Source organism: Populus trichocarpa, chromosome 15, assembly GCF_000002775.5.
Source record: "Populus trichocarpa isolate Nisqually-1 chromosome 15, P.trichocarpa_v4.1, whole genome shotgun sequence".
NCBI classification, from domain to species: Eukaryota; Viridiplantae; Streptophyta; class Magnoliopsida; order Malpighiales; family Salicaceae; genus Populus; species Populus trichocarpa.
Window position 1 is genome coordinate 10,947,544 of NC_037299.2, and position 70,493 is coordinate 11,018,036.

The window sequence follows — 70,493 nt, forward strand, 5'->3', positions numbered from 1 at the left end:
AGGGCTACTTATATTAGGTTATACGAGTTGGGTCGAGTCGAAAGAATTTCAAAAATCCAAACCTATAATATCTATTTATTAGGTTTATGTGAACTAACAGCTAGGTAAAACAGTTATTATGTTATCATGAAAAGGCCACCAATTTCAATCTTAAACAAAAGAGAAAATTATACAGCAATCTAAAATCATAGATATTATATTTAGATTTGTTGACTTTAAATATTGAAATTCATACCATTAAAAACCTTCAATCAATTTGGTTATATTAATATAACAGTATATCGTAAACTTAATCTTGAATATATTTTAGTTCATTCTATGTTTGTAAAGATCATAGGAAGCTCCTTTAATGCAACCAAACAAAAAATAAAATCCAATCCATATGTAAAGGATAATGACCACATATTGAAGCAAAAGAGAATTAAGCAAAGTACATAAAAAGTACAAACCTTAATTTTAAGTCATTAAAAGCTCACAAATAAAAAGATATAAATGGCTTTCTCAAATATTATTCAAAAAATGGAAACCTTAACACACCACCCAAGATCATTGTAGAACTCAATGTTTAAAATTCAAGTTTACCAAAAACACCAATAAACATACACACATGATGCATGCATAAATCATCTTTCTAGATCTATAAATTGTAAATAAACTAACTATATAATGATTTGTCAAGCATTAATGATTAAACACTAAAAATATCAAAGTTAGTTACCTGCAAATGCCCTTAATTTTTGTACTAACTATCATTCACTGTTATATGCAACTTGTCACCAAATTCAACAAAATAACAAATTAAACATGTTATATTTAAAATGCGTTAATTAATAAATCATAAAATAAAAGGTGTAAGTTTATAAGAAAAATTATTTGACTCGATGTTTTGGTAAGTTTCAATATCATCCATCAAGGTTCAGATGTCAAATCCATAATTCAACCAATTTTGACAACAAACAAATATCGAATGAATAAAACAATGAAATGACAAAAAAAAAAGGAAAGGTTGCAAAAAATCAACATCAAGACTCAATAGGAGAACCTATTATAAACATAAATTAGGATCTTGAGTTTTTAACTTATGCAAAATTTTACAACTACTAACATGTTATGAGGAAATAGTTATTAGCAATTGCATGTTATCAAACAATGAAATGACAAAAACTAAAAGGAAAGGCTATAGAAAATCATTGATGTCAACAAAGTTGAATTAAAATTTTAAAAAATAACAAGTTACCAACATCTAAAAAAATTAAATATAGGATCAGAATATCGTGGCTAACTAGTTATTGCCTTAGTTAAAATTTACAAAAACTTGACAACTAATATCTAGATTAACATAATTTAAACATAGAACATTGGAAAAGATGAAGCATCTCTTTCAAAAGTTGAGGCTATAATTGGCTAAAAACCACATGTTTATGCCATCACTAGTAATTTTGCTTATACCTAAGTTTAGCTAGGAAACACTCTATTCTAAAACAAAGGAAATTAGAAAACCTCTAGTTGATTCTCTTTGGTTAATACTGAAGATGATGACACGAGACAATTAATGTTTACACTTAACATTTTTTTCTCCATTTACTTTAAAATCCTAAAACTTCACTATTAATTTTACCTATTAAAAACATATAGAATTAATCCAAGTTAGCTAAACACAATTAATATAATGGTTCGATATAGTAAATTTTGACATAATACTTGAAGAATCATGCTTGAGAAATAGAGACTTGCTTAGAAAATAAGAAAAGATGGTTGTAGTACAACTAGAAAGGCAAAGAAAAGGGTGGGTTACGAGTTGAGTCATGAAGGAGATTGAGAGAGAAGGGTTAAGGGGAGAGGGGGAACGGGGCGTGCGGTTGTGAGAGTTAATTTTAGAGTTTTAGTCTTTTGAAGATAATTTTCTATTTATACCCATGTTCAGTTAACAATATTTTTAATTTTTAGTTGAACCGGGTTGATTCGGTCAGGTTCAATTGGTTTCGGGCTTTTGAAACTAAAACTAAAACTAAACTAAACTGAATTTTTTCGGTTTTCTAATCGGTTTTTTCAGGTCTTTTCTCAATTTGGTTTTTTTAGTTAATTTGTTTTCTTATTTTTCTCAATTTAATCAGTTTTATATTACAACATTCATTTTATTATTAATATAATTACTGTTTTACTATCATCCATCAATAACCCTCCATTAACACCATCACTTAACCACTAACACCTCAGCCACAATCATGAACACTACTTGACTAAGAGCCTGTTTGGGAGTACAGTTGAAGTTGCTTTTCAAAGTGTTTTTCGCTTAGAAATGCATCAAAATATTGTTTTTTTTACATCAGCATATTAAAAGAATAAAAAAACACTAAAAAAATATTAATTTAAAGCTAAAAAATAATAAAATAATAAAAAAATGTGGTTGGGCCACAATGTCAAACAATCTATAAGTCATTAATGTAATCATGACTTTATCATTATTTTCACCGCCACCACCATCATTTTAACACCATCACTACCATATCAATAATAACCACAACTATTCATTGCCTCCTCCACTACCATTATCTAGTTATTAAAATAATTATCACTACAATTATTATTTTATAACTATTATTATTATTATTATTATTATTATTACAACCATCACAACTAACATCACTGCAATCACTATGACACCATCATTATTTATATCACCAGCATATAAATGTTTTCAATCTTATTATTATCATGAAAAATTATTAATGAAAAATATTTTATCTGACATGATTTTTTTTTATCCAAACAATAAAATATAACTTATTTTTCAAAATAATATTTTCCTAAAAAACAAACGGATCCAAATACAGTGTAAATAGTTCCATAAATGAAGATTACTGTAAGTACGGAAAGTAAGCTTTAGTTTGATTGATCTGTTGCTTGCATATTGATTGAAGTACGATGAACATTGTTATCAAAATAAACCTAAACTTTAGTCTAGCTTACCTGTCCAAACACATACACTCACGTATATTTACACAAAATCAAGAGGAGGTAACATCATATTATCAAACCTGGCCTGGAGGTTGACTCGGTTAAAGGGATGTGTCCTGAGCCACATGAGTTGACCTGGGTCAACCCAAATATTTATTAAAAAAAACATTTGAGGTTTTAATATTTCACATAAAAAATTAATTAAGAAACAATCCATGTGGATGTAAACTATACATGTTGTAAATAATAAAGTTTAAAAGATTATTTCAAAAGGTTTTTTATGCCACATTGAAATGATATTATCTTCTTATTTTAAGTTGAAGTATTTAAATTAAAAAGATTTTTTTTATCTCATATTGAAAAAACACAACCTTTTCTCTTATGAACATATCGTATATATACTAATGAGCTTTCAATCCCACATTGAAAAAACTAAAAGTTTCTTTTAATGTTTATATAATGAATTTTAATATGAGTTAGTAACCAATATGGAAAAGAGCCCCTCAGGCCTCGTTATACATTAATTTAATTTTTATGTTTGTTAAGAAAATGTAATTTTTGTTCCACATGGAAATGTTCATGGACATGCTATAAAAAAAAAAATATATATATATAATGTTAGTTAAATCTAAGATAATTTTTTTAAAAAAATGTATCTATCGGGTTTTGTTGGGTCACAGGTTGCCTTGGCCAACCAAACAAAATTCACCAGGCCAATTGTAAGTCAGGTTTTCACCAAATCCAGACCCAGCTAGAACCTCAGTTCATCCAGATCTTGGATCAACTTATCAAGTCAGACCAGTTCTAATAACCAGGGATAACACTTGCAATTTGCATTAAATTACCACCACTGACTGGATTGCTTTTATATTTCAAAAGTTATTAATTATACCAAGCCGACAATACTCTCTTTTAACCTTGTAAGAATGAATTCATAAATTCACAATGACATGGGTGTAACAGTTAAGAATATAATACAATTCAATCATTAAAAAAAAAACTAAAAGGGATCATCTAGCTTTTTCCTGTTCATTGTAAGGAAAAATATTTTGATTATTTGTCTTTCACTTTACTTAACAATTGTCTTGGAAACAGGGATAAATTTGTTTTTTTTGGATTCAAATGTCTTAACCTGCGATAGCTTGTATTTTCTTACTAAATTTTTTATTTAATTTTGATCTTTTTTACTAGGTGTTTTTTTATTAAGTCTAATATTTTTTTTCTTGATTTTTTATGAGTTTTTTTTTTATCATTTTGCATAAAATAATTTGTCATTGAGCTTTGCTATTTTTTTCACTTTTCTTTCTTTTTGGTTATTTTGATAGCAGATTTAACAGATTAATCTGGGTTAACCTGAGTCGATACGATATGTTTTCATCTCAATATTTAAAAAAAAATGTTTTCAAATTTATTTTTATTCAAACTAAGTTTTTAACTATTATTTACATTTTTTAACTATTAATCTAACCCGCAACCTAGCGCGGTGCAATCATCTATTATATTCTAAGCTTCCAACTTGTCATGGCCGAGAGAAAAATTGGGATATATTAAATTTTCTTTCTTCCTTTGCCCGATTTAACAACACAACCTGGATGGAACATTTGTTTCAACTCATTTTCAATCCATCTAGTACTTGTCTTGCCCCCTTGAATGAACATTTTTGCGAGTGCTTCTCACCTTTAATCATGAGGCAATTCTTGAAATTTTGAATGAATAAGGATTGATATTTAAATTTTTTGGATTTTGTTTCTTTTTGCATTTTCAAAATATTTTTAAATAAATTTGATTTTTTTATTTGTTTTAAAATATTATTTTAATGGTTATAGTTCGTTTTAATGTTTCGGTGTTAATAATAAATTTTAAAAAATAAATAAAATATTAATTTTATAAATTTTTAAGTTAAAAAAAACTGGTGTTAAAATTAAATATTTAAATTTAATGTTTCTTGGGAAGCTACATCACAAAACTTTATTGCCTGATAATTTAAGTCAATTGACAATCAAGGGCAATCCGTCAATTTCCCATAGTGGACCACTTCTACATTCCCTTTCAATCAAGCGGCTGTTTTGTCCAGGCTCCCTACTTGAAGCCCACCGTTGCTGTTTAGCTCTACTGGAACATCTCTCTCTCCTCTGCCTACCTTTATTATTTCTGTTTGATATTAAAATAAATATTATTTTTAAAAATATTTTTTATTTTGAAATATACTAAATTAATATTTTTTAAAAAAACATTTAGATACACTTGGAACCCGGACCCACTGTCCTAAATAACCAAAGAACAACCGACACTTCCCGCGAGAAATTACAGCACGCCCGTTAAAAAAGGGGGTGGTGGTGGGCCCGTAAAAGTAAGAATCCTTTTAACGGGTGAAACTTCGCGTGGAAGACAAATGAGGTGGGGGCCCATATTATATCGGTGGGCCTGTCTGTCCTGTAGTGTCTCACTATTTCTATTAGTATTCCACCAAAACCTGACTTGGCAACTGAGAATCTTGTTGCCGCCAAAAATAGTTTTTCTATCTTTCTTGTTTCATTTTGATTTCTCACTCATCCTCGGTAAAAAATAATAATAAAAAAAAATCTTCTCCAATAATAATAAGAGTTTAGGATCAAAAATTTGCTTTTACTGTAGTCTAAAGTTCAAGTCATGTAATTGCTAATATGATTGTCATTGTAGGCTTACATGATCATTAATTTCAAGACCCGTGGGATTAGTCGAGGTACACACAAGCTGACTCAGACATCCACATTAATAAAAAAAAATTAAATTAAATTGTGCTGTGGAATATATCAAGATTAAAGTACTTGATGGATAAGCTTGAAATATAAATATAGACCAAATCATTCATTTTATGTTTTCTCTTATTCATAAAAAAAAAATCACTCTGTAATTAATTAATTCAGTCAATTAAGCACTTGGATTTTTGTATTTCAGATAAGTGAGTGTAATTTTTTAAAATTTCAAAATGAAATATTCAGTAAAAAGAGTGGAATAGATAATGAAGTTAATAGAAATACGAGGAAAGTTAATGATAATGGATAAAATGTAGGGAATACTTTATTTTTTTTAATTGGTGAGATAAATTTTTAATTTCAGGAAATTATACTTAATTTGCTAAAATAAAAAGATACATGTGTTAATTGATGGAATTAATAAAATTAGTTTTTTTAATGATTTATGAAAAACATGGTGCAAAATAAAATATTTTTTTTCCTATTTTATATGGTTGATTTCTTTTCTTCCTTTCGCTTCTCTATTTTTTATTTTATTCATTTTTATCATGATAATTTAAATTATAATATTTGATTTATACATTAGCATGCATGCATCGCTCTAAATATAATATTACATTCAAATCTAGGACAACTTAGATTTGAACTGTAGTATTAAGATTTCAAACCAAATCAAAAGATACCAAACACACAAATAAATATACACACGAAAAAAGAAAGGAGAAATAAAGAGTTCATACATTATTTTCTTCATTCTCATATACTGCTCCCAACAAAATAAAGAAGATGTAGACTAACTAAATTAAAAATATTTTATCTTAAAGCTATGTAGATAGGTCGTCCACATTATACAAAACAAACTAAATAAATTGCCCACGCTACACCACCGCAGGCTAGCTCAAATTTTTTCCATCATAAAAAGAGGATGCTAAGGTAATGGAAGTGTTTTTAAAGAAGCAAAACACAATCGAGAATCGGGTCACTACCTTAACTGGATTTAATAAGAGCCCGAATAATTTTGATAATACAAATTCAAAAAATGCAATGACAACAAATAAACTGACAACAAAATCAACAATGAAAAAAGATAAAACAACTCACCTGAACCCATCAAGGTTAGCATGTCAAATATGCGACCTAGTTGTGATACCATGGTAACCCCGTCGAAAGTAAATTGAATAAAATAATGAAGTTCAATTATCAAACAAGTTGAAGGGCGCAATTGAAAAAAATAATTCGTACAAAACAACAGGAAAAAAAAAAGATTTAAGCCAATCTAGGTTAACTCGTTAACTTAATGACCAAGAATATAGGATTGGGACAACCTCGTAGACAATAAAGAAAAAAGTGTTAAGTTCACTTCTCAATAAATCAAACACTGAAGGATGAAATTGAAAAAAAAACCTAAAAAAATACAGAAGTTAGCATATGTTAATATCTAAAACCCATGGTCATGAGCACAGGACCAACGTCATGAATGCAAACCCTAAAAAATAACCAAGTAAAATTCTCAACCACAAAATATTGAGGAGAGAAATTAGGGGAAAAGGCAAAATGATGATATTGAAAATAGCAATAAAAAAATGGGGCCAAATTTGACATCAAAGTAAATTGAAATCAAATGCTAAAGGATGATATTGAAAATAAAATTTAATTAAAAAAAAAGATTAAAAAAAATAAATAATAATTAAAAGAATGAGGACCAAATTTGATATATAAATTAAATGAAACCCAATGATGAGTGACTAAATTGAAGAAAAGAATTAATAAAAAAAGATAAAAAAACAAATAGCAATAAAAAAAAATAAGAACTAAACTGAACATAAAAAATAAATAAAAAGATAGTTTTGTATTTTTCCAAAGAGAAGAGAGAGAAAAGGAGAGGACAAGAAAAAAGTCTGTCAGAGCCACACCGTTAGTCTGCAAGAGACACGTGCCCCTCAATAATGAAGATCTTAATGTGCCTCTCCCAACATCGTTGTGGAAGGTGGTGTTAGGTCATCAAAAGAGAACACATGGGGTGCCCAAAAAGTGCAAGCTCCTCCTACTTATTAACGTGTGCGTTGTAATCTCTAATAACTTTTTTTTCTTTTTTTATTTATTAAAAAACTAGATTGCCCCTTACCCCCACTTGATAATAATGAAAAAATTAGGATCAAAAGATCAAAAAGCCCTTGACACAAGTTATAGGGTTTTTTATTTTCTAAGGTTACTTTAGTCATTTTATTGTACTTTTAAAGAGAAAAAAAATGAAAATACCCCTAATCAATAGTTAATCAAATTATACTTTTAAGGGTGTTTTAGCCATTATACTGTGCAAAAAAAGGGTTAAAAAATTAATTTACCCACACTCAATCTAATAATGACTAGATAGGTGGTCTATGCTATGCCGCGAGCTGAGTTAAATTTTTTACAATATAAAAACGATATCCAGTCGATGATAACCTAAAGCAACTCAGGTTAATTTGATTAGCACACTATCCAGAAAATAAGATTGGAGTAACCTCAGAGAAAGAAAAGTGGAAAAAATCACAAAGCTCAAAACCCAATAATCTAATGTCAAATGATGAAATTGAAAAGAAAATTTAAAACCAAAAACATCAGAGAAAAAATTTAAGTCAACTCAGGTTAACTTGACTAACATGTTACCCATGAAATAAAATCGAGATACAAGCCTTTAATTTATTTTTTTAAAAAAAGAACATATGAAAAAAGACCAAAGTTAAATCAATAAAAAAACTTAGTCTACCCGAGTTAACTTGACTAACCTGAACCCGAAACAACCTCGCAAAACAAAGTGAAAAAATCAAAAAGCTGAAGGGCTAATAATTTAATACCAATGATAAAAGTGGAAAAAAAATAAAGAAAAAATTATCAAGAAAATGTTTTTTTTTTAAAAAAAAATTAGTTTGTAAAACAATTACTAAAACAAAGACTGAACTTAAACTAGGCTAAAATTCGAAGTCAGTGACCCAAGTCAAGAGACTGAGATTACCCATAGAAGGCAAACATGAAAAAGTAATGAAGCAAAATTACCAATCATAAAAAATTAAGAAAACCAAACAAATAATAATCAAAACAATGAGAACCAAATCGAATACAAAAACTAAATGAAAGAATATAATTAGGGACTAAATTGAAAAATAAAAAAATTAAGAACATGATAAAAAAAAATAGCAATCAAAAGAATGATGGCCAGAATTGGATACAAAAAATAAATGAAATAACATTTTAAGGGAAAACATTGTAAAACAATCAAGAAAATGATTAAAAAAAACAACAATAAAAAAAATAAAGACCATATTAGAAACAAAAAAATAAATGAAATAAAATTCTGAGGGATAAAATTGAAAAAAAATAAAAAAATAAAAATCAATAAAAATAAAAATAAAAATAATAAAAACTACAGTTGAAATAAATACAAACTAAATAACACAATTGAAGTTTGGAAGGTCGGGCATGGATCCCTAGGAAATGAAAGAGAAAAGAGTAAGGAGGCGAAAAAATTCAATAGCTGTCTAACTAACACGAATTGAAATGCACCCTCCATCCCATTGGTTGCCCCGCCACACTAGCTTTAAGGTAAAATGGATTGGTATTTTCAGTTGTCAGACGTCGCCGCATACATCACTTAAAAGGCACAAGCAACGTCCATTTATCGGCGCTTGCATAGCCACGGTCTTGACTTTTTATTTTTTATAATTTTTATTATTTGTTAAAAGATTTATTTTTTTAATTTTTATTCGTTAATATTCACACAAATGGCTTTTTTATATATAATATTTGGGAATTGGTTAAAATATGTCCACCATTCTTCAAGTTTTAATAAATTAGATTGAGTTCTTTAACTCCCAATTTTGAATTTGACTTTCCTTCAGCTATTTTCTATTTCAGATCAAGTCCTTCCATTAGCTTTTGTATTATTCCATTTATAAGATAATGGATTTTGGCACATGAATTTACGTGAATGCTTTAAAAATAAAATAAAAATTGACTTTAAAAAAGATATTAGTAAAATATAGTTATTCGGAATTAACCTACAAACTTACATCACAAAATAAATAAATAAAAAACAAATGTGTAAGAAATGTACACTAAAAACTTTAAATTAACTTACACTATTTTTAAACGTTTTATGAAATCTAAGCTCTTTATAAGAAAATATAATTAATTTCTAATGTGAAATTAAATTAATCTAAGCTCATATATAGTAATTGTGATTACGAAACAGTCTAGTGATTGAAAGATTGATATTATCAATTTACTAAAAACCAAAGAAGAAATAGAGAAGATTGACGCTAACCAATATTGCATTGCATCAAGGAACAAGAGACAAAGAAGAAAAGAATGATAAACATTATAATCTGAATGGTGTGTGTGAGATAGAGGCATCTCTATCCATGACTTAAAGTAAATTGAAAAAAAAAAGAAATACATTAAAAAAAAAGTAAAATCAATTGAAACTTTCAATCCATAAATAAGATACACAAAAAAAATTTGTTTTCAATAAAATCAATTAAAAATATTAGAGTAAGAAAAGTGAAATCAAAAATTTTATGTGCATAAAGAATAATTAATGATATTGTATTAGTTATTACTCTCTAAAATTCAAGTAACTAGCAGCGTCCTAATTGGTCCATGAAATTCATTTTGAAGAAAGAGACTAACAAAAGAAGTAGTTAAGACTCATAAGATATCACTAGTTACTTTATGATTATTGTAAAAAAAAATTAGTGAAACAATGTTAACCTTTAAAAAGATTATATTTGTTGCAAAATGTCAAAAGAATAATTGAACAAGATTGTTTCCAAACTTCTTAATTCTTTACACTAAGTTTCAGAGCAACTTAAGAGATAGGTGTATTTAAAAATATCTATTTGAAAAGAAACAGGTCAAACAAAAAGTAAGAGAAAACTAAGCTATGAAATATAAGAAGTTTTAAATTTAAGATTATTTATTGCTTTTCTAACTTAGGGAAAGGGAAGTGTTATATTTAAATATAAGAATAAGTGAAGAAGAACTACACATAAGTTCTTAATGATTTCTCATAGTAGGTGGTGGGGTGTTCATGAATCAAGTAGAAGTCAATAATATGTCCAACCTCTCATTTATATATTCTTAAAAACCAACTCCACATACAAAAATATTAAAATTAATATAGTTGGGTTTGATTATATGTTTGTCATATAAGATGGATATTTAATATGTTTTATAAAACATAAGAATACACACATATATAAACAGAGAGATACAATAATTTACCATTGTTAACGTGGTTAATTGAGGGGGAGGGGGGGATTCCCTTTCTATGGATTATATTTATATGGTATTAAATTACCCACAATTGTAAACTAAAAATTAACAATGCACTACCTCATTATAATAATTATTAAAATCCAAAAATCTAATGATCAAGTCATGAAAAGCTTCAAATTGAATTTAGGCTTTTCATGGACTACGGACTACAATGTGACTAGGCTTGTTATTGATCATATAAGCTGATAATGACTTTTCTGAGCTTTCCTGTAAAATAAGTTTTATATTGAATCAGGGGATCTTTTAATACTTAAGTTAGTAAAACATGGGAGGGAAATAATGTACAAGAAAGTAAATAACATGAAGAGTGTAAATGTAAAGGTTGTATGTTCTATCTAAGCTTGTTAAATGGTTACTTGTTGTTCTTGGAATTGTTGCATGACTGCTTGTGGTTCCTGGTATTGTTGCTGGTTCTTTTTCTTACTTGATGACTAGAGGAATTTATAGACCTTCATCACAATTGCCTCGTTCAGCGTGAAGTTACAGTTAGTTCATAGTTCATAGAGTTACAACTTAATAGTAGAGAGCCTTATGATAAATGGAGAAATCATTGCTCGTCTCATAGAGAGTGCTACTACAAGCACATGATGAGTGGAGAGTGGAGGTGTAGGTGCCTTGTGGTGAGCAATGTCATAGGTACCTTGGTCACTGTGCTTGTTGTGCTATTAGTGAAAAAGTTGTAAATTCGCAATTCATTGATGGCTATTGGTGAGAAAAGTGGTGCTTACTCTACATGAAAAAATTTGATGTGTGCTCACTCTGACTTTTTAGGACTGAAAAAAATACATTAAAGTGTGTATCAGTAGTTAAAAAGTTTTTGTGATACAGGGTTGAGATTCGAATATTTTTCTGGGGTCAGAATGAGAGAATAAAAATGGTAATCTGTTCAAGTTATAGCCCAAATGGGCTGCTTTAAAAATTTATGGTTTGTTCGTGTAATGCACACACTAATAAGTGGGTCACTCGTTTTTAGATGGTGCATGTATCCCACTTTGGCTATGAAAGAAAGCCTTTCAAGATGTGTATGGATTTGTCTCATCGAAATCATTATAATTGTAGTCTATGGTTGTTCACATTGAAGCTTCATATGACATCATTGTGTCTTTCTTTCTCTTTCTTTTTTTTTTCTTTTCTCTCTCTCATGCTTGCCAACTTCTTCTAATTTCTTTCTTTTTTGTCTCTATTTTTAGCTGTCATTTTCTTCTGTTTTTATCTATAAGCCTAAACAGACTGTTATATATATATATGTGAATAATTTAGATTTCTAAGATAATAAAGGATCTACAGGAGACAATAAGATATTAAATAAATCAAAATAACATAAACATCATATGATACAAGATTTCAAATAAAGGTTCATATTAATTTTACGGCATCATAAAACTTTCAAATTGAAAAAAAAAATCTAAAATCATAGGAGTTTTAAAATAATTGTTTAAATGTGTATATACATTATATGAGAAATTGTTAAATATATTAAAAGTTCTATTCGTTCTTCTCACACAAACACGGAATTCATTATGAAATTATTTTCAATAATATTGAATAATTCCTCTATATTATGTATCTCTCCCTCTCTCAAAGTAGAGAGAATATCATCTTCTCTGGTTAGGAGCCCTTTTCTTTTGGTTATAGAATATCTTCATTCTTAAATATCTTTGTCTTATTTTTATCACTTGTATTTTTTTTCATCTTTGTTTCTAATTGTGATATCTATTTGTTCCCTGGGTTTTAAATCATTGTGATCAAACTCTTTATCCCTAGAGTTCTCCTAAAGGTTAAAAAAAAAAAAACAATTTGGTTCTTGGAGGTTATTAAAAAATAGTTGTTTAATGTTTCTTCTACTTAAAAAAACTATGAATGATTTTTCTGTAAAATTACACCACAATGTGTTTTTTTTTTTAAATGATTTGAAATCATGATGATAAAGCTAGTAGACGGATCCATGGCAACTAGATTTCAATCCTTATAATGGATGGCTTCAAGTGGTTTTGATCAAGTGCATGATTTCTAATAATCTAATAAAGATTTAATTCAATCATGGCTAGAATTGATCACAATTATTAAATCTTACATGGTTTGATGGGTCAACCTGAAATTTAATTGATCAAAAACTTAATTTAAGCTAAATTTTAAATGAAAAGAGATAACCTGGTTAACTTGACGGATAAATTTATGATTTGTTTCTCTATTTAAAATTTGATTTTTTAAAATCTTTAAAACAATATCATTTATTTTTTAAAAAACAAAAAACTAAAACAACATCGAAATCCAACTCTAATAATAATAATAATAATAATAATAAATTTCAATTTTTTTTCTTAATTCAGTCTCTTATTTATTTCTATCATCGTGATTTTAGATCACCACCTACTCTGCCTGGGTATAAGGGAAAAAAATCAAACCTTTTCATTTGAAATTTTACTTTACTTAAAATCCTTACAAGGTTTTTTTTAATTAATATAGGTGTCCGAGCCAGTTTATATATATTTTGATTAATTTTACGGGCTCTAAAATTAATAACCATATAAATTTTTAATAATCTTGATAGAATTCAAACTTATAATTATTAAAATACAAATTTAAAATATGATGAATTGAACTACTCAGAGTTTCCTCGCAAGGTTTATTGTTTTGACATGAGATGGATAACAGAGTCAGAACCCATTCTCAGCATCTCGCTGGCCCGTCAACTGAGGCCTGCCTTCAATGACTGTGGGGGGGGGGGGGGGGGGGGGGGGGGTTTTCTCCCCCTTCTAACCATTTACGACTGCAAGCCCAAAGTCCTTCAACCTCTTAGAATTTCAGGGTTTTAGGTCTCACTTCACGTTCCTAAACCCTTCCTCTCTCATTTTTGCCACAACTTGGAGTCCCAAAAAGCAGCCATGAATCGAGCGAGAACAATCCTTAAATGTCTTAGACTCTACAGCTCGGTCTGCTCGAATCAGCTTTCCACAACGCGGTCACTCTCCACTCAGGTGACTCACTTCTCTTTCTCTCCTTTCTCTTTGCGCGCTCTCTCAAATCATTCTCATAATACTACTTACCGGTTCAATACCCATCAAAAGCTATACTTCTCATCAAAACCAAACTCAATTGTAGAGCTTTTATCGACAAATGAATGGTCTGCAGAGTTGGAAAACGATTTGGAAAGTTTGAATCCCTCCTGGACCCATGAGACAGTCATCTATGTTTTGAAGAAACTAGATAAAGACCCACAAAAGGCGTGGGATTTCTTTAATTGGGTCAGTGAGAGAAATGGGTTCAGACCCAGTTCCTTGCTTTATAGTTTAGTTCTTAGAATAGTTGTTAGCAAGGATTCAATGAAGAAGTTTTGGATTACCATAAAGAAAATGAAAGAAGAAGGGTTTTATATTGATGAAGAAACTTATTTAACCATTATGGGGATCTGTAAAAAAGAAAAAATGGCTAATGATGTGGCGGCTTTGAAGCATTTTTATGATAGGATGATTGATGAGAATGCTAAGGATAATGTAGTGAAGGATGTTGTTCGTATTATTTTGGAGAGAGAGTGGAATAAGGAGGTTGAGAAAAAATTGGTGGGAATGAGAATTGTGCTGACGGATAATTTTGTGATTAGAGTATTGAAGGAGCTTCGGAGTTATCCTGTGAAAGCCTTGAGGTTCTTCCAATGGGTTGATAGGCGTGAAGGGTATCAACACAATACTGTTACGTATAATGCCCTTGTGAGGGTTCTTGGTAGGGATGACTCGATTGGGGAATTTTGGAGTGTTGTTGATGAGATGAAGAATGCGGGTTATGAGATGGATATCGACACTTATATAAAGATTTCGAGGCAGTTTCAGAAAATCAAGTTGATGGAGGATGCTGTCAGGCTTTATGAATTTATGATGGATGGCCCATTTAAGCCCTCAGTTCAAGATTGCTATATTCTTCTACGAAGCGTCGCGGCAAGCGATAATCCAGATTTGGATTTGGTTTCTAGGGTTGTAGATGGATACAAGGCAACAGGAAATTCCCTTTCTAAGTCTGTTTATGATGGGATGCATAGGTCCTTCACGAGTGCAGGGAAGTTTGATGAGGCAGAAAAGATTGTGAAAGCTATGAGAGATGCAGGGTATGAGCCCGACAACATCACATACAGTCAGTTGGTTTTTGGACTCTGTAAATCAAAGAGATTGGAAGAAGCATGCAAGGTTTTGGATGAAATGGAAGCAGGAGGATGCATTCCAGATATCAAGACTTGGACCATTTTGATTCAAGGGCATTTTGCTGCTAATCAAGTTGACAAGGGATTATTGTGTCTTGTCAAGATGACAGAGAAAAACACTGATCCTGATGCTGATTTGCTGGATGTGTTAGTAAAAGGTTTCCTCAGTCAAAGGAAGATGGATGGTGCTTACACATTTCTTGTGGAGATGGTGAACAAGCTTCGTTTGGTACCTTGGCAAGCTACTTATAAACTTCTAATTGAAAAGCTCTTACAAGTAAGAAAGCTCGAAGAAGCAACAGACCTTCTACGCTTAATGAAGAAGCATAACTACCCGCCTTTTCCTGAGCCTTTTGATCAATATATATCCAAGTTTGGGACTGTGGAGGATGCTGTGAATTTCTTTAAGGTGCTAAGTGTGAAGGAGTATCCATCATCTGTCGCTTACCTTCGAATGTTGGATTCCTTTTTAAGAGAAGGCAGAGATTCTGAAGCCAGAGATCTGTTGTTCAAGTGCCCTCACCATATCCGTAAAGATCATAAAATCAGCAAACTTTTTGGTTCTGCAAAGACGGGTGATAAGACTGCTTGACTTTTCTTTTATTTTTCTAGTATACATGAAATTTGTAAGTTATGCCATCACGAAACATCGTTGGAATCTTTTATATTTTCATGTGGTTGAAGCCACATTTGTTCGAATACCTGTTTGTTTTTCTAGTATAATTCATGTCTTGCTCTGGGTATTAGTTTAGTTCCATGATCATGGGACCTATTAATTTCACGTGTGATTTTAGTACATTTTTTTCCACATCAGATATTATTGGCCTCCCGAGTGAATGGGCTAGCTCGGCCATTTTTTTTTATTTTTTTTAATATTAAATTGATTGAAAATTAAGTTAAATATTTTTTTTATTTGTTTTTTTAAAAGTTAATAGAATCTGATAATCCGAGTTAATTTAAGTTGGTTAAATATATTATTTCAATACTTTTTTTACTATATTATTTTTTATCATTCAAGTTGTTTCGATTAAATAACATTAAGTTTTAATCCCTATATATTTTAATATTTTTTTAATAAAAAACACTTTAATAACAATTGAATATTTTTATATGTCCAGGAAAAATTTAATCTAACCTAGCGCAGAGCTGACAATTATCTAGACGACTATAAAATATTTGCCCGCCCACTTGTGGGTATACTTAACGCACAAGGGCTCTAGTTGCGGAGAGATATGTCGGGGCTAATCAGTTATTAGTTTTGCAAGACATTCAAAAGGAATTGAAGAAACATGTTAACACTCGGTATAGTTAACTATTTACATGGGAAGTTTTCTTCAATAAACTTCTACAAGAGCTGGCAAGAGCTTAAATAGGCAGGCAGGCTAAAAAAGATATCCAGTCTCTATGTAACTAATTATTTCATGTTATGAGCAACCCTGAAAACGGACAGGAATCTCATTCTGAAGATGCTGAGACATGAGTTGCATCAAAATACAAGGCAGGTCTTTTACATTTAGTGTTTGGCACATTTTTCAGATGGAGTAAAAGCTAATAATCAGGATTCAGGTAGCTCAGAATGCTCCCTCCTTGCTGTATCTATCATTGCACACAAGAATTCGCTAGCATTACAACTGTATGGATCTGAAAGAGCTCCATGTGCCAAAAATGGAAGTTTTCTTAATGATCTTCCACTCATCCCCTGCATAAGTTGATAAGAAGCCATGCAATTGATTACTAGATCATTAACAGGATTCACTAGGGATTGAAAGATTTACTGCTCACCTCACATGCCTCTGCAGCTTCAAGCAATTGCTTGCAAAAGTTCAGCACGGGCTGAGCTTCGGTTGGTGCATTTAATTTCTCTCTCAAGGTTGAATAATCTGGAAGCACGAGATGGTCAGAGCCCTGCAGAAATTGCAACAATCATTATAATGAGATTAATTTGACCATTCCATGTCCGCATGACATCAGTAGAGTTCTTGTGATTGAGGAATCAATAGAAAGCCTGAAAATTGAAACAGAATTGACACCTGGAAATTTGATACTATTCCTGTTCGCAGGAGTTCTTGCAAGCAGGATCTTAGAATTTCATAACGAGCTTGAAGAGTTGGAGGACCAACATATGCTTTGATGTCAGCTCGATCAACAAATGCAATATCTGCAACACAGTAACTGCTAAATCAATACATTATACCAATATATACAATATTCTTCCTGCTCAATACAAAATCTAAACATAAGAGAAAAGATGCATGCATTCTTTTGAATTCCATCAAATTATATTAGAGGGAATCTGATCTCGCTGGAAGAGAGAGAATATGGAATTCAAGCTAGCATCGAAGTCTGCAAAAACTGCTTGGTATTGAGATAGATCATTGGCTCACCAATAGCAGCAGTTATATTTGATGTAGTCAGGATGATCACATTTGGTGATGCTTTCAATTTGTCCATCTGCGTTAATAGAGCATTCACAACCTACAGGACATATTTCAACAAGCAGAAGGCATAAAAACCTCATAAGAAATCATGTTACTCATTTATTTATCTGACTTCGTTAAGGAAATCAGACTTTAGTTTGGGAGTAGACAAAAGTGGCAGTACTCGAATAGAATCTGAAGGTTCAGAACCAGATAATGCAGCTTTTCTAGCAGCAGCAAGGCTTTCAACTTCATCTGCAGCATTACCAAATCCATAGCATTACATGCTAGAATGAAAAGAGCCCAGTATTGGATATTAAAAAACATAATGTTGTCACAAATCTCACCAATCAAAACAAATACCAGATTGTTTTCTTCCTCTATCATTTCCTGTATTTTTTGGAAAAGCTTTGCAACCTGTTCCAATAAGCAAATTCAATGTTTTGAGATTTTGCCTAAATTGATCGGTCAAACAAGGTAGATAAATAACTAGATAAAGATCAGTGGGTTGAGAATTTGACATGAGCAGAGGAGTCATATTGGAAAGGAAATGATCTTGAAATCTACAAATTCTAAACCATTTGATTTTGCACAAGATAATATGAAAAATGCATCAAGGTGATTTCAAGTAAAACTCCAGTAAAAAGCAACTCCCATTGCATTGGAAAGGAAAACCATTACAAATAATTATGGTCTGTTTTCTGTTTCCTCTTAATGCAGTCTAACAGAAAAACCTTTTCCATGATATTCTTTTGTGTGTGGGTGTTTGTTGGGAGAGCGGGCAGGAGATTCAATAAAGATATAACAATTTTTACTTCCTAGTGGGAACATAGATTTACCAAGAAACATAGCTTAGGTTGACTTCAAACATGGACAAACAACCAAATCTCAAACAAACAAAGTTGTGACTTGCTAAAACCAGAGTTATACCACCAAACATCCAAATGAATATAATAAGCTAGTGCCAGAGGTAAAATTTCTCAAAGCTTATACAGCTTGACCACATACCAGCTTGCCACTTTCAGAGAACCATTTGCTAAACAAAGAATGAGCATTCACTTCAATCAATTGGCATTGGGGGTATCTGATTAAAAAGGAAGCGTAAAGCTGCAATTAATATGAAATGAATTTGTGATAAATTATGTTCATCAGAGAAGGTTATGTATAAACCTGGAGTTAAATCGTATTGATAGTTTCTGAGCCAATGCTTTACATAAAGATGTCTTCCCAGTCCCTGGAGGTCCATGTAAGAGAATAAGGCTGCAAACATGATGGATATACCAATTAAGCATCAATTTAAAGCATGACACATTAGAAGCAACAGCTTTCCAAATCTGGTTTAGATAATCTAAATGCATTTGTGGTTTTAAGATTTCATCCCATCCCAAATTATTGCATTAGTAGCAAAGCCAGTGCACTGAAAGGAGAATGCTGGGGGTAAAAAGGTTCCAAGATTCTCTACGGCCTCAAACTAGAGATTTTGTTTGCAAGAAAACTAATCTGAATGACCTGCAGAAATATTAAACAAGACTTCCTTACCGATTCCATGAAACAAGAAAAGGATTAACACCCTTTTCAGTAAAGAGCAATGCACTGGCTGCATACCGCAGCAACCTTTGCTTGAGCCCAGATTCATAAATTAAGCTACAAAAATCAAATTGCCATGCCATCAGTTCCTACATCAATTAACTTGAAAAATTAGGATCAACGGAAGTTTCAGACAAACCTTTCCCACATCCCATCAAATTCCATAGCTGGAAGGATCCATTCATTAAAGCTAGAAAGTTGGCCATCCCCACTTAGCTCCTCACATGGTCCTTCCTCACTAAGCTGGCAAAGCAGCAGTCATTTGAATTTTGAAACCACCAACTCAACAAAACATTACTTGAAAGTCAAAGAAACAACGGAGGCTCATGACACAAAAGGAAAAAGAAATTTATAAATATTGAATCAGCTACTCATGTTTACCACCTAGAACAGGTTATAACGTTGGATTTCCCCCTTTTTTTTTTCCTTACCCAAAACAAACGTTAAAGTGTCTCAAACAGGCATTAAAGAAACATTCCTATACTAGCCAAAAAAAAAAACACAGAAAGAAGAAAACCCAATAAACCTATCCAATCCATAGTACCTGAAAGACATGTACAACAGGTTTGACTTGCCAGAAAAGAAGAATATCATGATTGTTCACCCATTCATCTATGATACAAAAATATCACACAACGTTATTCAGCTGATAGACCAAAACAGCATTAACTTCCAAAACCTTTCATTTTCTTTTCCCCTATATCAGAAACCAAAGTAACAAAAAGAGAAAATTGAACGTATAATGAAATAAAAACCCAAACCTGTATCGCAGACACTTATTCTTTGTACATTTTCAAATAGAAATTGGTCATCAATTGGCACCGGAATTGGTCCATCAGCATAGCTTAAACTCCTCTTTTCAAGCATTCTATCAAATAAAGAGAAAACCAAGAAATTGTCTTGTCTTTTAAAATTAACAAACAAAATCCCACAAAACAAAACCTCAAAAAAAAAAAATTGAAATCGAACCTTTCAACAGCTAACCGAACATCTTCAATGCGAGCGGTGCTTGAGGGTTTTAAGCAAACTTCAACTGCATCAAAATAATAATAATAATAATAATAATAATAATAAAACACTTCAAATTAAGAGCTTCAAAATCAAAAGATAATAAATATGGAAAACAAGAGGTGGGTACCAGAAACGAGGAATTTGTGATGAGTGTGAATGGGGGAAGGGGATGAGGAGGGAAAAGAGACACCGTGTCCATCGGATTCATCATGGGTTGTGGTGGTTTCGATAGATTTTTGAATTGATATATCCATGGGAGTTGTTGCCATTTCTTTACACTGCAGTAGAGAATATTTTGGGTTTTTGTGGAGATTTTGGTGTGCCTAACCCTAATTTTTATTTTCCTTTCCTTTTTTTTTTGAAGTTGGGCGGGAAAGATGATTTTTTTGGTAGCGCCGTGTTTGTGTGGTTTTTGTTCACTTTTCATTCTTTTCGAGGTATTGTTAGGATTTTGATATCGATTATTTTTTAAAATATTTTTATTTAAAAATATATTAAAATAATTTTTTTTATTTTTTAAAATTTATTTTTATACTAGCATATTAAAACGATACAAAATTATAAAAACAAATTCATTTGAAGAAAAAAAATTCAAAAGTTTTTAAAAATGCTTCATAAACACAAAAATAAATACATTTTTAGGTAGTGTTTGATATTGTAGTAACAGTTGTTTTTTAAAATATTTTTTGCTTTAAAATACATCAAAATAATATTTTTTTTATTTTTTTAAAATTTATTTTTAATTTGAAGAAAAAAAAACAATTCAATTTTTTTAAAAAGCGCAACCTACCCGCATAAACAAACAGTATATTGGTGTTTGTTTGGTGTTGTGATGGATGATGCTTTTTAAAAGTATTTTTCGTTTAAAAAAATAATAAAATAGTTTTTTATATTTTATATTTTTAATATTAATATTAATATATTAAAATTATCAAAAAAATACTAAAAAAATCAATTTGATAATTTTTAAACCCAAATACATTTTTTAAAATATCTAAAATAAACATGAAATTTATATGTTTTTATAGGATGCACCGTGAAAATAAACACACTTTTAATATTGAAACTATGAGAATGGAGTTTTTATTCGATGTCAGCACAAAATTCTAGCATGGCATGAAAAATTGTAAAGAAAAAACATTGGAACTTGGAAATAAATGTATATCAAAGTTATACTTGTTAATTTCGTTCCATCCCGAAAATTGTGGTAACGAAAATTGGGTTTGTTTACTAACAATTTTTTTTTTTCATTTTCAATTTTTTTTACTTATTAATTTTTTTGATAATTAAAAAAAACATGTTCATTTATTAAGAATCTTAATAAATAGGATTGTTTTTTTTAAAAAAGATAAGAAATATATCAACACTATTTTCATAAGAAATCAAAATCATAATTTATAATAGTTATCTTAATATTTTATATTCATGATAATATAATGGTGAAATATTAATTTTATTTTGTTCAAGTAAAAATTATCATGAAAAAACTATATTAACAAAACCAAGAAGAATTGTTGAATTCCGTCTCTTCGCATAGCACTGTTTTTTTTTTCATCCTTTTTTTTTTGAGTTTTTTTATTTAATTATTTAACATTGTATTTATTGAAAATATATCCTTATAATTTATTCCTTCTTGTTTTTTTATGGGACTATCATTTTTAATCTTTCAAATTTTATCCTTATTTTTTAATTGAAATTTATTTTCTTGGGGATCATTTTTTAATTTTTCTCAATTCCACCCCCTATCGTTTTTTAATCTATAAACAATCTATTAAATTACAAATATTTTTCAATTTTATTCCCTATGATTTTTTTAATCTTTCAAATTTAATATTTATTTTCTTAATTGTTATTTATTTTGTTTGAGATTATTTTTTTTTTCAAATTTTATCCTTCTTAATTGTTTTTCTCTTAAATTTTATCCTTATTAGAATTTGATCTTCTAAGAGGCTAGACACCATTTGTCACGGGGTAATTTTTCGCTACGCGAATAAACCCGTGCGGCAGCAGTCCCTTGCTAGACTCAGCCTTCCATTGTCAATCCCACTCATGTTTGCCTAGTAACTAAGCAAGCGGAATACACAAGTAGAATAAGATAATCAAAGTGCACAACAAGCTTTATAGGAACTCTTTCCCAACCTTTATTGATCTCGTAAACAAATGGAACTATACACAAATCTGTATGTGTGCTATACACAAAGATTGCATGCTACACCAAGCTATTTCTAACTAGTGATCTACATGTTCTTGCATACCCCTACATGCTGCTACATGCCCATACATGCCGCCCCCTCAACCAAAAGCTACAACAAGTATTTATAGACAAACATTTACAAGGCACACCCCCCATTCCTACTTTTAAGGAAGTAGTGGGACACTATCTCACCCATGTTCACCCATGAACATAATGACCCATTATCTACCAAGTAGTGGATAGTTTTCCCCCATGATCTCCCATGATCTTAGTGGGTTGAGAGCAGCCCCTGGTCAGCCCCCACGTTTTCAGCCCTCATGATCCCATGATCTCATGATCTTGGATATCCATAACTGTCACTAACCCACATTCTGCATGTCCACCTGGCAGCCCCAATTGCCAGCTCTTGCTACGTCATCTATTGAGTCACTCACATGCCTTGGACAGTCCTTCGTCCAAGTTTCAGATCGTGCCAAGTCGAACCAACGACTTGCACAAGCCGTTGCGCGCTGCCGAATTCGTATCTGCGTGCAGGCTACCAATGTCTTCGCTGCCGAATTCCGCGACAGCCCCAGTTCTCGTCAGCCTATCCCCCTGACGAGTTTTGCTGCCTGGCTTGGACATTTCATCGTCCAGCTCATGTTCGTCAACAATCTGCGCTGCCGATTTTTCTCCGACAAACCTACAGCTGCACAAATCTGCGCTGCCGATTTATGTCCCTATTGGCATGGCTGCCAGCACCCCTAGACACTGTTTTGGACAGTTTGTCGAAGTGTACACATCATGTATGTTTAACACTGTTACACCATGCTCCATACACCAAATCTCAACTTATCTCGGGTACATGGAACATGGTGTCTCTACGGCTAGCTAGCTCGCGTGAGAACCTAAACACATACAGGGGCAATTAGGGGAAGTCTTACATCATTAACTTGTGTCAATGAACATGATTATGAACCAAAAAAAAGTTGATTTTGAATTCATGAACCTCTTAATTTTTACAAACCGAACGCATGGCTATAGCCTATAGCAATCAGGTCCATTTAGGCTAAAAAAATAAGTGGACAAGGTCTGTATTCTGGATTGATCATGGACCTAGACCATGCCCTTGTTAAGCTTAATTTCAACTGTCACTCGCATATAATTAACCATGTTAAATGCGAGTGACAATTCATGACTCTAGAACATTCTCTTTGGCGACCAGTAGGCCAACTCATGGAGGCAATCGACCCTTCCAATTCATTTGTCTTGCTAGCTCAGAAATTCCCTTCACAAATCCTAGCTTCCTTGATTGTTTAATCTTTCAGAGTTGCTAGGGGATGATTGATCAAGCCATGTATAAAAGTCAACTAGAATGAAATGTATAACTTTATGGTACGAAATGCTCGTTAACCCCACCCGTTCCTCATGCTTAAAGGCCTCCTATCTATCATATTAAATAAAAACTCTCTTTTCAAATTATGCCAGCAAGTGTTCTTGGGTATTACTCGTTCTACTTAGTTCAAGATTTTCTATTGCAACTCGTTCGTCCTTGTATATATAAGGTAAACCCAGACGGTCTGCGCACTCCATCATATCATCACTACTAGTGTATATCGGTTATATACAGTGGGATCATAGCCTCTTCTTCTACCTTTCCTAGCTTTTGGTGATTTGCTTCAAAAGTGTTACCTATAGATTGCAAGAAAAGAAAAGTATATATCTAGCAATGGCAGCACGTGCTCTTCTCTTGGCATCACTTGTTCTCTCCTGCTTTCTATTGCCAGCTTGCTATGGAACTGTGCTCTTCTCTTCTCTGCAGAGGACCCTTGAAGTCACGGCCTCACCAACATCCGGACAAGGTAACACCATCCGCATGGCATCGTTCTCCTTCTTGTCTGTTCTTGATTTTCAACTTCTCAGTTCTACTTTCAGATTTAAGGTTGTTTTCCCTCCTTGATCTCACCATGCATCCAGTGCTACATCCAGATTTAATGGCACAGTACAGAACTAATTATTAATTAACTTTGCAGTATTGAAAGGTGGTGTGGACAAAATCACCGTGACATGGGGGCTGAACCAGACCGTCGCAGCTGGGACTGACTCGACCTACAAGACCATCAAGGTCAAGCTATGCTACGCTCCCATAAGCCAAGTTGACCGTGGGTGGAGGAAAACTGTTGACAATCTAAAAAAGGACAGGACTTGCCAGCATAAGATCGTTGCTAGACCTTACAACGCTGCTAACAGCACCGCCCAGTCCCATGAGTGGACTGTTGAGCGTGACGTGCCCACTGCCACGTACTTCGTTCGAGCCTACGCATACGACGCAGATGAAAAGGTGGTGGCTTACGGGCAAACAACAGATGCACGCAAGACCACCAATCTGTTTCGAGTCCAAGCAATCAGTGGACGCCACGTCACAATGGATACTTGCTCAATATGCTTTAGTGTTTTCTCTGTCGTGTCCTTGTTTGGTTTCTTCTACAATGAGAAGAGAAAGGCAAAGAGGCCTCAGTGAAGTGAACGAGGGAAAAAAGAAGGTGAAGTTTGCAGCGCTACTTTTGAAGAGTTTGAGGGACATGAATGAAGAAAAGAAAGGACAGTCTTGAATTTTATATCCATGTATTAGTTAATATAATTTGTATATTAACGATGATGAAACAATGATATGATTATCCATGCCATGCCCTTCTCAACACAAATAAATAAATGCTAATTGCAAATTGAAATAAATGGATGGAGGACTCATTTAAATTATTAGAATTGTTTTCGCTAATTAATATCTTGAGAACTGCTCGACAACTATATAGTTTGGAGACTCATGAGAACTTTTTTTTTTCTTTTTATATTCTTCTACGATTATTTGGTTTGCACCCGGCCAAGTGGATCCTGAATTTAGCGTACTTCATCGAAATTATAACTCAAATGTAATTTTACAATTATTGAACTTAAACTAGATCGAGAGAGGAAAAAACAAAGGTTAAATAGAGGTGGAAACTGAAAAAAAATGATCTAAGAATTATGATGAAGAAGAGTTGTAAAATTATGTAAAATTCTACGAAAACACTCTTTCTTTAGCCTATTTTTATAGTGAATTTTGAAAATAAAACTGATATATAATTAATTTTGATAATTAATAATATTAATTCTTGCTACTACATCTTTTAATTGAAATAAATTTTTCTAGAAACTATTGAGGTTTAAAAAGGTTACTAAAAAGATTGATCACACTTTGTTCATAGGCTGAACATATTAATGGACTCATAAAAAATAATTCTTCATGGGAATTGTTTTTTTATAAACTCGAATCTAAGCATAGAAAAATAGATTAGCGAAAAAAAATCCATTTGTAATTCAAAAAAATATTTCACGATAAACTCATACCCAAGTTGAGCCAAGCCATACGCACTTGTGTGTATGTGTTTTAAGTTCAAAACCTGCTTTACTTAGGTCATTTTCCTCTAAAAACCTGGGGCGTCATATGGATCTAATTTTAACTCTTTATCTTCCCACTATATAAACAACAAAAAAGTCTTCATTCTAGGGGTTATTATTTTCAGTTCGGTTTTTATAAAAAAAAAAGTAACAAAACTAGTTTTTTTATAAAAAAAAATGAAACCGAACCGATACTGGTTTCGATTCGGATATTTCAGAACAAATTTGGCTTGATTTTTTCCGGTTTGGCTCAGTTTTTTCCGGTTTGGCTTGGTTTCCGGTTCGGCTCAGTTTTTTTCAATTTGGATTCGGTTTGGCTTTTTCAGTTTCAGGTTTATAAAACCGAAAGCGAACATAACCGATCAATTTTAAAAAAAATTTAATCGGTTTAATCAGTTTTTTTTCACGGTTTGGTTTTTTCAGTTATTTTGTTTCTGGTTTTCTTGATTTAATCGATTTTTCAGTTTTTTTTTCTCACTCCTACTTGATTCTTTCCTGTGTTGGTTAGAGTTTTAGAGGGTTTTGGTTTTCTCCAAAAATATGTTAATCATGAATTTTTTAAGATCAATTTATTATTCATCTATAATTTATTTTAATCATCTCAATGTTCCATATTAAAAAAAATTATATTAGAGAATCAAATTTAATAGAATTTTAATTTTAAAAGTGAGTAACATCCACTTTTAATTTGACTCTAAATGTACCCATTAATCATGTTTCAAACAAAATTTTCCAACACCAATCACTTGTAAAAAAAATTTATATGCATCGTGAGTTAAATGAGAGGATTTATATGCATCAACCTGAAGGTTTCATTTCTAAAGATAAAATAAAACCATGCGTGCTTATTGAAGATGTCATTGTATGAGTTGAAATAGTCATTGAGGTAATGGTATAAAAATATTTGATATTTTTATTCTTGAACATGGTTATTTTATGAGTGACTATATTAGTTATGTGTATTTCAATAAGCTCTTAAATGGTTCGTTTATGTACTTGTAGTTGTATGCTTATGACCTATTGATTGTCTTAAGTAGTGAGTTTGAGATGAAAGATTTGGATGCAACTAAGAAGATATTAGGTATAGAGATACATAGAGATCTTGAAAAGTTATACTTGTCATAAAGAAAATATCTTGAAAAGGTACTCGAGCTTTTTGGTATGCAAGACTACAAGCCAGTGGGTACTCCACTTTTAGCCTATTCATATCATCTTCGGGTTTGTCATAAGAAACTGAAGAGAAGAAAAAGCACATGTCAAGTGTTCTATATGCTAGTGCAATTAGAAGCATTATATATGTTATGGTTTGCACTCATCTAGACATTTTACATGTTGTTAGTGTAGTTAACAAGTTTATAGGAAATCCTAGTATAGTTCACTAATAGGCTGTGACATGGATACTCTGTTATCTTACAAGTACTACAAATGACTTGGTATATGATAAAGGGTAGTAACACTAGAAATAATGTTGGTGACTTTGTAGATTTAGATTATATTGATGGTTTGGATATGATGAAATTGTTGATGAATTATGTTTCACTCTCTCGGGGTGTGTCATTAGTTGGAAAGCAATTTTACAATTCATTGTTACCTTGTCTATAATAGGGGTTGAGTATATGGTATTGACAAAGATAATAAAAGAAGCTTTATGGTTAAAAGGTTTGGTTGGCAATCTTGATCTGTCATATGAGTTGATCGTTATACATTATAATGGCTAGAGTGATATTCATCTGGCCAAGAACTAGATTTACCATGAAAGGACTAGAGTGAATTGACTATCAGGTATCACTTCATTCTAGATATCATGTCACAAGGTATTGTATCAATGAAAAAGATTTCTACAACTAAAAACCCTGCCGATATGTTGACGATATCTATCTTGATAATCAAGTTCAAGCATTACTTGGATTTGATTGATTTGTGTAATACTTTAAATATGTTTGGTGGAGGCAATCAGAAAGGAGTTCAAGATTCGTAAGTTGACTCAATTTAAGCCAAGGTGGAGATTTATTGGATTTGTTTTAAATTATAGGCCCAAGTGAAAAAATAAATACTCATGTATTTAGTTCATATATAAAAGCCTACAATTATCATATTTTAAGGTTGAGACTTATTTGTAAGTACCTTTATTCTCTATACTTTGATGGTTAGAGAGAAGAGAGAAAATGTAAGTTTTGAGTTATTTTATGATTTTGGGTGAGAGAACAATTTATGTGACATATTGTAATCTTTTATTTTCTCATAGTTAATTTTCTTGATCTTTTCGCCTATGGAGTAGGCCTAAATTGTTGAACAACGTAAATTCTTTATGTGTTCTTTAGTGATTAATTGTGTTTATATATACTTGCTAATTAGTTTGAGATTCTAGAGTTGTTTTCGCAACACTAATCGATGCTCTTTTTGCATAATAATTCTCACATATTTTTCATATAGAGCGTGTTTAGTATTGTGGTAGCAGTTATTTTTCAAAGTGCTTTTTGCTTAAAAATACATCAAAATAATATTTTTTTTTAAAAAAAATTATTTTTAATACCAACACATTAAGATGATCTGAAAATATTAAAAAAAATTAATTGAAGTAAAATAAAAATTATTTTTTTAAAAAAAATATTTTTAAAATGCAAAAACAACATGTGAATAATAAGATCAACAATTAAATGTAATTGGCAAGGATAACTTGGCTAGTTTTCTTTGGTGCTTTTTGTTTCTCAAACATGTGACTTGGTCTTTGGCAATATTTTTATGGAAAATTGTTTATTTTGAGAGGGTTACCCAAAATACCCATTACTTGAAAATTTCCAGAATTCTACTATACGAATCCGATTAAGGACGGATAATTCGGATGGATGTACAGTGCGATTTGAGAAAATCTGGCTTGATAGACAGCTAACTGGTTTTGAGTTGGATGATTTGGAATTAATTTTCACAAATGAGCTTACACCTTTCGCCTCTTCCATTCCATTCGATTTGGCTTTTCCTTGGATTGTCTAGCTATAGGTCAGCAACTCCCTGCACAATTCCTAGCTTCCTTGCTTGTTTAATCTTTTCGAGATTCCAGGGGACGAGCCAAAACATAAAAAAAACTCCAAATAAAAAAAAAAAATCAAAGAACGAAAATGTACTTGATACGGATACCATCTACACCTTCTCATCAATATCATCCACCAAGAATTTCCACGTTTGTAAAATACTAAATAAGTACCTCTAGCCAAAACAAAGTCAAACCTCTTTTTCTTGATTAAGCAAAACCCGCTTTCACCCCCGCCCTTTCCACTCGTTTAAGGGTCATGCTCCCTTCTGTGGCAACTCGTTCGGCCTTGTATTATATAAGGTAAACCCAGACAGTCTGCGCTCTCCATCAAATCATCATTAGTATCGGTTATATACAGTGGGATCATAGCCTCTTCTTCTACCTTTCCTAGCTTTTGGTGATTTGCTTCAAAAGTGTTACCTATAGATTGCAAGAAAAGAAAAGTATATATCTAGCAATGGCAGCACGTGCTCTTCTCTTGGCATCACTTGTTCTCTCCTGCTTTCTATTGCCTTGCTATGGAATTGTGCTCTTCTCTTCTCTGCATAGGACTCTTGTAGTCACGGCTTCACCAACATCCGGACAAGGTAACACCATCCGCATGGCATCGTTTTCTTTCTTGTCTGTTCTTGATTTTCAACTTCGCAGTTCTACTTTCAGATTTAAGGTTGTTTTCCCTCCTTGATCTGATCACCATGCATCCAGTGCTATATTCAGATTTAATGGCACAGTACAGAACTAATTATTAATTAACTTTGCAGTATTGAAAGGTGGTGTGGACAAAATCACCGTGACATGGGGGCTGAACCAGACCGTCGCAGCTGGGACTGACTCGACCTACAAGACCATCAAGGTCAAGCTATGCTACGCTCCCATAAGCCAAGTTGACCGTGGGTGGAGGAAAACTGTTGACAATCTAAAAAAGGACAGGACTTGCCAGCATAAGATCGTTGCTAGACCTTACAACCCTGCTAACAGCACCGCCCAGTCCCATGAGTGGACTGTTGAGCGTGACGTGCCCACTGCCACGTACTTCGTTCGAGCCTACGCTTACGACGCAGATGAAAAGGTGGTGGCTTACGGGCAAACAACAGATGCACACAAGACCACCAATCTGTTTCAAGTCCAAGCAATCAGTGGACGCCACGTCACAATGGATACTTGCTCAATATGCTTTAGTGTTTTCTCTGTCGTGTCCTTGTTTGGTTTCTTCTACAATGAGAAGAGAAAGGCAAAGAGGTCTCAGTGAAGCGAACAAGGCAAAAGATATCACATCGCAATATGGGTCCATAGAGTATTGTAGTAGTGGGTTTCATGTTTACTTTCTTAAGCCTTCTGTATTGTGTTGTCCTTGGGGAAATGTTGACTTAATTTGCAATGGGAAAACAAGAAAAAAAGAAGCGTCTGTGTTTGGTGGGGAAGGTGTTACCTGTGTTGTCCTCGGGGAAATGTTGACTTTGCAATGGGAAAACAAGAAAAGAAGAAGCGTCTGTGTTTAGTGGGGAAGGTGTTACCTAAGGGATGATAATTGCGTTTGTATTTGCGTTTAAAATGGTGTTTGATGAAAATTTTAATTTTTTTTTTTATGTTTTTAGTTTGTTTTGATGTAATGATATAAAAATAACTTTAAAAAATAAAAATATATTATTTTCATAAATTTCTAAAAAAAAAAAACTTCAAAAAATAATTGATATCAAACTTCCATACATCCAGGAGCTGACATGTGAGATGGATAGTTTGATGAAGAAACTGAATGAAAGCTAGTTTTATCTGTCTTCGATCAATGTGTGATGTGTTAGTAAATGGGAATCATGGTCTCCAAATTAAGTCAGCTGAATTTTTCTATCTAAAGAAGTCTTCAGATTTTGTAAGAACCATCTCATCAAAATTAGCTGTAAGAGAACCATTGACTTCCAAATCATTTCATTGAGATTAAGATGGTGGATGATGGTGATCCCATTGACTATGACAAGCAAAGAAACTTTGCTAGTGAGCTATTTAACGGTCATTATATGAAAAAAAAGAATCCTCGGACGAAAAATATAATGTAGACATGAATGGCAATTTTACCAAAGAAATTTTAATTTACTGATATTCTCTCAAGTCTGCTCAAGGATTAAAGCTCATTTCAGTGCCCTGCATCCGATCTGTACCACAAAGCAGTAACCTGTTGTCATAAACATCAATATGCCGAAATGCATCTGTGCCAGGAGGACCCTCTAAGGCTGCTTCGAAGGACCTATGGTGTATTCCATGGGAATCAGTTGAATGCCCACCTTTGCGATCGTGTCCAGAAAGGCATGCCTTGACACAATTGTACTGGTGGATTACGTTCATTGCTTCATCATAGTTCCAAAGAAGTGCTTCTTGAGATGAGGCACAAAGATCCAAAGGCAGATGACAACAGACGATCACTTTCTGCTTCAGCTTTGTTGCATCCTGGAGGATGCCATCTAACCATTCAAGTTGCTCTCTCCCAACAGCTCCATTGAACATCACAAACCTCCTCTCACTGCTGGGCTGTTTTTATCTGAATTTGGGTTCTTCTTCCCTAGAAATTCCAATGCTTGTAGGGTTTTAGGATGACCTCGAGGCCATCCAATGGCACTGATATCATAGCCATCCAGTACGACTATTCTGTGCTCTGGACCAGGTGAAAAAATCATAGTAGGCATGGCCATTGAGACCTGGAATCTTCAACAATGGTAGTAATTTGTCACGGGGAAGATTATAGAGGCAGTGATTGCCGATCAAGTGAAAAACAGGACCATTGAATTTCTGAAATTCATTATTTACTTTCTTTACAACATCTAGAGACTGGTCCGGCGGACATTTCCCATCCACAATATCCCCGAAGTTGATCACAAAGTTAAGATTCTGGTGGTTATTCCACTTTTTTACTGCCCTTTGCAGTACACGAATGCTATATCGATAATACCGGGGAACAACAATGAATGAATGACCATCAGGAATGTCAGCATACTGGACATCAGAGATTACACCAAATGAGAAAAGAGGTTGCTTCCCAGGTGAGCTTACCAATACAATTGTTGATCCCATTGCGTTGCCAGGACAAAATACCTGTCAGAGGAAAAGATGAATTATCATCAGCCAAGGTCCTCCAAGAAACTGATCACAAGATAAAGGAATCAGCATGGGTAAGGAGGGATCTCAGAGTCAATGTGCTACTCATCATGGTTGCAGTGCATGTGTTTTCCACGGGAATAAATGATGCAGACTTAGAATATACTTTCGGGTAGGTGGTCAACCATCAAACCAGATGCTATATATGCACCCTATCCATGAACTTTTATGCTGTATTTACAAAGAAAAAGGCATGATTAGTATATATTGAGGATTAATTCTATCCCTACAAGAATTCCCAAAGGTAAAAAAGCGAAAGAATTCAACCATCATAGATGTGCATACAAGAACCTATGATTTATGAGTCCACAATTGTGGTCATTTTAAGGCAATTGGGTATATCACAGACAATAGAGAAGTGAACTTCCACTGATTTTTTCCTTTTCGTTTTTTTCTTCTTTTGCTCATTAGAACTCAAAACAAAAGATTTTTACAGGACCAGGCAACGCACTTGAAACTTATGAAATTCAGCAAAAACACAGACTTCTGCTTTAAAGATTCTTAGGAATGCAGAACTAAGAATTAAAAACGAAAAAAAACTGTGAGGGTCAGCATGGATCATTATTCCCGTTGCAAATGGAAAATATGACTACATAGACAAAGTTCAATATAAACAAAATAATGGAAAATATTGTAAAATCAATAATAATCCAATCAAGGACTTTTCTCTAGAGATTCATGTTAATGGAAAGAAGTCAATTCCATTGGATACAGAACATCATATACCTAAAAGTCTAAAACACAATAGGTGGGCATACATACAACATATTTTTCTTTGTAGGGAATTCAAATGCTTATATCAGGAATGAAGGAACATTATATTCTTCTTCAAAAAAAAAAAAAAACCTACACTACTTTTATTGGAAATGCAAAATGCTCTCTGAGAACACAATTTTATGAACTCTAGAACAACCAGCTGGTTCTCAATGAATTCACTCTTATTGTGTATAATGAAAAGTTCATGTTGAGGAAAAACTGCTGATTATCTTGTAATTTGCCACCCATTTCTAACGACACACATTACAGCAAGCACATACCTTTTCCTAACCTTTGAACACAACCCTAATATGCTATAATCAGTCATTATTGGGGGAGAACTACATCTTGGTCATAGTTCTCAAATATCGGGGGAGAAAACCCACACCTAAACAATTAATGTAAACAGATCAAGGAGATTAATCCTTTGACGAAGAGGAGCCGATTCTTAGTTACTGCACTCTGCATGATGCAGGATCTAACACAAGTTGATATATAAACAAGCAAGCAAACAAAAAGAAGAAGAACAACAATATAATAATAGAGTTTTAACTGGAAGTGTTCCATAAGAAACCATTGAATTTATCCTCTAGCTAAGGCTAGTAGTAAACAATTGGAGGACTTGCAATGTTTTACGGTTAAGGCTACTGATGAAACAAACAATCTTTTCCAATAACAGGAGTTATAGAAAAACAAAATCACCTGCATTACCTACTCCAATAACAGGATTTATACAAAAACTCTTAAGGAAATTTATTAGATACTAGAAAATCTCACTAAAAATCCATTCTTTTTCCAATACCCAAAAAGAATCTAGTGCAGATTTGGGACTCAAATATGATGCCACTCATATGAGAATTCTAACCAACCATAAAGTACACTGAAAACCCAGATAAAATAATAAATAAAAAAACAATTATGCCATACTGGATTAACCCAATTACCCACAGAACCCAATCACAATAATCTGCTCTATGTGATCCAATACAAACAACATCTACTGACTTGAGATAAACCCAGAACTTATTTTTTTTCTTCTCTCTCTTATATAGGATAAGACATATAGGATAAGAGCCTTTATTTATAAAAGTTTGTAGGAGATTTTAGATTTTTTTTTTCAATATCACATACTATTATTTTATTAGTTAATTACTATTGATAAAATATTATTAGTTAATTATTATTGATAAAATATTATATATGTTAACGTTTCATCGACCAAAAAAATATATAAATATCCATTTATTTTCCGCATTATTTATTTTAATTTTATTTTTTTATATATATAAAAAATGACATATGGAGAGATTCTCATTGTGTCTACCAGAAATAATTGGTAGAAAAGTTATTCTACACATTGAGATTCTCTCCAAATATCCAAACATTTCTGGTAGACACAATGCTAAAAGGGAGCTGTAAACAAGAAAAAATAAGCCGAAAAGAAAAGCCCCAACATTTCTCTACGTACAACAAAATGAATAAAAAAATTCCATATATTAACAAGCGATGACGTGTTTGTTATTTCTTGATACATAAAATAAATGTCTTAGAGAAATGTCTGTTTTCTATATAATTTTTTTTATCAAGAAATAACAAACACATCATCGCTTGTTAATATATATATCAGATAATCTGGGCCGAAAGTTCCATCTAATATTTTATTCAATCACACTTCCTGATGAGAAGCCGAGTTCATGATCATGGACATGAAAATATAGCTCATGAACATACTAAGAATTTAGAGTAAAAAAAATTAGAATGAACACTGAATTTTATGTCGTGTGGTCAGAAGGGCAGGAGCATTACAACAAAGAGGCTTAAATTGCAATTTCATTTCGAGTTCCTATAAACTTGCACTAAAGCTGTATGAGATGTAAAAGGAGATCTTGAATTGAAATCTTATTTGATTTCCTGTAATCCAACAGTGAGCTATAATGAAAGAAGTAGAAAGTGATGATTCTAGTATTACAGAAGCATGCATCAAATGGTGGGAAAGAGATGAGAGGAGCTGTGAATAACGGAGTTGTACAGGATCCTGACCCCAAAAAAACTTCATCTGTATAGCAAGACCCTCATGTTTAGAATCTCTTGTATTTCCGGGTTTCTCTATAAATCAACATCACCTCCACTTTTACGAGGTGGATTTGTTCAACTTTATGATATTGACCTCCCATTGCTGTCTGGATAGAGAGCCTGATAAACAAGCTTATCTGGAAGTTCCTTTGTAGCCTACAAAGTGAATCAAAGGAAGATGAGTCTTAGAGCCCAAACACCTTATAACAATGAAACGAGAGATTGACAATACTGTTAAGCCAACCTGGAAGTGTCTCATGTGCAATATCGGTTCACAACCAACATCTGCAATTGATTTTCCATTTGGAGTTCGCAATTTAAATCGTGCAGCTTCATATGCTGCAACTTTATTTTTCTCGCCAGGCAGGTGATGGCAAACTTTTAGAAGTGAATTAAGAGAATTCATCTGGTAGATCATAGTAAAACCAAATAAGCAGCATAACCAAGGTATAAATTTAAAAGACTTTACAGCTCAAGTAAAAAACCAGAAGGCAGCTTTCACCCAGTCATGCTTGTTCACATGCCTCAAGAATTATAGCAAAATTAACATTAGAGAAGCCAGTCAGACCATGTAAAATGTGACACAAATGCAGGTTGAATCTTCAGCAATTGATTCACTAGGGCAATCCCGAGGATAATTTGGGATAAACAAAGATATTTCCTGACTTCCAGCATGGAAGGAAGCATTTCAGATGTGTGAGTAGCACATTGGTGTGGGGACCTTGGCAACAGAGTAGTTTAAGATATACAATTATCTGCAATAGTATTGTGAGTGCATGTAACTGAGACAGACAGCAGCCAGGACTCAGGACTGATGGATTTGATTATAGAACAAAGCAAATAAACCAATGCAGACAGTGTGCTACTAAGAATATACTAACCTTCATGTATGGACAGGATGCACAGCCACCATGAATAGAGCATCCCTCCCCGCTAGCAGCTCCAGGTATAACAGGCAATATGATGTCACCAACTTTAACTGAATTTAGGCCTGAGGTCGAATTTGTTGATGTTCTTGTTATTGCATCTGATGAGACTGGAAAGACAATTTCAACATTCACTTTTGCTTTCTCAGAAGACTTTGTAGAACCTAACAAATGACGAACTGCTGCAACAATTGAAGTAACCATTCCTGATTCAGTTCCTAACACAAACCGGAGGTGATCATTGACATCTCTATCCAGAGCCTCTTGTACCCTCTGCTTTATAAAATCTAATATATTTTGAGTGGAACCCACTACTCCCATTCCTCTTCTCTTTGCTTCCATCGCCAGGGAAAACATTTCTCCAGGGACCTCAAGATGAGCAGTTAAGAAAGCATCACAGTACATGTCATTTATTTTCTCCACAACTTCATGTCCAAATAGATGATGAACAATACATGTTCCATCCTGATAAAAAAACAGCATTCTATCAGAAAATATTGGAAACCAGGTGGTTAGAGGGCATTAATCCACAAATGCAGGAGAAAATAAAGATAGAAGCGAAATATTATATTTGTGATAATCAGCTACGTGCAAAAAAATATAGATAATAAGCTAAAAAGATGTTGCAGTAAATACAATTATAAAATTGCAGAGACAGCCTTCCAAGGGCAAGAATGATGCCAAACTAACATTATTGATAGAAAAGGATGAAAACATGACAAATCATAAGGAAACATGGTAGCATGAGCAAGTGTCATTGTCTGCCTCCTGTCAAAGTCAAGAGGATCTGTGACTCTGGCCTCAAACTGTAAACATTAGAGTAACCTAAAGAGGGAATAGCGATTGATGCCCAATTTAAAGGATGTTTCAATGAGCTCCCCTTCATGTTGCATTACAATGTTGCGAAAAAGTAAGCCCCTGCATTTCAGCATTCCAAAATCCCACAAATTTTGATAATGTGAAGAGGATAAAAAAAGGAAAAGTTAATGACTGCCACATTCTAAACTTAGGCCTCCATCTGCAATGTTGTAGACAGAAATATTTCTCATGCCAACAAAAGGTGGGAAAAATTGCTTAACATATAACCAAATGATGATTGCATGATGTACATCATAAATACAGCTTTCAGCAACAATCCCATTTTGTAATACAAACTGAGCTGCTTCATTTATGTCCTCAAGGGGATGCCCCAGCGGTAAACGCTTGGGACTTCCAGTAGGGGGTTTCAGATTCAAATTTTGGGAGGCATGGATGGGAATTTAAGGAATGGAAAGGGCTATCCTCCAGTGGATAAAAAAAAAAACAAAAAAACAATAAACTGCTCCATGTATTGGCAGTCATCTTCAACTTGCTTTCCCATTTTAACAAGGAAACTTGTGCAATGATTCACAAACAAAACAACTGCAAAAACCAGGCTTCTCTAAATGCATGACATGTAGCTTCATTACAGACAAAAAATCCAAAAGTCAACTCCATTGTATTTTAGCTTCTTCATGAATCAAAATGAAAGATTACCTGATAATAGTGTAAACGAGGAAGCAGTGATCTAATGGAATCTCCATTATGTGCTGGATGTATCTCGGCAATTTCTTCATCAGACATCATTGTCATCTGCTGGAACAATTTTGCAATATTGGCACCCATGTATGAATCAGGCCCATACCATATGTTTAAATCTGGAATTTGAGCAGAAGCCTGTGGATGAAGGGGACAGGAGAAAAAAACAGAAAAAAAACAAAGGTGACCTTTTTAGGTGCTTCACACCACATTAAAAGATTCAAAAGGTAAAAGCACTGTCATAGCAACTACTAACCTGAAGGATAGTTTGCACAACATTTGAAGAAGTACAAGTGATTGTAGGCACAAGCTCATGAGCATAAGCTTTCGTCTCAAGTGAAGTGTTAATGTAGATAACATGCAAGGATGGAGGAGACCCAGAGGCAGCCCCAAGATAACTCATATAAGCAGGAGTAGACGCAGCATCTGCTAAAGAACAACCAATGCGCTCATTTGACATCCTGTACACGCCAACCTGCAGTAGAATTAACCGTACATGGAGACAACAAATTTCATTTCATCCATAATTCTGTGTACAAAATTCAAAAGGTTGACACGATGTTGAAAATCTAATACATTAACATACTTCATTTTATGCACCATCCTCTATATCAAACACTGACAAAGGGTGCTTCATACCAGTAAGAGAAATAGAAAAGGACAAGACACTGACACAATTATAATGCGCAACGAGAATGATATACCTCTCCAAAGCCAGCTTGATCAAGGATTGCACGCACATTTTCTGACATAAAATCTACACCCAAAACAGTAATGAATTTGCATCCAGCTTCAGCCATCTTAACAGCACTATCTGCCATGACCAATGAATCAGATATGTGGATGTGAGGCCAGTGCTTCTGTGCAGCAGTCAAGACACCTTGAACTTCAGGATCCATGTAAAAATGAGCAACGACACCAATTTTCTTCTCCTTTAGCTCCTTTACAAGCTCTTGAACCTTAGACTCATCTGGGAACAAATATCTTGCCTGCAATTAAACTAAAATAAAACTTAGGATTTTAATAAAGACATAAAGTTTATCACCAGTAACATAAACAACAAATACAGTTAAATCATTTTAAAACATCATTATAATCTCCTTGCCCACCCTCCCAATTGCTAATCCGGAATAGAAATGCAGACACGTCTCTAATGTAAATGTCTATCGCCTACAAAAGAACACCACAGGCCCGGAAGAATGTGATCTCACCCAAAAGAGGAAAAAACAGAGGATTTATGATAACAATTAAGAACCAAAAAAAAAAAAGGAAAATCATTAGCCTTTATTAAACATGAAATAGAATTTTCCAAGAAAAAATTAATAACAGAACCTCAAAAATATCATCTCAAAATTCAATCTCCAAGACCTACAAACAAAACAAAAAAAAGACCTACAAGCAATCTCTAACATGTGTAAAATGTATTCTACTGATCTCTTCAGTGCTTTTTTTTTTTTTTTATAATCCTAGCCTCATCTGTCCAATTCAACATCAAATTTGCATTCTTTTATTTCATCTAATCCAATCAATACGAAGGAAATTTGAAAACTTTGATCCTAACCTGGGCCTCAGCATAACTCCCCTTCGCCTGAATCCCATCTGAACTAACAACCAAAGATGGAAACGGATCGAAATCCTTCTTCCCATCTCTTTCAGCCACTAACATCCTCGCTCTCTTTTGCATACTAACCAAAACATTATGCCAAGTATTCACTCTCGACCTCGCTCCAACAGGCAACCCAACGTTCAAAGCTGTCAAATCCTCTGTTGTCACCTTCAAAACCTCCTCTGGCACCGCCCCATCAAGCACCCAAATTAAACAAGCACAAAACCCTCTTGTAATCTCTGAATCACTATCTGCCCAAAACCTCATCTTCCCATATTGGTCTAGCTGTGCCTCCAACCAGACCTGGGCAGTGCAGCCCATGACCCGGTTCGAATCAACCCGATAAGAGTCTGGTAGTGGAGAGAGGAAGGTTGCATAGTGGAGGAGGCGTTTAACACGGTCGACTGGTTGAGAGAGGGACTGGAATTCGGTTATTAAATGGTGAAGCTTACTTGGGACAAGCTCAGTTATCTGTGAGGGAGAGAAGGTGACTGCTGTGCAGATGAAAGGTGAGGAATTTGAGGGTTTTGGATTTGGAGGAGGTGAGTGGATGCATTTAACAGATTTGAAGGTGGAGAAAGAAGGGGGTTTGGTTTTCTTGTAATGAAAAGTAGGGGTTTTCTTGGTGCGGTTAGGGCTAGGGTTGGGAGAGATGGTCGTTTTTAGGGAGGAGATTGTTGCTGTCGTGGAGGAGTCCATGGTGGTTTCTTTGGTGGTGGCGGCTTCTTAAAAAGTGTGTGCGCGTTGGGAAGAGGGATGGAGACTATGGAAAGCAGAATAAGGGAGAGCCTTCTATTAATGCAAGGTCAGGAAGAGAGAGAAACAACGAAGGAAAGGGAAGGAGGCGCGAAACTTTATCGACCCCAAGATAATAGAAACTTCCAATATTTTTATTAGAAAATTCAATTTAAACCCTAACATATTACCTCATTACAATTAAATCCCCCATATTTTGATTTTATCAATTTACTTCAATGACAAACAATATCATATATCCTTTCATCAATTCTTTGTTAATAGCACTTAAAATACTTCATCTAGTTTACATATATTCGTTAAGTATGCTTATATGTAAGGCATCGAGATAAGTTTATTGCTATCAAATTAACAAAATATGAAAGTTTTAAGAGCAAAAATATCATTTATTTATATTACGAGTCTGTTAGGTATTATGGTATAGTTGTTTTTTAAAATGTTTTTTGTTTGAAAATATACTAGAATAAATTTTTTTAATTTCTTGAAATTTATTTTTAACATCAGCATATCAAAACAATCTAATAGTATAAAAATTAAATTTAAAACAAAACAAATCTAAGTTTTTACAAAAACACTTTTCAAAAGCAAAAACAAATGAGGCTTACATGTCATTTGTCGGAAGAAAATTCAAGTAAATTTTGAAATTTAAGATTTTTTAAATTTTTGTTATGTTTAGATTAATTTTTATAGCATGTCATAATTTATTTTGAATCTTGGGATGGATTCACTTAATTACTTGGATAAATATTTTAAATATTACAAATAATTGATGGATAGAGAGATGGCATTATCTAATATTGAACATGTTTAGGGTAAGATTGATAAAATCAAAAGATTTTAGCTCAATCAATAGCACAACAATACATTAGGGGCTAAAGTTAGGTTTTTTTCTAATTTTTGAAGTATTACGTTCTGTTTTTTTCTATATATATATATATATATATATATATATATATATATATAAGGCATCTCAGTCAGCTTGTTTGGGATCATGATCCGTAGCAATAAAAAAAGGAGAAGAAAAGAACAGCTACTTATTAATTCATGAAATCAACGCCATGCAACTAACCATATGGTTTTGCGAAGGAAGGGACCTTATAATATAATCCCATGCGATCTAACATCAGATTTCACTTGTTATTATCATCTATTTACCTATTTTCTTAAAATATTTACAACAACTACTCTTTCATATTTTAAAACAAAGTTGCTGGATCAAGTTAACCCGTAGATTCCTTTTAAATAACCACAAACTAATCGATTGCTGATTGGAGTTAACTTGCCAAATAGTTTTATTTTTATTTTTTTATTTTAAATTAATATTTTTTTAGTAATTTTAGATTATTTTGATATGTTGATGTCAAAAATAATTTTTAAAAAATAAAAAAAATATTATTTTAATACATTTTCAAGTGAAAAGCACTTTAAAAAATAATCGCAACCATACTCTCAAACATAATTTTAGTTTTCGAGACAAACAGTTAAACTTGTTTTTGTAAAGTGATTTTGAGATTGCTTTAAAAAAATATATTAAATTGATTTTTTTAAATATTTTGTAATGATATTAATATATTGATATCAAAGACTTTAAAAATAAATATAATTTTTTTATTTTAATATATTTTAAATTTTAAAAAAATATTTTCTTACAAAAACTCTCTACCTTCCATTACAAACACACTTAATAGTGCAAAAAAATTAAAAAAATATATAAAATATCCAAAAAATATAAATTTCAGTATCAATTGTTTTTAAAAGTAATTTTTGCTTTGAAATATATTAAAATAATATTATTTTTATTTTTAAAATTTATTTTTAATATCAATACATTAAAATAATACGAAAATAACAGAAAAAATTAATTTTTAAAAAAATAATATAATTAAAAAAATATTTTTAAAATATAAAAACAAACATCCTTTTACAACTTATCATCGTAGTCTAGAGTTGGTGACCCAGTTAATTATTAGTTAAACAAAAACCTCATGAACCATGAAGTTTTGCCCTTTTTTTTAATAGGGTCAATGACATGTTTTGCCCCCTTTTTTTATTATATGAATTTTACCTTGATGATATTGATTCTGTTAAAGTTTTCTCCTTCCATCCAGTTAGATTATATTGGGTGCCACGTGTGAAAAATCTATACATCAAGGAACAAAAAAATACTTGGGAATTTTAAATTTAATAAAAAAAAGAAAAAAACATTTGAATTATTAAATAAATTAAATTAAATTGACAGAAAAAAGCCTGTGATTTAGGATTTTAAGTTATAGAAGTATTTAAGAAATTAAAAGTTAATTATTGGATTAAATATATTTCTTCTTGTAATAAGAAAAGTTTATTTTTTAAAATTAGAAATTAAGTTGATACTAAAGAAATATTACATAAATGAATTAAAATAACATCAATTAAATCAGATTAGAAATTCAGGGTAAAGTATACATTCTTTATTCCTATAATTTTACTTTAATTTCTTAAATATTCAGTTTTTTTTCCTATTTTTTTAAAAGAACTAGATGGAAGGGAAAATCCCTCAATAGAACCTATAAGAAGGTAGAATCTATGAATAAAAAAACTGCCCATAGGCAAAATTTATGAAAACTCAAGAGTATAAGGACAAAACATGTCAATTTCAGTGAATGTGTTCGGGAAAGAGATGACGTGGAGGTTTTGTTTTTAGAAAATATTCAGAAATTAATAATATAATAAGCATAATTAAAAAGAAATGTTTGAGAATTGATAATAAAAGATATAAGAAGACAGATTACAAAATTAACCCTGAGGTGAGAAACTTAGGGAATCATGAATCAAAAGATTGTTTCCTCTTCTCATGATTAACTGTTTCAAGTGATTAAATGGTTATAATATTAATACTAATGCAAGGATCCAATCGAGATAAGAGAATTAAAAAATAGGCAGGGACCTATTCAAGATTATTCTTATAGTTTGGGGATCTTTTTGAAGTTTGCCCTTGTGTTTTTTAATATGTGATGGAAAGGACGAAACACTAGCCGTTGTTAAAAGAAGAAGAGAAATAATGTAGCCATAAAGATATGATGCGTCAACTAGCAATCAATTGTTCCTCACTGCTCATCTTTTGGTCCACAAAACAAAAATATTAACTCAAATTGGACCACTATGCACGTTGATTAGTCACCTGGTAAAGTTGGCTGAATACGTTTATTTTTATGTTTTTTTAAAATTTATTTTAATATATTTTTAAATAAAAAAAATTAAAAAAACAATCACTAAACACTAAAAAAAATAATAAAATATTGATTTAGCGGTTAAGACACTGCTATATTCCTGTAAGGATGAAAACACAAATTCAATCAATAAAAAACATATTTATTAAAAGGAACAGCCACACGAATGAAACTAGTTTATACTTTTAAAAAATATATGAAAATACCCGGATTATATATATATAAAAAAAACGACCCAATAACCTTTCGGGAGACTTTGACCACATTTGTGCTTTCCAAACATTTCCGCCTTTCCGGGGCCTATGGCCATAGAAAAAAGTGTCCCGTGCGATCTAGCCACTTGTAAGTTGCGAGAGAGAAGCTTGGCTACTACAGCCACTAAAACCAACGGACAAATTGCATAGAGAACCTTAGCCGTGCCTGATTTTGCTTGGTTAATTGTTTCCATCCCAAGCACCACGCCAGCCACAAAAATGGATCTCTCTCAGCCGTCGTCACTACGGCTCCACCAAATCTCACTTTGCTGATATATTGATATGCAAATTTCTATAAAAACACATTAAAATTAAAAAAATATCAATTTAATATTATTTTAAATAAAAAATATTTTTAAAAACATATAAAAATAAAAACAACAGAAATTATGACCGACATCCTCTTATAATCCAGCCAAAACGAGTCAATTTTCATGGCGGCATTGTCTGCAATGCCCTCTCGAAGTTGCAAAGGCAAGTGTACCTTTCAGTAATGCCTTCTTAAAGTGGCGAAGGCACCATCCATTTGATCATTCTACGAAGAAATTTCCACTACTCCCCGCAATTTTAATCAAATAAAATCGTCTATCAAGTAAATAATATAGCATATCTAGTCGCCCTTGACTGGGAAAATAGGTATTAAGGACTCGTTTGTCATAACAATATAATCATTTTTTTTATTTTAAATTATTTTTTTAGCATTTTAGATCATTTTAATATATTAATATCAAAAATAATTTATTTTTAATATATTTTCAAGTAAAAATACATTTTAAAAAATAATTACCACTGTAATCCTAAATATACCCTGTATATCCATCAATTTTACAAAATATCTAACTAATAAAAAATTACTCATTATCTTTTTTTATTTATTATTTGACCATTCCACGGTAGGTAGCCGGCACCTATTTTTTTTATAAGAATTAACCTTTACCTAACGTATGTTGATTTTACTATGTTATTATTTTTTTTACTTCGAAGTTAACAAAACCTTTATGCGAATTTTAAATTTAAAATATATTAAAGGACATAATAATAAAAAAATTAATTTTGATTTTTAAAATAATAAAAAAATGGGACAATTAAAAATTACAAAAAAAAAACAATTAAAAAAAATTTTAACTTACTTTTATTTTTAAGTTAATGGTCAACATATACAAAGAAAAAATGTGAGAAGAAGGCAACTTGGACAATCTCTATTTAAACTTTGATAAGCAACCAATTCTTTATTGGATCGAGCTAAATTTAAATAACAAGTTTCAAACACTTTAATTTTTCATTCTTCAAGGTTGGGTTGATTATTAAAGGTGTTTATGTTGGCTTGTTTATCACAAAAGCATGACTTCTAGTTTTGTGAGATTCTTCTCAATTCTGAGATTCTTCTCAACTCTCTCTCTTTAATATTGATGTATTATAAAAATAATGACCATTAGTTTTAATTAAGGAAAAACACTTGTACACATATTATTATTATTATTATTATTATTATTATTATTATTATTGATAATGGAAGTTCTTAAGTGGACTAAGATCTCATATTTTTTCTTCAAATCAAGGTTTTTCACATAAAAATCTTAATATTAATATATTGTGATTGCTTGCTTACTTGGCCCAATGTTTAACTGCAAAAAAAGTAAAAAATAATTAGAACTTCTAGATTGTGAATTTAGTTATATTGGTGTTTTTTGCCAACACATATGTATTAAATTAAGGTTTTGGTTGATTAACATATACTAACAGGTTTTGAAATTTCAAGGTTTTTTTCACTTTGATTCTTAAAATTTTTGATGATTTTTTTTTATTTTAAATTCAAATTTAGTTTTTTTTTTAACTTCATCCTTCAATGTTAGGTTTGCCGGGTATTGAACTTTATTATTTGTTTTGATTTTATATCTATGGAGCTATCCCGGTCTTATGACTCAGGTTATGTGTTTTGCGGGTCAGTTATGTTGACCTGAGTGATTTTTAAATTAATCCTTCAACATTAGGCTGTTTGAGAATTAAACTTCATAATTATTTTTTAAATTTTCTTTCTATGAGATTATCACGATCTCATGACTTGAGTTGCGAGTTTTGTCAGTCAGCTAGGTTGACTAGAGTTTTTTTGGTCATTTTTTAAATTGAATATATATTTTTAATTTCACCATACAACATTGGACTGATTGAGAATTAAACTTTATAATTCTTTTCAATTTATTTATATGAAGTTATCATGTTCTCCTTGCCCGGGTTTGACAAGTAAACTTGGGTCGATTCGAGTCTTTTTTTTTTTCCAATTTAATCCTTCAACATTGTGTTGATTATGATTGTGCTTCATATTTCTTATTTACTTTCTTTGGGTTTATCATAGTCTTATGACTCGGATCGCGAGTTAGGCTGATTGACTCTGTTTTTTGTTTTTTTTTTAGCTGATTTTTTTTTAAATTTAATCCTTCAATATTAGGTTGATTGAGAATTAGGTTTCATAATTTAATTCAAGTTTCATTCTTTGAGGTTATCTCGATTTGGTAATTAAGGTCACGAGTTTGATTTGTTGACTCAAGTGGTTTTTTATGTCATTTTTAAATGATTTTATTTTCAATTTTATCCTTATATATTGGGTTGATTAAAAATTGAGTTTAATAAGTTTTTTGGATTTGTTTTATATAGGGTTATTAGGTTCTTATGACTTGGATAATGGATTTAACAAGTTAATCCAAGTCGATCTAAATTATTGTCATTTTAATATTTTAAAAATATATTATATATATATTTTTATAGTCAAATTATATTTTTATCGGTTATTTGAGTTGTTTTTATACTCATCAGTTAATCATATTATACCAGTTCAATCCCCCGCATAGGATCTAATCTTGACTATATGTTCTTGTATGCAACTTTCTTGGTGCAAGAAAAGCAAAATTAATCTTGAAGTCTATGTCTTATATGATGATGATGGGGTGTGTGTGTTTGTGTGTGAAAGTGAAAAGCTATAAATAGAAAAGAAAAAAGAAAAAAGAACCATATCCTAATGATTTAGACGTTTTGGATTCAAATGATATCTATCAACATGTAAAACTCATATACACAAGTTCATGCCATGGAATGAAAGGCTCATGAACCTCCACAAACACATATATAGCTAACACTGTATTTGCCTCGATTCATTGAATTGACTATAAAAGTCGTATCATTGGGTGGGTGGGAGTTAAAGTTGAGATGTGCAAGTTTTCTGTCTTTAATCAGTAACAAAGTGCAAAATCAAAGGAAGAGGTCCAAGAACAAGAAGCGTTGAGAATAGACTAATCAGATACTGTCATGCACGAATCATAGAGGTCAAAGCAAAAAAGGAAACCTTAGACAGGGATGAGTCCAAAGTTGTAGCACTGGGAGGGACAAAATGTGTAGTTTTTATTTTGGGAGGGTCATTTTGTAAACTTACCATAAACAAGTAGTCGCTGATGATGATGGGATTTTTTTTGGATGAATATTTCATTAATCGAAAGGATTAGAAAGGCATAGGCCCAGTGCTTCTTGAATTTATCTTTCAAACTGGATCTTGTTTCTATGCACGTTATCTCACACGCCAGCCAGCAGGAAATATGATATGGCTGGAAGGTGATGCTTTTTATTTATTAAAATATTAAAATAATGTATATGTATATATATTTTAAAAAATTATTTTTGATATTACTATATCAAGATGATTTAAAATTAATTTAAAATAAAAAATTCTAATATTTTAAAAATATCATTCAAAACGCAATTCCAAAACATTTTAAAGTATTCCTTGCGAAGCCAACGAAGTGCCTGGTTTTTGCAGTTGCACTGCAAATCATGCTTCTGATGCGGTGCGCTTGCGCTGCAACATCAAACAAACTTGGAACAACATAATCTCCACCCAGTTGGATTTAGATTAGATTCATCTGCACATTAGACATGGTCAAAGGAGGAAAAACGAGCGAGAGAGAGAGAACTTCCACACACTGACAATTACCAATGGACATGAGTATGTGTTGTTCTTGAGCATTTATTTATAGTTTCTCTTACAATGGTGTCTCCTGATTGCCAGCCAGCCAGCCAGCCTTATTAACAAATGATCATTGGTCAGGACAGAGAAATGGCCCATCAAACTTTGAAAAACATTCATCGAGGGTAGCCGTCTTTTCTGAAATTTTATTCCTGTTTTGCCATAGTTGATGGAAATTCGGAAGATTAAAATATTCTAAGTTGTTTGTCATCACAGGTATTGTTCGAAGATCAAAGATTACATTTCTCTGCTTTCATTTTCTAGGAGTATCGTAAGGATAGAGAAGATCTTGATGATAGACAAATGAGCTCATAGCCAACCGATTTGTGGTTTTGTTGCTGTTTTTAAGAAGTTTCAACTGAAAGTTATACATTGTTATGTGTATATATATATATAAAGAATATTATATTTATTAATAATAATATTATTATTAATTTCGGAATGGATTATTATCGAAGCATATTGAGATAGATTCATATTGAATCCATTTAATAAACAAGTTAACGAACTCAAATCGTAATTGAATTCAAATAATATAAATTATACATCAAATCAATCAAATTATATAAAAATCAAATTGGATTCTATTCATATAATCTGGTTAAGAATATTATATTTATTAAAAATAATATTAATATTAATTTTGAATTAGATTATTATCAAAGCAATTGAGATAGATTCATATTGAATTCATTTAATAAATAAGTTATCAAACTCAAATCGTAATTGAATTCAAATCATATAAATTATACATCAAATCCATTAAATTATATCAACCTTTTCTTTTTGAGTATTTTTAAGTATAGACAAAAACCATATAGTTTTTGTTATATACTGTGTTATTCGATCAATATGAGATTTAAGTAAAGAACAGCAGCACTGGACGCAAAGGACATTACTATGAAGGCATCTAATTAAAAAAGAAGCATGCAGGGAGGGATCCTGAGTTAATTTGATTCATATTTCTTTGGTATTAATTTCTAGAACAGTTTTTGCTAGACTAAATTCCTTTGAGGTTTGGTTTTCGACAAAGAGAGTATGTTTGTTTTTGTATTTAAAAATTATTTTTAAATTATTTTAAATTTTTAATTAATTTTTTTATGGTTTTAGTTCATTTTAATGTATTTATATTAAAAAGATTTTTTTTTTTAAAATAAAAAAAATATTATTTTAATATATTATCAAATAAAAAACATTTTAAAAAACTTATCATCACAATCTTAAACATTACCGCGTACAATCGTAAACTAATGCATTTATAAAAATGAAATTTGATTCTTTCTTGACTATTTTCTAACCATAGGCCATAACTTCAAATATTTTTTTAAACAGACTCATATATTCGTGCTTAAATTGTTTCTGAAACACACAAAATACAGAAAATTCAACCGTAACAAAAAAAAATAATTAAAAATCTAGAGAGCAGGGGTGTTGTATGGTGAGACTAATGCATAAGTACATATGCAAGAAATTAAGCTGAAGACTTCGTGTTGTAAGGCCGGCCAGGCGGCCATTTTATTGATCTTCTTTCTTCTTCTTTTTTTTTTTTTTTTTCCTGGACTACGTACTTCAAACATCTACTTTCATTCCCTCCATTTCTCCTCCAAGAACCAGCTTCACTTCACAAGCTTACGTCTATCATGATTTCCCTTTCCAAATTCATCTTTTCTTGCATTATTATCTTTCTTGTCAAGCCCACCCTTTCTCAACAATCCTATGATAGCTCCAACTGCGACTCCCTTTCACAAGTTCAAGGATCAAACTACCTTTGCAGCCCAAGAATTTCAGACTGTGGTGCTTATATAGTCTATAGAGCTCAAGAGAATTTCGACACAATCTCTTTAATATCTTCTCTATTCAATTTAAATCAATCCATTCTTCTCTTTGTCAACAAAATGGCTGAAGATGATTCTAACTGGAGTCTCCCGCTTGGGCAAGATATCATCATCCCCATTACATGCCATTGCCTTGGGGGGTTCTCTAAGTTTATTTTCATGTATAATATGTCCAAACAAGATTCTTTTGCATCAGTTGCCTGCAAAATTTTTGCAGGTTTGGTGAAAGTGCAAAGTCTGATTGAGGAGAATGCAGATTTCGATGGCCATGATGTCCCTGTTGGTTCTCTGATCAATGTACCAATTCGATGCGCTTGTCCTGGTTCGCCTCAAACAAGAAACGGCGTGAAATATCTTGTGACATACCCCATTTTAGAGAAGGATATCATTGAAGGCATCGCTAGTAAATTTGGATTACCCGAAAAAGACACCAGGGATGCAAATAATCTAAGACAATATGAAGCAATTTTTCCTCTAACAACTTTGCTTGTTCCCGCAAAGGATGTCCCGGAAGTGAGGTGGCGTAATGGTTCTCTCTTCCAGGAAGCTCACCTGCTCCTAGAGCAGTGATTCCCCTGGAAAAAGTTGTACCTGGTACCAAATCAACAAAATGAAATTTACATGTATTTCTTGGCGTAGGTGTTTCTGCGGCAGTTGTTATGATGATGGTAGCTTGTGGGTTTCTTATATGCATTCGGTGTCATCCTAGGAGGTTCCAACCTTTAACTCCTAGAAGTTCAGTGTCATCGAATGTCTCACCTGATTTTCTTGATGGAATGTCCAAGTTAAAGCAATCATTGATTAATTTCAGCTTGGAGGAGCTAAGGACTGCGACAGAAGATTTCAATGAGGCTTCCAAGATCGGTGTGGAAGTGTATAGAGGTAGAATTGGAGTCAGAGGAAGGTGCTCGCCGTGTCATTTACATTTTGACAAAGATCAATCATCTAAACATTGTAAAGCTTGAAGGAATATACTATGGAGCTAATCCTTATCTTGTATACGAATTCGCTGAGAATGGTAGCTTAAGGGACTGCTTGTCAAATAAGAAATTGGATAGGCAGCTTACATGGTTAAGAAGGATGCAGATTGCTTTTGATCTAGCAGATGCCCTTCACTACTTACACTTCTGCACAGCACCAGCCTTTGTTCATCAAAATATAAACACTAGAAATGTGCTTATAACTGCCAATTGGAGAGCCAAGATTTCTGGGTTTAGACTTGCAAAACCTGTCATTTCTGACGAAGAAAAGGAAGACATTTTCTGGAATAAACATATGACTCCAGGCAGAGAGGCCCATTGGACACCTGAATACCTTACTAATGGTCAGGCCTCTCTACAGGTGGACGTATTTGCATTTGGAGTTGTTTTGCTTGAGTTAATATCAGGAAAAGATTTGTCTAGGGATGGGAAAATCTTGAAGGATTCAGTCCGTTTTTTATTTGATGGAGCGTTTGAAGATTCTTCTCATTGCTTGGAAAAGTTGAAGGAATTCATGGATCCTGTTTTGGGAGGAGATTATTCATTGGGTGATGCTATGTGCTTGGCATTCCTGGCCAAGGGTTGCATGGAGGAGGATCCTCATCATCTACCCACCATGAATCATGTTTTGAAAGCTCTTTCAAGAATCGTATAGTATAGTTCATATTTTCTTAAGATTATTTTTTAAAAATGGGTTTTCAAACTGGTTATTTTGCGAGATAAAATATCTTGGTCTACATCTATTTCTAATTTTCTCAGTTTCTCTTTTAGTTATTATTAACAATTTTATTTATTTATTTACAGAGATGATTATTAGATGTTTGGATAAATTTTTCAATTTACACTTATAAGATATATTAAGTAAAAAAAAACATATCAAAATAGCTGTACACTCAAGTTGTTTTTGAGAAAGAAAAATTACGACCCGCTACGAAACGCATATCAAATCAAATTTCTAGTTGCACTTTAATTAATGTTTTTTTTTTCACTCTTATTTTTTAGATTTTTTTGTGTAATTGATTTGTTTTTATTGATTACATTCGACATTTGATTTGTTAAAGATTCTACTTCATATGATCTTATCTCTCTGTATTTTTTTTTAATATTGTTTTTTTAAATGTGTTTTTTTTTCAAGGTTTCATACTAATTCATTTAGAATTTTTTTTTGTGTTCTATACAAATGCAGTTCATTTTAAAAAATAAAAAATATTTATTTTTAAATAATATTGATGATATGTTTGGCCTTGCATAATATTGTTTTTAGGCGTGAGTTTGTGTCAATTTTATTTGTATTTATTTTTTAAGTCATGAGTTTTTTAGATTGTGGATTTAACTTTTATTGATTTTAATAAACAAGTTAAATAAAAACAATTAGATGAAAGTTTTATTTTATACGAGATTGATCAATATCTTGATTTACATCTTTTAATTTTATCAATTTTTATTTTGGTTATTATTAATAATTTTTTTTTTCAGTTTGTTTACGTTGCTAATGGAATATTCATTTCATTGCCCACAGAATTGAAAACCATGTTTAGATATGTGGCATTGGAAAATATCACAGCATGCATTCCACATAATTGACAAACAAATTTTCAACGACAGTATTCTGTTGGCATTGGAAAATATCAACAAAATATGTAGTCGATATTTTGCAATTCAAAATGTTTTCCATACGACAACATCGGCAACCTTGTTTAACACAGAAGGTGTAGAAAACAGAAGGTGTTGAAAATTCAGGTCAAATATTATAGAGAAAATTATAAAGAGAACTCTGATATATTCATAAAAGTTTTTTTCATTAATTCTGTTCTAAGAAGTAGCCTCCAAGGCTATTTAAATATAAGAAAAGCATTCTAATTAGTAGAATATTAATTAAATTGAAAATTCTAATATAAATAAGAAAAGAAATCCAAAAATAACAAGAGAAATAAAGATGATTTTGGAATAGTAGCTTCAGACCTAATTTATGCATGTAAAGGAAAACAAATGGCATTAGCGTTAGAGTATTTCAAAACTTTTTAAGACCTGAAAAAAAAAGAAAGTAAACTCACGAGTGAAATAAAGTTAGAAATCATCGCAGGTACTGATATCGCAGCTAAACAATGGTCCCAATAATGATATTAAATAATGCTGATGTATTAAATATTAGGCTAGATCGGTTACTAGCACTGGAAGGAAAAGTAAATGATATTAGGCCAGGAAAAGTAAATGATATTAAATATTAGGCTAGATTGGTTACTTGCATTGGAAGGAAAAGTAAATGATATTAGGCCAGGAAAAGTAAATGATATTAATTAATATTAGGCTAGATCGGTTACTTGCATTGGAAGGAAAAGTAAATGATATTAGGCCAGGAAAAGTAAATGATATTACAACCAATAAAATTGGAAAATTAATATCTTCTGCTCACCAATATATATATATATATATATATATATATATATATATATATATATATATATATATATATATATGGCCATAATAGGGTTGTACATAATACTAATCATCTAGTATATTACACATGATCAGAAACTATATAAGATAAATACAAAATAAATATAAATATACATAATAAACATTCTATAATATGCCCCTTCAAGCTGAAGGATCAGAAGAATCCACATGAAGCTTGGACCGAAAATAAGTGAAGGACGCATGAGGAAGAGGTTTGGTAAGAACATCAGCAAGTTGATCCCGGGAGGAGATGAACAAAACTGCAATTTCCTTTTTAGCAACTCGATCACGAACGAAGTGATAATCGACTTCAGCATGCTTAGTGTGAGCATGAAAGATAGGATTGACAGACAAGTAGGTAGCACCCAAATTATCACACCAAAGGATAGTAATAGGATCAGAGGAAAAATAAAGATCTGACAACAGAGCCCGAATCCATAAAATCTCAGCAATACCATCCGCAAGAGCCTTATATTCTGCTTCAGTCGATGAACGAGCCACCGGGCGTTGTTTTCCAGACTTCCAAGAAATAGGTGTTCGGCCGAGATATACCAAGTAGCCACCGATGGATTTTCTGTCATCAAGACTACCAGCCCAATCAACATCTGTAAAACCATGTAAGGAAAGAGAGGAACCCCGAGTGATGTGCAGACCATAAGATGCCATTCCTTGGAGGTACTAGACAATTCTTTTGACAAGAGACCAATGGTTATTGGTAGGCGAGTGCATAAATTGACAGACTTTATTAACAGCATAACAAATATTCGGGCGAGTAAAAGTGAGATACTGTAAAGTACCAACAATTTATCGGTAACGGGTAGGATCAGAATACTGAGTATCCGAGGTAAACAATAGCTTAGACGAGGATGTTTCGCAATTCAAAATGTTTTCCATGCAACAACATCAGCAACCTTGTTTAACACAAGGTTTTCGTTTATCAAATTAAAAGTAATTAAAACAGAAGGTGTTGAAAATTCAGGTCAAACATTATATATATTCTCACGTTATTAATAAACACCGAAACCCCCCTCAGCTGCCTATAAATACACCTGATCTATGCAGATGTTGTTCACTGCTCTATTTCCCTAACCGATAAAAAAACTTGCCATCTATTGAACATCCTTGCCGAAGCAACATGTCTACCCAAGTCTCCCAAGAAGTTGTACCCAAGGCTCATCATAATGAGATTATTCGCCGGACAGCCAATTATCATCCAAGCATTTGGGGTGATCAATTCATTTCCCATCTCCCCAAAGACAAGGTCATTAATGCATGCAAAAAGGACAATACTATGTCTATATATATATATATGATTCTTTGTTATTTTCTTCTCCCTTTGAGAAATTTTAATGATGCGTTTAATAGTATGGTAACTAATGCAGGTGCATGAAGCCACTGAATTGCAAGAAATTGAAAAGCTGAGGGAACAATTTAAGAGGGAACTCTTGGCTGCAGCTAGTAATTCATCACAACAGCTGGATCTTATAGATGCAATCCAGCGCCTAGGTGTGGCTTACCACTTTGAAACAGAGATAGAAGAAGCATTACAGAAAATCTACAATAACCGTATTGATATGGAAGATGAAGACCTTTACAACACTGCTCTTGGTTTTCGACTGCTAAGACAACATGGCTACAACGTTTCATGTGGTAATTAATATATGTATGGCCATTTGTTATAAGAAATGTGCATCACATAATCTTCATACAAATTTTCAAGTCCATTTCTTTGGTGATTTAATTCAGATATATTCAACAAGTTCAAAGATGACAAAGGTTATTTCAAGCAATCCAATGATGTTCGAGGCATCCTAGGTCTCTATGAAGCAGCACATCTAGCGGTGCATGGAGAAGATATTCTTGATGAGGCCCTTGCTTTCACAACCATCCACCTCAAGTCCATGGAAACTAGTCCAAACTGTCCACTAACAGCAAAAGTTTCTCATGCCCTAAAGCAGCCCATCCAAAGGGGCGTTCCAAGACTGGAGAGCAGGCGCTACATTTCTATCTATCAGGACGAGCCGTCATGTAACAAAACTTTACTAAGGCTTGCAAAGTTGAATTTCAATCTCGTGCAAGAATTACATAAAGAAGAGCTTGCAGAAATTACAAGGTGATACTTGTATCCAAATTTAGAATGAATGCACGTTGACATGTTAAAATGAATATTGACGCAGAGCAAGTTATAATGCGTGCATAAGCGCCTTTTCTTTCCTTTTCTTTTTTCGAGGATTACTTGTGAAGCTATTTACTTCTTCAGATATATAGTGCTCAATATTTTATTTGTTTCAGGTGGTGGAAGGGTTTGGACTTTGCTAGAAGGCTTCCTTTTGCAAGGGACAGGGTGGTCGAGTGCTTCTTTTGGATAGTAGGTGTATATTTTGAGCCTCAGTACTCCCTCGCGAGGAAAATACTTACCAAAGTAATAGCCATGACATCGATTATTGATGACATCTATGATGTTTATGGCACCCTTGAAGAGCTGGAACTTTTCACAGAAGCAATTGACAGGTTTGTTGCATGGAAACGGCTCTTTTATTTTATTTTTTTAAAAAGTAGAGCTTAATTAAGAGACAAATAACGGTTACAATGCGATTACAAAAACCTGGACACTTAATTTTCAGGTGGGACACTAAAAGCATGGACCAGCTTCCAGATTACATGAAAATATGTTATGAGGCACTATTGAATGTTTTTAGTGAAATTGAGGAAAAAGTGGCGAAGGAGGGATGGTCCTACCGAGTCCACTATGGAAAAGATGCAGTATGCACCACCCTCTTGACTCTCTCCTTAAATCAAATACTAATATACTATGTTGTAGAATTACTCTATTATGTTTAACTTAGTATTCATTTTTATATGTACGATGTATAACAGATGAAAGTTCTAGTCCATGCCTACTTTAACGAAGCCAAATGGTTCCATGAAAATCATATCCCGACGATGGAAGAATATATGCAGGTGGCTCTAGTAACGTCTGGTTATTCCATGCTCACAACCGTGTCTTTCATTGGCATGGGCGACATGGTGACCAAGCAAGCATTTGACTGGGTGTTCAATCACCCTAAAATTATTAGAGCCTCAGAAACAATTGGCAGACTCATGGATGATGTAAAATCACATAAGGTATGAGCTTATTTTAATTTGTTAAAAAACATTTAAGTAAAGATTGTTTGAAATTCCTTGAAAGTAATAGCTGTTGGAGTTAGGATAACTTGATAGTTTGGAAATGGATGAACTGCTTGGATTGTTGAGGAGGAAATAAACAACTAATTTCATTGATGCCATAAATATGGTAGAAGTTTGATACATTTATTTTTATATCAATTTATTATAGACCAAATATAATTGTGCTCCATGATCGCTTTACTAATTATAGCTTCTAGATTTTTTACTGAAAGTATGGATTAATTCCCAAACCTTTTCCCTTTATTTCCAACCAATACAAAAAATCCACCCTACATGTCATAAAGGTCTGAGCTTCTTTTAATCTTATTGTGTATACTTTTCAGTTTGAACAGGAGAGAGGACATGCTGCCTCAGGAGTTGAATGTTACATAAGGCAATATGGTCTCTCGGAACAAGAAGTGTATAAAGAGTTTCACATGCAAGTCGTCAATGCTTGGAAGGATATAAATGAAGAGTGTCTCAAACCTACCGCTGCGCCTATGCCTCTGCTTGAACGCATTCTCAATCTTTCGAGAGTCATAGATGTCATTTACAAGGAGGAAGATGGGTATACCCATGTTGGAAAAGTAATGAAAAACAATGTTGCGTCATTGCTTATAAATTCAGTGCCAATATAACTGCTAGGTTGCGGATTTCCGCTTGCGATTACAATGGAAATAAAGGCAACTCCCTACTATAGCCCCATGCTAATGAGGAGCAAAGGAGACTTTCTAATAGAACAAGGAGACTTATTTTTCTTATTTTCTACTTTTTCTATTTTAGTTTGATATACAAAAATAAAACCTAGACTGTTTAACAAAAATATATAATAATGTGAGTACGTGTCGTTTTCACAAAGAGTATCTAGCCTAATATTGTACTACACAAACAAAGATGGGGGTTTAAGTATAAAAAGATAGTTCAAAGAAAATAACTAAGAAACAACTCAAATTAAAATATAAAAAACATTCAAAAGAACAAATCTTGGTCGAAGTCAACATCCACCATCGGGTCTTTTATAACCGATCATCGATGCATATATATCAATTAACACTTTGAATATTCATCATTATAACTATTTTCCTATCTCTCCTCAGCTGTAGTTAATTAGAAAACAATAAATCTAATTAACCCTAACTACTAAACAACTTAACAAGCCTTAAAATTTAATCTAATAGCAACCTAAAAAATTAGAGAGATTGGTGAAGCTAAACAACACAAGCATAAACATTTGCATTTAATTTAGTTGAAAATTCTTTCTGAGATTTACTAATTTCTGATGCAGCAAATCATTAATTTTTATTTTCTTCGCAGATTAGAGAGATCAAACAATTACGGATTTGATATCTAACCTAGCAGTAGATTCCAACAAATAATAAACTACAAGCTTCCTAGTAATTAAACAAGACAGTCATTAAAAATAGGCACCGAAGAGCATTAAATACTCAAAGTATAGATTAAACAATGAAAATAAAATAGATCTCACAGATTTATTGATTCAGAGACTTCTGTTTCCTTCGACTAAGTCAAATTTAGTTACATGATACCATCATTAAAATAACAAAGGACACAAAAAAAATAGGGAAGAGAAAAAAAAGAAATAAGAGAGGAGATGAAATCTGACTTGATCTCTTTTTTTCTCTTTTGCACGTTTTTTTCATATTTAGAAGCCTACTAAATCTCTAAAAATACTCTCCAATAATAACAATGAAATTTGAATATTCAATGAAATTATTAAATACTAAAATAGAGTCAATATAACAAGAAAAGTGATGTCTTCAGCTAGAATTCATGCACCAAATCTGGAAGCTTCCAAAAATAAATCACATCATATAAGATTTTCATGCCCAAGTATGTTCCAGCACTTTGGTAGCACAGGTGCAGCGTCTTTATGCCCAATTTCGACTTTGATGTAGTCAGTATCTCTCAAAACCCAACACATGAAAGTCATAGATTTGTTATGTAGGGTTCCATAGCATTTTGGATCACCTCAATCGGAGCTCGGGTGAGAGTGTTATGCTCTAATTACAAAGCTGTGTTGAAATTGTCTAGAATCGCCCAATTAACATCGTTTCACCATTAATGCCTCGATTTACATCCTAAATCAAAATATAAAAATAATGATTATATTCAAGCATCAAATAAGTATAAAGTAATAAACATTAAGGGAGAAAAATATGATATTTTACATTCTCATCAAATTCCCTCACACTTAGCTTTTGCTTGTCCTTGGACAAAACTCAAATTAACTTTCCATGAAAAACTAAATAAAGGTTGCAATGCCATCAAGAAAAAACAATCAAGCTCTTCAAAAATCATTACATATCATTAATAAACATTCTTAAATAACTTATGATTATTAATAAGTATCTCGTCTTGTGGCTTTTGAAAATAAACAAGAGTAAAGGTTTGATTCTGAGATGTTTCTGGCTAAGATTACTACTACTCACATTGTTATGGTTATTACTGACTTAAAAGGGTGGTCAATTCGACATATAAATGTGATAAATGCATTTCTGCATTGAAATCTTAAAGAAAAAAAATATATGACTCATTCACTTAGCATGTTTAACCTTAAAGAAAAAAAATATATGACTCATTCACTTAGCATGTTCACTCACTCCTCCTCTAAAGTTTGTCGTTTAAAGTGATCTCTATATGATTTGAGAAGTTTTATTTTACTCTTCTTGATTTTAATTTTATTTAGATTCTATTTCATTGTTGTACTTTTTGTATATAAGGATGATATTGTTATTAAAGGGCCTGATTCTTAGTTGATTGAGCATCTATAAATGCATTCTAACACTTCATTTCATATGAAATATCTCGATACCCTACAATATTTTCTTGGTATTGAGGTATATTGTTTCTTAATTAGCATGCTTTTGTATCAACACAAGTATAGTTAAGAGCTTTTCACCCTAGTTGGTCTTCAATCTAGTTACGTGGTCAACTTAATGCTACCATAAGAGGATGGCAAGATATTATCTAATCCATCATCATATAGGCAGCTAGTACGGAGTTTGAATTATTTGATAATTACTTAGCGTGATATTTTTTTATTGTATAGCAAGTTAGTTTATGCAGGCTCCTTGCAATTCTTACTTGGCCATTGTGCGAAGTATCCTTTGTTATATAATGAGTACTTATGGTCAAGGGTTATTATTCTTTCTCGATAGGACTTCTTTATAGTTTATTGGTTTTAGTGATGCGGATTGAGTTGATTGTCCTCATACTCGTTATTCAATTATTGGTTAATGCATGTTTCATAATGATGCCTTTATTTCTTAGAATAGTGAGAAGTATGATCTAGTTTCTAAATTCTCAAATGAGTTTGAATATTGTGTTATGTCATTTGCATGCTCTAAGATTGTTTGGCTTTAGGGTTTGTTGGGTGAACTCGATATTTCTTAGCTTACTCTTACTCCACTTCATGTTGATAACACCCAATGCTATTCTAATCGCTACCTATCTAGTTATTCATAAATGCACCAAGCACATTGAAGCAGATTGTTATTCTATTTGTGAAGCACGTGACCAATATATAATTACTCTCCCTTACATTTTCACTAAGTTCTAGAAATAAACTATGTGTTTATCAAGGCTCAATCTTGTCAACAACATCAATTAATAGTTGACAAATTGATACTTTGTGATCCATTAATATCAATTTGAGGGGCATGTCAACTGTAATATCTTGATTAAGGAAGATTGATTGATATTGTAGTTATGGTCAAATGGTGATTTATGGGATGTAGTTATATCACTACTTGACTATTTAAGAAAAAGAGATCAACATTCCGACCATTTTTACAACACAGATTCAGTATAGTTCTTAGTATTTGCCGGGGGCTAATTTGAGGTTCTTAAGTTTGGTTGGTATTAGAATAATATTTTTTAGCCACTTCTAGTTAAGTTTGGAATAGACAGTGAAATTTGCTATTGTCGATTCCAGGACTGCTACAGTTCCATCTAATCGAAGGTCTGATCTCCCTCACAATGAGTATAACATTTAACATTTATTTTTGGTAATTATGATTTTTTTAAGAATAATGCCATGTTAGTATTTGACCTTGGATCAATAGTTAATTTCTTGACACGAATTCCTTGACGGATCGATCCAGATGGAATCTTTTGTTTATCTCACGGAAAATTAGGTTTGAATATATTATGAAAGAAATACCACTTAAAATTGACACCTAACCTCAACAATGTCATATTGCTTCTTGAGATAGTTTATTCATCGATCGGAAGGTAGCTGAAAGAGATATGTTGAAACTACTAGGTCAAAAAACGCAATTCCTTGCTTAAACTAGGCCTTGGACGTGTAAATAATGGAAATGACAGGAGCACGTCAACAGCCGTGAAAAGCTCGGAAAAACAGCCGTGGAAAGCTCAAATCTAATATGAAATTTTCACGACTTTATCACTTTCGTTTTTCTTTTTTCCATCGTTTAACAACAATTAGATTGATGTTAAAAAATGGAGAAGAAAAAAAAGGTAATATATCTGTAAGGACAAGCAGAAATAATATTGTTTTAGGAATTCACGGAATGGGAAAGATCAATGCCAGATCACATCCAATTATATCTTAAACATTAAGGAAAAAGCAGGAGCCGAAGTGTCTGAAGAAGGGATTGAAGACAGAAAAAAAGAACATTAAGGAGAGAGCATTACTGGAACAAGTACAAGGGGTGTCTTCTTACGAATAATCAGTGTATGAGACTCAGACATGTCCATGTCTTCTGGATTGCCACCATGGGGTATGTTCCAATCAAACCAGTACAAAAGGTTTGCTAGAACCATTTCTGCTTCTATAACTGCAAATGAGAGACCGGGACAAAGCCTTCTACCCCCACCAAACGGCATGAATTGGTTGTGTTGACCTTTAAAATCGACCGAAATGTTAGTAAATCTCTCAGGGATAAACTCTTCAGACCTTTCCCATTGTTTGGGGTCCCTTTGAATTGCCCAGGCGTTAATCAACACTCTTGTTTTGGGAGGAATATCATAACCTTGTAGTTTAACGGCTTCAGATGTTTCTCTTGCAATCATTGCAGGAGCATGTAACCTTAAGCTTTCTTTGAGAACACATTTCAGATAGACCATCTCATTTATATGCTTCTCACAGAGCTTTGATTTCTTTCCTACCACTCTTCTTACCTCTTCTTGGGCTTTCTTCATTACAATAGGATTCTTCACAAGCTCTGCCATCGCCCATTCCATAGCTGCTGCTGTCGTATCAGTTCCTCCAACAAACATGTCCTGCAACAAGAAAATGGAGCTATTTATAAACACAGACGAGCAAACACAATCACAAAAGAGTGGCCAAGAGAGTGAGAGAGAGACCATAAGGATTGCTTTAAGGTTCTCTCGAGTAAGATCAATGTCAAGCGTTCCATTCTTTTGCAGATCAAGAAGAATATCCACAATGTCTTTCATATCAGATTCGTCATTGTTCATTAAACTCTCATGTTCTTCGATCACTTGATCAAGAAAATTATGCAATGCTTTGGAAGTATGTTTCAAACCTGCAACCAAGCCAGTTAGAGTATCCATCCATCCCAAAAGGTGAAACATATCTTTGAAGCAAAATGATGCTATCAAGTCTATCGCCTTCCTCGACAATCCTCCAAAACTCTCATCACAGCCTTCATTTTCATATACTCGACCAAGAGCAGATCTTGATATTATGTTGTTTGAGACACTAAGGAACATATCACTAAGATCTACTGCAGCTCCGTTGAGGCATGAAAGCCGCACCTTCTCCACCATGTTTGCGACTTCCTCCTCCCTCACAAATTGAAATGCTTGCACCCGTTTTTGGCTCAAAAGTTCAAGAACACAAATCTTCTTCACTTGTCTCCAATACTCACCATAGGGACAAAATGCAACATCAACGCATCCATAGAAGAGAACATCTGCAGCCCTTGTTTGAGGCCTTCCTGCAAAAGCTACGTCATGAGTTTTCATGACCTCATGAGCCACCTCTGCCGACGAAACAATCAGAGTTGGAACTTTCCCAAAATGTAGAAGCATTAAAGGGCCATATTTTGAAGAAAGGGCTCGGAGAGATCTATGAAGTCTACCTAGCTGGTGAAGATTTCCAATTATGGGTAGCTTTGGTGGAGATGGAGGTAAATTTAATTTGTCTCTTTTAACTAGCCTAAGCAAAAATAGAAGGGACAAGAGAAGAAAAGGACAGAGCAAGGGATTGAGCATGATCATTTTTTGCAGTTCCTGGCACCGTTGCCGAAGCATGATCACCTGAGCCATTTCCTCTTTACATCAATTTCTCACATGATGATACCAACAAGATGCAGTTCAATCTATATAAAAAAAAACAGCACTTGTGATAGTTAAACAATTTCACACTTTTTCTGCGTATTCTACGGAAGTCACATATTTATATATAATCAACATGTGCTAACATGCAATGAAATTTAAAATGCGTACCGATGGAAGAGATTTATAGGTATTAGAGCATAACTGGATTGGTGTCCCGAGATTTTCAGGTCTCAAAGCTAACAGGCAATGAGATTTTGCTTTGTTCTAGAAATCTTACGGTTTCATGTCTGCTATTTCATTTGACATGAATTTCACTATCATATATGCTTAGTGTGTGTGTGTATATATGACTTATAATTTATAATAACTAAGATATATATATCAAATGTTATTCTCTCATTTAGTAAGTTTAACTCACCCTTTCTTTTCAGATATGTAGTTTCTGTTAACAGGTTAACTTTGTTGAGAGTTTCTGCTTCTTTGTTTTTTATTGGTATGCATTACTTGTTTTCACAAGATTTTTTTTTTAATCGTGATTTGATGTCTTAAAGTGTTCCACTATTATATTATTTTATTTAAAGTTTAGATTTTTATATTGTAATAAGTATTATGGATTGTGATTTGTTTTTATTGGTTTCGAAGGATATTTTGAAATTTTACAAAATGCTATGAGATTTTATTAACAATACTCTAAATGGTGTGGGGGAATCACTGTTCTCAAAATCATTGTGGATTACAACATTAATCCACAGTGCATTCCTCTTTTTTTTCTTTTACATTTTTTCATTTCCCCCCCCTTCCCCCACCCTTTTTCAACTTTCCTCTGTTTTCTTTTTTTTTTTTGCATTTATTTTTTTTCTAATTTTTTTTTGTTGATTTTACTTTTTAAATATTGAGTTGGTTAAAAATTTCGCTTTGTAATTTTTTTCCTTTAAAATACTGTGGATTGCTGCGATGTTTTCCCACATAGTTTTTCTATTTTATTTTTTATTTTTTAAAATTATATTTGTCGATTTTTTTTAATATTAAGCTGATTAAGAATTTAGTTTTGTAATTTTTTTCTTTAAAACATTGTTGATTGCTACAGTGTTTCTCCGCATGGTTTTTTTTTCCTCTGAAATTATCTTTTTTTTTTTTTTAATATTGAGCTGGTTAAAAATTACAGTTACAATATGTGAGGAAAACACTGTAACTTTCTTCGCAAATTACTGTGGATTGCTACAATGTTTTTTCCCACATGGTTTTTTCTGTTTTGTTATGTTTTTCCCTAAAATTATCTGTCAATTTTATTTTTTAAATATTAAGTTGGTTAAGAATTGCAATTACAAGTAAATACAAGTTTTTCCTCACAAAACACTGTGAATTGCTACAGTGTTTCCAACATGATTTTTTTTCTCTTTTTTTGGTGTTTTTATTTTTTTTTCCTCTAGAATTGTCTCTGTCGATTTATTTTTTTAATATTGAGCTAATTAATAATTTAGCTTTGCAATTTTTTTTCTTTAAAACAATATGAATTGTTGCAGTGTTTTTCCATATGATTTTTTTATTATTTTTTCCAAAATTATCTTTGTCGATTTTTTTTTAATATTGAATTGGTTAAGAATTATAATTACAATAAAGCTAAATCATACGAGGAAAGTGTTGTAATTTTTCTCAAAAACACTGTGGATTGCTACAATATTTCTCTAAATGATTTTTTATTTTATTTTGTTGGGGAAAACACTGTAGTTTTCCTCACAAAACATTGTCAATTGCTACAACGTTTTTTCTCATGGGTTTTTTCCTTCCAAAATTATCTTTGTTGGTTTTTTTTTAAAATGTTAAGGTTGTAGATAATTTACCTTTGTAATTTTTTTTGCTTTTTAGTAACAGAAAAGCTAAATCATGTGGCGAAAACACTATATCTTTCCTCACAAAACACTGTAGATTGCTACAAATCATTTTGTTTAGTCTCTAAGTTTTTGATAACCAACACAACTTTTTTTCCGTTATGAAATATTTGCTCCATCATACCTTCAGTTTCTATTACTTATCTAGCGCTGATTCATAATTATAACACTATCAAGTGCATTTGTTTTATAAGTCGCGGCAGCGCGCGGGCATGTCATCTCGTATATTTTATTTTATGATATGTTCTTAAGCTTAGTATAGGTATGGTGTCTTCACAACATAGCTCCTGTGTTGCTAGTCACAGACCTGGAATTCAAGTTGTGACAAAGTTGGTATTAGAGCCCTGATTTTATTAAAACCCCTGTAATATGTGGAGCTTAGCAACTGTCTCGTTTTGTTATCATTCCTATTTGAATTCTTCAATTCCATGTTTAGCCTGTTTTCCTCGATTTTGTTTTTGTAGTTGTGTTGTTATATATATGTGTGTGTTCTTTTAGGAATATATCGAGAGTCAAACATGTAGTGGATACTGACCATGAAGTGATGATTAGGAGGGCATTTTTATTGTTCAGCTCACGGATGAGAGGTGAAGAAGGAAGGTTTGAAAACTTCTCTTTAGCCTTTGGAGACAGAGTTTTAGGATGATATTGAGTTTGAAGCAGGTATTAGGTTGGATGCTGGTCAAGACGAGGATAAGAAATCCAATGGTATGGTGTCGTATGATGATAGTGCTTTGGATAAGATTGGTCAGCTCATGTTGATCATGACTAATCCTTTAGTTAAGAGAGAAAATGAAAAGGATAAGAATGTGTATTCAACCTCCCATATTGTGCATGGAGTGAATGTGCCTTTGTTAGAGTTTCTTAAGCTGGCACCTCCCATATTTAAGGGAGTTAATAACTCTAAACTCCCATAATATTTTTTGGATGCAGTATGGCATAGGTGTGAAGTCATGGGATGCACGGATCATCATGTAGTGATTTTAGCATCCTTCATGTTAGAAGGCAAGGTGGTTGTGAACTGGTATAAGTCTAAAAGGAATAAAAAAGCAGTTGATTCTTCACTGATGTCATGGAATGAATTTTCTAAGATGTTTTTGGAGCGTTTTTCACCTGAAAATGTGAGAGATGACAGGTCATATGAGTTTAAGAGGTTGGTTTAGGGTGACTTAACAGTGATGGAGTGTGAGGTTGAGTTCACATGGCTTTCCAAATATATTGGTTATATGATACAGACTATGAGAAGAAGAATAAAAGGTTTGTTTGGAGTCTTAATAGCTACCTCATCATATCTATTAGGGCTCGTGAGTTTAAGACATACTCAGTTGTAGTGGATCATGTTTGGGATATTAAGACATAAGAGTTAAAGGATTAAGTATTAGATGGTTCAACTAAAAGCCCTGGGGTGGTGAGTCGATCCTCTTTTCAACAGCGGTCTAATATAGGTCTTGATAGAGGACGAGAAGGCTGCCAAGAATAATTAGACAGTCAATGATTTCTCGCCAAGGTTTGCTATTAATGGAGCCGGAAATCATGGTATTAGTGAAGGTGGTTAGACTCGAAGTTAGGGTACTATTCAATCAACACTGCAAGGTTCAGACATGAAGCCTTTATGTCAGTCTTTAAATCTAAATATCATGGCCTAATTTGCTATAAGCAGACAGAAGCTTGTTTCGGTTGTGGGCAGATTGGTTGCTTATTAAGGGATTGTCCAAACAGGCAGTTCTTCTTACTTGGTGCATTTGTATCTGTTGCATCTCCTACTCAAACTCAATCAGCTAGTCATCCAGTGTTTTAAGATAGTCATAGAGCTAATGGACATGGTCAGTATGGCCATGGAGCAAGTGGTAGAGGTTTTGTGACAGCAGTTTAGAGACAAGCATGAGATTTTGCTCTCACCTAGCAAGATGCCCAGGTATCTAACATAGTTATCTCAAGTATACTCTATATATGTTCCTTCAAAGCTAAAGTCTTGTTTAACATGAGACCAACCTATTCTTTCGTATCATTGTATTTTTCTTTGAGGTTTGATAAACAACCCATTTTGTTAAAAAGTCCTTAGTGTGTGGCTACCCCTTCGGATGAGGTTATATTTTGGGAATATTTGTATATTGATTGTGAGGTTGAGATACAAGGTAGGAAGTTGCTGAGTGATTTGGTGATCTTGAAGATAATAAGTTTTGATGTGATATTAGGTATAGACTGGTTGTTGAGAAATTATGCCTTAATGGATTATTGGAATCAAAAAATGATTTTCAAGCCTGGTGAGGAGACAAAGTTTGCATACCATAGAGATGGGTTATCATCCTCGTCAGATATTCTTTTATCCATCATGAAAAAGATGGTACAGAAGAGTATACAAGGCTTTTTTAGCTAATGTGAGAATCGAGGTTCTGACAATGGAAAAAGTTCTGATAGTTTAGGAGTTCATCCATGTTTTTCCTGATGACTTACTTGGACTACCTCATAATAGGGAGATAGATTTCTATATTGTTTTGGTTCTGGAAATAAAACTAATTCTGATGGCACCATATAGGATGACGCTAACAGAATTGAAGGAGTTGAATGACCATATTCATGATTTGTTGGATAAGAGGTTTATCCATCCTAGTGTGTCTCCATGGGGAGCACCTGTTTTGTTTGTAAATAAGAAAGTTTTGATTGGAAAGTGTTTGATTTTTTGAACATGTGGTGTCTAGGAATGGGTAGAGGTTGATCCATAGAAGCTAAAGACAGTTAAGTAGTGGCCGAAACCAATTACAATATTTGAGATTAAGAGTTTCTTATGATTAATAAGATACTATAGGAGGTTCATAGAGAACTTTTCATGAATTACAGCTTTATTAACTAAGTTGACACATAAGAATATCAGGTTTAAGTGGTCTAAAGAGTGAGAAGAGAGTTCCAAAGTTGAAGGATAGGTTGACTATAACTCTGATTTTGACAGTACCTTCAAGGTCTAGTGGTTTTACTGTGTACTGTGATGCGTCAAAGATTGAATTAGGTTGTGTATTAATGTAGAATGATAATATGATTGCTTATACCTCGAGATAGTTAAAAAAGCATAAGAAAAATTACCTCACACATGATTTAAAGATGGTTACAGTAGTGTTTTTTCTTTTAACATTTGAAGGCACTACTTGTATGGGGAGACATGCGAGATATTTACATATCATAAAAGTCTTTAATATATCTTTCAGCATAAGGATATGAATTTGAGACAATAAAGGTGGATAGAATTATTAATTGATTATGATTGCATGATCTAGTATCACCTAGGCAAGGCAAATGTTATTGTTGATGCATTGAGTAGAAAGTCTATGGATAGTTTGGCTCATATTCAAGAGGTGAGGAGACCTTTGATGAGAGAGTTACACAGATTATTAGATGAGAAAGTCAGTTTTGAGATTGGTGAATCTAAAGCATTGTTGGTTTGCTTTCAAGCTAGATCAGACTCAGTAGACTAAATTAAAGTGGCTCAAATGAAAGACGAATGGTTATGCAAGATTCAAGATGAGTTGGAGTTAGGAAAAGCTTGGGGTTTTGTTATCGATGGGATAGTATGTTAAGATTTGGTTCCAGGTTATATGTGCCTGAAGCGGATGATTTGAAAAAAGATGTGATGAATAAAGCATACCATACTACCTATATAGTACATCCTGGTTCTAACAATATATATATAGACTTGAGAGAGTGTTACTAGTGGAATGGCATGAAGAAGGACATTATAGAGTTTGTATCTGAATGCTTGACTTGCTAAAGGATTAAAGGTGAGCGTAAGAAACCATCAGGGCTTTTGCAATCATTGTTGATTCATAAATGGAAATGGGAGAGAACCACTATGATTTTGTGTCAAGTTTGCCTGGGAGTTAAGAGGGTTATGATTTGCTTTGGGTGATAGTTGATCGTTTAAGCAATTCAGCTCATTTCTTATTAGTAAAGGTAACATATGGGTTTGCAAAACTAGAAAAAATCTATGTTAACGAGATTATAAGGTTGCATGGTGTGCCAATCTCCATTGTGTCTGATAGAGGTCCATAGCTCACTTCTCAGTTTTTGGTGAGGTTTTTCTTTTAGTCTTGATTTGATGTCTTAAACTGCTCTATTATTACATTGTTTTATTTAAAGTTTGGATTTTAATATTGTAATAAGTATTATGGATTATGATTTGTTTATATTGGTCTTGAAGGATATTTGAAATTTTACAAAATGCTACGAGATTTTATATAATTTGTTTTATGATATATATGTTCTGAGACTTAGCGTAGATATGGTGTCCTCACGGCACTGCTCTTGTGTTGCCAGTCACGAACCTGAAATTCATGTTGTGACATGACCATTAAATCGAGCTTAAATTTTGTAAAATGATTCTAAAGTTTTGGTTTTATAGGGTAATCGACGAGCTATTATTAGCGGAGATTAAAAAAAAAACCTTTAAATTAGGTTTAGAAAATATTGTTTTTGTTGTTTTAATTATTTTTCAAGTTAATTTTAAATTTTATTTTTTTCTGGTTAGGTTGGTTTTAAACCTAAATATAAATGGTTAACGTGCTATTAAATTTTTAATCAGGTTATTAATTTATAGATTTTCAGAAAGTTTTCTGTACCCATTTTACTATCATCTAGAGTTGTAATCTTAGAATTCAAGAACCTTAATTTTTATCCAAACTATACAAAACACAAAAACAATAAGATTACTGCAATATAACACTGTTATCGACATTCCACTGGACATATCTTTAGTTGTCTAAATGAAGAAAAAATTGACACTAATCTTGTCTCCTACGTTGTCGTAAAATTTGAATATTTGCAGCTGCAACAACATCTATCTGTATTGCCAGTCTGGCCTCATTTGCACAAGGACATCACAAGAAGCGAAACATAACTACATCTGAGACACCTGTACGAATTGTATAGCATTATGCCATAAAAAAAGATGATTGCAAGAACAAAGCAATGCCGAAGAATGATGCAGCTGCTGCTGGTTCACCATGAACAGCAAAGTTCCCACATTTCCAGTGTTATTCATTTTCTGATTTTATCATGGACCAAATTGTTTTTTTTTTTCTATTTTTCAGATTTTCTGCTGCAGCAAATTTTACTAGCCAGTTTATGAAGGATTCGGGGATTTTCTAGATTTCATTCGTCACTTGTCAAAGAGAAACGTTCAAAATTCGAGTCGGAGGTTAGAATGACGAGGACTGTTAAATCAAAAATAATGAGGAATTAGACAGGCTGCTTGCAAATCAACATTCTATTTATCATTCTCAATAGATTTCCATACTGTACACTCTTGGATTGGGTTAGCAGCTTGCTACAACACATTCAAATATCCTGGGACTTATGCCCCCGTTGTTTACAGCAACAATTTCAGCAGACAATCAACAGCCAGTCCATTCCTCAAATCCTACGATGATCTTTTGCAAAGAAGGGATGTCTGAGAGCTTCTCGAGCTGTTAACCTGTCCATGGGATCGTACCTGAGCAATCCTTGCAAGAGATGTATAAGATCTCCAGCTGAATGGTCCACATGTTGCATTACTAGATTCTGCCAAAAAAAAACATATGCAGACAAGAGATCGTGAGAATAGAACAAAGTAAAAACAAAATCCTCAGCAATAACTGATCTCACAGAAACATAGGGATATCAAAAAAAATACAAACCTGGAGTCGAGGTAGCTTCAAAACAGCTTTGATACTTTCTCTTGAAGCAGCTCCCTCTGGCCAGTCCAATCTACCCCTTCTAACAAACTTCTCTGCATGTCGACTGAGAAAGCACAAGATAGGATTAAGCAAAAGCTGAAATAATAACATATGATTATATATCAATTTGCAGATATGATATATAACTCACTCCACTCTCTTCAGCATATTCTGTGGCATAGGACCAAGCACACGTTCCATCATTGCAAGATGCTCCAAATTTTCATGTGTTTGAAATAAAGCCTCACCCTGTTCAACAGATGCAAAGTTGTACCAAAATCATTTGCATTTTGCTACAGTAAAAAAGTAGAAATGCAAAGTTCAGAAACATACTGTGCACAACTCCACTAAGATGCAACCAACACTCCACACATCACAAGGATAACTCCATCCAAGTCCTGTGTTGAAAATTGAAACTTGTAATCTCCAATTATTTACAAAAAAAAAAGTAATAAAAAAAGGACAACTAACAAAAGTATTACCAAGAATAACTTCTGGTGCCCGGTAATGTCGTGTTGATACAATGTAATTCTGATCTTGACGCTCATAGGTAGTGCTACCAAAATCAATCACCTTGATGGCACTTGATTTTGGGACTCTTTTATAGTAGGAACTGTCCTTTGGAGAGCGAGTCGAGTTCTGCTCAAAGCAACATATGTCAGCGGCCTTAAGAAACCAATTCATCCAGAATGAGTTGACAAGGATAAAGCAAATGCCACATTAAAACCATAAAGCATGGCCAGAGCACAGCATAAATAGCAAGGTAAAAAGCTAAGCATCACCTTGTAATCAGGAACTTTTACATAGTCAGAAGAAACTAGGAGTATGTTCTCAGGCTTCAAATCAGTATGTATCATATGAAGGTCGTGCATAACTGCAAGATTTTAAGTACAGAAGCAACATTAGTAAATGAAATACATGACTACTCTTTACTTAATCTAGCCTAAGAATACAACTACCTACTCTAAAGAGAACTACCAAAACAAAAAATCTCCCTAAAACATATACATTAGCTAATCTCATTAT

The 70,493-nt window shown here is 32.7% G+C and overlaps 9 protein-coding genes and 1 pseudogene across 12 annotated transcripts in view; 5 read left to right on the plus strand and 5 right to left on the minus strand.

The window, feature by feature from the left end:
- Window positions 1-13,761: 13,761 nt before the first annotated feature.
- LOC7453806 (pentatricopeptide repeat-containing protein At3g48250, chloroplastic) lies at window positions 13,762-15,900 on the plus strand. The gene has a single exon (XM_002321603.4). The coding sequence runs from the start codon at window positions 13,895-13,897 to the stop codon at window positions 15,791-15,793; it is 1,899 nt and encodes a 632-aa protein (XP_002321639.3). The 5' UTR covers window positions 13,762-13,894; the 3' UTR covers window positions 15,794-15,900.
- A 569-nt stretch (window positions 15,901-16,469) lies between these two features.
- LOC7457781 (pachytene checkpoint protein 2 homolog) lies at window positions 16,470-20,596 on the minus strand. The gene is made up of 14 exons (XM_002322168.4): window positions 20,344-20,596; window positions 20,175-20,238; window positions 19,967-20,073; window positions 19,750-19,817; window positions 19,345-19,448; window positions 19,158-19,262; window positions 18,789-18,878; window positions 18,627-18,702; window positions 17,966-18,035; window positions 17,803-17,873; window positions 17,586-17,676; window positions 17,232-17,359; window positions 16,984-17,106; window positions 16,470-16,900 (listed from the first exon to the last, which is right to left on the minus strand). The coding sequence occupies exons 1-14, from the start codon at window positions 20,483-20,485 to the stop codon at window positions 16,757-16,759; spliced, it is 1,383 nt and encodes a 460-aa protein (XP_002322204.2). The 5' UTR covers window positions 20,486-20,596; the 3' UTR covers window positions 16,470-16,756.
- A 3,362-nt stretch (window positions 20,597-23,958) lies between these two features.
- LOC7453807 (high-affinity nitrate transporter 3.1) lies at window positions 23,959-25,125 on the plus strand. The gene is made up of 2 exons (XM_002321604.4): window positions 23,959-24,251; window positions 24,423-25,125. The coding sequence occupies exons 1-2, from the start codon at window positions 24,119-24,121 to the stop codon at window positions 24,908-24,910; spliced, it is 621 nt and encodes a 206-aa protein (XP_002321640.2). The 5' UTR covers window positions 23,959-24,118; the 3' UTR covers window positions 24,911-25,125.
- A 4,031-nt stretch (window positions 25,126-29,156) lies between these two features.
- On the plus strand, window positions 29,157-30,442 carry LOC18105851 (high-affinity nitrate transporter 3.1). The gene is made up of 2 exons (XM_024586900.2): window positions 29,157-29,445; window positions 29,620-30,442. Exons 1-2 carry the CDS (start codon window positions 29,316-29,318, stop codon window positions 30,105-30,107), a joined length of 618 nt encoding a protein of 205 aa, XP_024442668.1. The 5' UTR covers window positions 29,157-29,315; the 3' UTR covers window positions 30,108-30,442.
- A 322-nt stretch (window positions 30,443-30,764) lies between these two features.
- Window positions 30,765-33,833, minus strand: LOC7457782 (manganese-dependent ADP-ribose/CDP-alcohol diphosphatase-like; annotated as a pseudogene).
- A 678-nt stretch (window positions 33,834-34,511) lies between these two features.
- Window positions 34,512-39,740, minus strand: LOC7453808 (quinolinate synthase, chloroplastic). The gene is made up of 7 exons (XM_024586783.2): window positions 38,876-39,740; window positions 38,019-38,303; window positions 37,571-37,789; window positions 37,273-37,452; window positions 35,713-36,222; window positions 35,076-35,237; window positions 34,512-34,987 (listed from the first exon to the last, which is right to left on the minus strand). The coding sequence occupies exons 1-7, from the start codon at window positions 39,617-39,619 to the stop codon at window positions 34,913-34,915; spliced, it is 2,175 nt and encodes a 724-aa protein (XP_024442551.1). The 5' UTR covers window positions 39,620-39,740; the 3' UTR covers window positions 34,512-34,912.
- A 10,089-nt stretch (window positions 39,741-49,829) lies between these two features.
- On the plus strand, window positions 49,830-50,618 carry LOC7453809 (protein LYK5). Its single transcript, XM_024586837.1, has one exon. The coding sequence runs from the start codon at window positions 49,830-49,832 to the stop codon at window positions 50,616-50,618; it is 789 nt and encodes a 262-aa protein (XP_024442605.1).
- Window positions 50,619-53,484: 2,866 nt separating this feature from the next.
- Window positions 53,485-56,446, plus strand: LOC7457783 (sesquiterpene synthase 2). Its single transcript, XM_002321606.4, has 7 exons — window positions 53,485-53,681; window positions 53,803-54,070; window positions 54,167-54,533; window positions 54,713-54,931; window positions 55,045-55,183; window positions 55,298-55,546; window positions 55,933-56,446. Exons 1-7 carry the CDS (start codon window positions 53,556-53,558, stop codon window positions 56,224-56,226), a joined length of 1,662 nt encoding a protein of 553 aa, XP_002321642.1. The 5' UTR covers window positions 53,485-53,555; the 3' UTR covers window positions 56,227-56,446.
- A 3,696-nt stretch (window positions 56,447-60,142) lies between these two features.
- Window positions 60,143-62,026, minus strand: LOC7457784 (cytochrome P450 71A1). Its single transcript, XM_002322171.3, has 2 exons — window positions 60,938-62,026; window positions 60,143-60,853 (listed from the first exon to the last, which is right to left on the minus strand). Exons 1-2 carry the CDS (start codon window positions 61,862-61,864, stop codon window positions 60,248-60,250), a joined length of 1,533 nt encoding a protein of 510 aa, XP_002322207.2. The 5' UTR covers window positions 61,865-62,026; the 3' UTR covers window positions 60,143-60,247.
- Window positions 62,027-69,004: 6,978 nt separating this feature from the next.
- Window positions 69,005-70,493, minus strand: part of LOC7453810 (serine/threonine-protein kinase AFC2) — a 3,524-nt gene continuing 2,035 nt past the window's right edge. For all 4 annotated transcript variants that reach the window (XM_002322172.4, XM_024586844.2, XM_052447561.1 and 1 more), the window contains 6 exons: window positions 70,250-70,341; window positions 69,950-70,106; window positions 69,801-69,865; window positions 69,619-69,716; window positions 69,429-69,531; window positions 69,005-69,312 (listed from right to left, as the gene is read on the minus strand). In XM_002322172.4, the coding sequence (XP_002322208.1) occupies window positions 69,166-69,312; window positions 69,429-69,531; window positions 69,619-69,716; window positions 69,801-69,865; window positions 69,950-70,106; window positions 70,250-70,341 (662 nt within the window). In that variant the 3' untranslated portion in view covers window positions 69,005-69,165. The remainder of the gene's footprint in view (window positions 69,313-69,428; window positions 69,532-69,618; window positions 69,717-69,800; window positions 69,866-69,949; window positions 70,107-70,249; window positions 70,342-70,493) is intronic.

Excerpts from the sequence above, each read along its gene's own strand:
- LOC7453806 (XM_002321603.4), top strand. The coding sequence starts at position 13,895 with ATGAATCGAGCGAGAACAATCCTTAAATGTCTTAGACTCTACAGCTCG.
- LOC7457781 (XM_002322168.4), bottom strand. The coding sequence starts at position 20,485 with ATGGCAACAACTCCCATGGATATATCAATTCAAAAATCTATCGAAACC. Across the intron at positions 18,879-19,157 it reads TTTCTTGTTTCATGGAATCG|CCTTATTCTCTTACATGGAC; the intron begins GTAAGGAAGTCT and ends TCATGTTTGCAG. Across the intron at positions 17,874-17,965 it reads TCTGGTATTTGTTTTGATTG|ATGAAGTTGAAAGCCTTGCT; the intron begins GTGAGATTTGTG and ends GTAATGCTGCAG.
- LOC7453807 (XM_002321604.4), top strand. The coding sequence starts at position 24,119 with ATGGCAGCACGTGCTCTTCTCTTGGCATCACTTGTTCTCTCCTGCTTT. Across the intron at positions 24,252-24,422 it reads CTCACCAACATCCGGACAAG|TATTGAAAGGTGGTGTGGAC; the intron begins GTAACACCATCC and ends TTAACTTTGCAG.
- LOC7453808 (XM_024586783.2), bottom strand. The coding sequence starts at position 39,619 with ATGGACTCCTCCACGACAGCAACAATCTCCTCCCTAAAAACGACCATC. Across the intron at positions 36,223-37,272 it reads CTCGTTTACACTATTATCAG|GATGGAACATGTATTGTTCA; the intron begins GTAATCTTTCAT and ends TTTTTTTATCAG. Across the intron at positions 35,238-35,712 it reads CATCCTGTCCATACATGAAG|ATGAATTCTCTTAATTCACT; the intron begins GTTAGTATATTC and ends ATGATCTACCAG.
- LOC7457783 (XM_002321606.4), top strand. The coding sequence starts at position 53,556 with ATGTCTACCCAAGTCTCCCAAGAAGTTGTACCCAAGGCTCATCATAAT. Across the intron at positions 53,682-53,802 it reads CCCATCTCCCCAAAGACAAG|GTGCATGAAGCCACTGAATT; the intron begins GTCATTAATGCA and ends TAACTAATGCAG. Across the intron at positions 54,071-54,166 it reads TGGCTACAACGTTTCATGTG|ATATATTCAACAAGTTCAAA; the intron begins GTAATTAATATA and ends GATTTAATTCAG.
- LOC7453809 (XM_024586837.1), top strand. The coding sequence starts at position 49,830 with ATGAGGCTTCCAAGATCGGTGTGGAAGTGTATAGAGGTAGAATTGGAG.
- LOC18105851 (XM_024586900.2), top strand. The coding sequence starts at position 29,316 with ATGGCAGCACGTGCTCTTCTCTTGGCATCACTTGTTCTCTCCTGCTTT. Across the intron at positions 29,446-29,619 it reads TTCACCAACATCCGGACAAG|TATTGAAAGGTGGTGTGGAC; the intron begins GTAACACCATCC and ends TTAACTTTGCAG.
- LOC7457784 (XM_002322171.3), bottom strand. The coding sequence starts at position 61,864 with ATGGCTCAGGTGATCATGCTTCGGCAACGGTGCCAGGAACTGCAAAAA. Across the intron at positions 60,854-60,937 it reads ACCTTAAAGCAATCCTTATG|GACATGTTTGTTGGAGGAAC; the intron begins GTCTCTCTCTCA and ends TTCTTGTTGCAG.